This window comes from Lynx rufus, unplaced genomic scaffold (assembly GCF_022079265.1).
Source record: "Lynx rufus isolate CCGP_SWC_20201006 ecotype Redwood Valley unplaced genomic scaffold, mLynRuf1.p SCAF_26, whole genome shotgun sequence".
NCBI lineage: Eukaryota > Metazoa > Chordata > Mammalia > Carnivora > Felidae > Lynx > Lynx rufus.
This window is the reverse complement of record NW_025814841.1, coordinates 15976102-16042634: the sequence shown is the minus strand read 5'-3', so window position 1 is coordinate 16042634 and position 66533 is coordinate 15976102. Positions and strand designations below refer to the sequence as shown.

General features: G+C 39.7%; 1 protein-coding gene across 2 annotated transcripts; it reads left to right on the top strand.

The window, feature by feature from the left end:
• The first annotated feature begins 39243 nt into the window (after positions 1 to 39243).
• OSGIN2 (oxidative stress induced growth inhibitor family member 2) lies at positions 39244 to 64250 on the top strand. Of its 2 annotated transcripts, none has more exons than XM_047088927.1 (6): positions 39244 to 39420; positions 48215 to 48369; positions 53710 to 53846; positions 54640 to 54831; positions 60083 to 60174; positions 62379 to 64250. In XM_047088927.1, exons 2-6 carry the CDS (start codon positions 48303 to 48305, stop codon positions 63406 to 63408), a joined length of 1518 nt encoding a protein of 505 aa, XP_046944883.1. In that variant the 5' UTR covers positions 39244 to 39420; positions 48215 to 48302; the 3' UTR covers positions 63409 to 64250. The 2 variants fall into 2 exon arrangements, with proteins under 2 accessions (XP_046944883.1, XP_046944882.1); XM_047088926.1 differs by lacking the exon at positions 39244 to 39420 and adding an exon at positions 40191 to 40282.
• The last annotated feature ends 2283 nt before the right edge of the window (positions 64251 to 66533 follow it).

The following is a 66533-nucleotide window of genomic DNA, read 5'->3' as shown; positions in this document are numbered from 1 at the left end:
CCCCTCATACTCCTGGATTTTTTTCTCTCTCTTTTTCTCAGCTTCCTCTTTTTCCATAACTTTATCTTCTAGTTCACCTATTCTCTCCTCTGCCTCTTCCATCCGAGCCGTGGTGGTTTGCATTTTCTTTTCCATTTCCTTTAAAGCGTTTTTCAGCTCCTCGTGACTGTTCCTTAGTCCCCTGATGTCTGTAGCAAGAGATTCTCTGCTGTCCTGTATGCTGTTTTCCAGCCCAGCGATTAATTTTATGACTATTATTCTAAATTCACTTTCTGTTATATTATTTAAATCCTTTTTGATCAGCTCATTAGCTGTTGTTATTTCCTGGAGATTCTTCTGAGGGGAATTCTTCCGCTTGGTCATTTTGGATAGTCCCTGGTGTGGTGAGGGCCTGCAGGGCACTTCCCCTGTGCTGTGGTGAATAACTGGAGTTGGTGGGCGGGGCCGCAGTCCGACCTGATGTCTGCCCCCAGCCCACCGCTGGGGCCACAGTCAGACTGGTGTGTGCCTTCTCTTCCCCTCTCCTAGGGGCGGGATTCACTGTGGGGTGGCGTGGCCCGTCTGGGCTACTTGCACACTGCCAGGCTTGTGATGCTGGGGATCTGGCGTATTAGCTGGGGTGGGAAGGCAAGGTGCATGGCGGCAGGGGGGGCAGGCTTAGCTCGCTTCTCCTTAGGTGATCCACTTCAGGAGGGGCCCTGTGGCAGCCGGAGGGAGTCAGATCGCTGCCGGAGGTTTGGCTCCGCAGAAGCACAGAGTTGGGTGTTCGCGCGGAGCGAGCAATTTCCCTGGCCGGAGCCGGTTCCCTTTGGGATTTTGGCTGGGGGATGGGCGGGGGAGATGGCGCTGGCGAGCGCCTTTGTTCCCCGCCAAACTGAGCTCTGTCGTCTGGGGGCTCCGCAGCTCACTCTCCCTTTGTCCTCCAGCCTTCCCGCTTTCCGAGCAGAGCTGTTAACTTATGACCTCCCAGACGCTAAGTCGCGCTTGCTGTCGGAACACAGTCCGTCAGGCCCCTCCGCTTTTGCAAGCCGGACTCGGGGGCTCTGCTTGGCCGGCGAGCCGCCCCTCCGCCCCGGCTCCCTCCCGCCAGTCCGTGGAGCGCGCACCGCCTCGCCGCCCTTCCTACCCTCTTCCGTGGGCCTCTCGTCTGCACTTGGGTCCGGTGACTCTGTTCTGCTAATCCTCTGGCGGTTTTCTGGGTTATTTAGGCAGGTGTAGGTGGAATCTAAGTGATCAGCAGGACGTGCGGTGAGCCCAGCGTCCTCCTACGCCGCCATCTTCCCAGAATCTCTGATATATGATATCTGATATATATATAATATCAGAATCCTTTTCAAAAAATAAACACATCTCACTTTTACAGAAACAATAAAATGTTTAAAATATTAAATAAAGAGACTCTTCATTATCTGGCCTTCACTTATTCAGCTTTCTCATTTCTCTTCTCTCTTCTAGTCCTTCCCTTGGCCCCTGCTTCATACTATGTTGGTTCCTTCTGTTCACTCAGCAAACCATGGTCTTTCAAGCATTCATACATCCGGTTTCCTCTGCCCAGAAGGCACTTTCCTCCCTCTTTGCCTGTCTGATATCTACTCATTTATCAGGATCAGGTCAGATATTGACTCTTACAGGAGGCTTTTCCTAACCAATGCTTTCGCCAAGCTCCTGTGTTGACTTCTACTAACACTTACCACACTGCCTTGTATTATCTTTGGCCTCCATCTTTGTAATGAGTGAATCCAACCCCTGGTATCCACAGATCCCTTACGAGGATGACACAATGAAATTGTTCCATACAATGTTTCCCAAGGAAATCAGTGAAGCACTGTTTAGGGAGATAAGAGCTGAAGGGCGAAGGTTTTGGTATTTCACTCGCTGGGTTCAAATTTCCAGTTTTGCCATTTGCCAGCTGTGGAAGTCTAGACAAGTTACTTAACTTGTACCTTAACTGTACCTTAGTCGCCATATCTATAAAGTGAAAATAATGCTAACCACATCATTGGGTTGTGAAGATTAAGTAATGTCAAGTGTAAAAAAGTTTCACATAGGGTAAGAATTTTATTGGGGCGCCTGGGTGGCGCAGTCGGTTAAGCGTCCGACTTCAGCCAGGTCACGATCTCGCGGTCCGTGAGTTCGAGCCCCGCGTCGGGCTCTGGGCTGATGGCTCAGAGCCTGGAGCCTGTTTCCGATTCTATGTCTCCCTCTCTCTCTGCCCCTCCCCCGTTCATGCTCTGTCTCTCTCTGTCCCAAAAATAAAAATAAAAAAAAAAGAATTTTATTATTAATTATTATTAATATATTATTATTTATTTATTATAATAAAGGCTGTGTTCTTTATAATTGTATCTCCGGAATCTTGAATGTAATAGGTGTTTCATGGTTTGACAAATAGCTATATGAGCTCATATATTCTTGAATGTTCTGAGAAATATTTCCCCTTTATTTAATAATTACTTCATGACTATTTTCTCCCTGGAATCAATCCTCCCCTAAGAGCAGCATGACAGAGTCTGCAATACTGGAAAACCCTCATATCTTTCCAGAGCTTGTACGATGCCCAGATAACCACACCCGGCTTTGAGAACGGCTGATTGTGCATTTCCCTGTCTTTCCTCCAGAAGATCCTTTGCTTCCACCGTTTCTGATGTGTATTATATTTTTCTGAATTTGAACATGTCTCTCTTCCTTCCTATGTCTTTCCTCCTCTGCCCATACTCTGCATCTTTGATGAGAGATGTTGAATAATAGCAAAAAGAGTCACACAGGAAGGTGTGGAGACATCCAATCCAGCCTTGGGTTTCTGAGATAAGACCTGCCTTAGATCATTCAAAGGGAATCAGTGATTCACATAGAGTCCCAATGAAAGGATTCCATTCAGGGACCCACTGGGACCTTCAGAAGTTAAATATGCTTCTCCAGTTCTCAATCCTGGTCACTTAAAGCCCATTTGAAAAATAATTTTATTGAATTTGTAGGAAAGATGAAATGAGATGATAGATGTGGAAGCTCTTTTGAAAAGTTAAAATGCGAGACATTGGGGCAGTTAAGTGTCAGACTTTGGTTCAAGTCACAATCACGGTTTGTGAGTTTGAGCCCCACATCAGGCTCTCTGCTGTCAGCTCGAAGCCTGCTTTGGATTCTCTGTCCCACTCTCTCTCTGCCCCTCTCTTGCTCACTTAAAAAAAAAATTTAAGTTAAAATGCATAGATGATCATGTGAAATTTTGAGGATAAATTATCCTGTTTGTGTCTTCAGGTAATCAAAATTGGCGATTTTAACCAATATTAATTTGAAATGCCAAATGTTCCTAAATTAAACACAAGAAAATCTACAGATAAGTTTTTTTGTGTGTCATATTCTTAGAAGTATCAGGGCCTATTAATTTTGACAAAATCAGAAACTTGGGAAATATTTTGATGGTAACCAGGCAACCTCTGGTGAGTAGTAAGCTTGGCATCCTTTCCCACAATAGGAGTCACCATGAAAGTGAGACAGCTGGATTCTTTCTGCTTGCCACTCAGAGGCAAGTCCGTAAGTGTGGTCTTCCTGAGACACCCCAGTATCACACAAGTGCATCACAATATTTTCAAGTTGGCTGCTGAGAGATGCATATAGTGTACTTTATGCTCCAGAGTAACTTTCCTGAGCTAAATGTCTACTGAGGAAACGGTGTTTTAGCTAATCTGTAAGGATAGTGACAGAGAAGATTGAGGTACAGGCAGTCCAGAAGGAAGGAAGGAAGGAAGGAAGGAAGGAAGGAAGGAAGGAAGGAAGGAAGGAAGGAGAGAGGGAGGGAAGAAAGAAGGAAGGGTTAAAGAAGAGATAAGGGTATGTCTGAGGACAGTGAATAAACCAGTTTGGCAGCAGTAAAGAATCTGTATTCAAAATAGTGGAGTGTTCTTGGGGCTCCTGGCTGGCTCAGTCGGTTGAGGGTCAAACTTCAGCTCGGGTTGTGATCTCACAGTTCGTGGGTTCGAGCCCCACATCAGGCTCTCTGCTGTCTGTATACAGCCGGCTTTGGATCCTCTGACCCTCTCTCACTCTGCCCCTCCCCTACCTGTTCTCTCCCTCTCTCTATCTCTGTCTCAAACATAAACAAACATTAAAAAAAAGAGTGGAGTGTTTGTTTATAAAAGGGAGTCTCGGAAAGATGGTTGAGAGATTTTAGCCACGTGCAAAAGAATTTAGACTCCATGGAGTCAATAGGATCAGGTAGGAAAGAAAGTTCGGTTTTTGTCTTATTACTGAGGACACTCTCACAAACCTTTCTTGAAACAGAAAAAGTACTGTTCAGGAAAGCCTGCTGCTGAGAGACCTATGTAAAATAACCAGCTCAGGAATTGGCTTCTGCCTTCTTCTTCAGACAGCGTATCACCTCGCTGGGGTTTTGTTGCATGTGAGGGGCTTATTTAGTCTTGGGAAGTAGGTACTGTTATTATTTATCTTCATTTTTCAGACAAAGTGTACCAACTTGCCCCAGATCACCCAGCCAGCAAGGGTCACAGCCAGGACATGAACCCAGCAGTGTGACTCTGGATCCCTAGCTCCTGTCACTGCTGACTCTTCCTTCAGGCCTCGTAAGTAGGGCAAGATGGGGCTTTTCAAATGTCATTCTGGTGCTAAGATGGGGGAAGATAGGAGGGGAACAGCAAGTGTCCAATAGATGTTTCTGTTCTAGTAACTATTTTAGGTTGCAATTTTCTTATATTGAATCATGAACGCAAGATTTGAGAATAGATGATATGTAAGATGAGTGGTTTGGGTGTAGAAAATCAAAACTCACAACCAGTACCATGTTGGCCTCTTTGGACTTTTGAAAACACATTAAAAAGGGGCACCTGGGTGGCTCAGTCGGTTAAGCATTTGACTTCGGCTCGGGTCATGATCTCACAGCTGGTGGGTTTGAGCCCAGTGTAGGGCTCTGTGCTTCAGATCCTCTATCCCCCTCCCTGTCTGCCCCTGCAAGGCTTGTGCTCTTTCTCTCTCTCTCAAAAATGAAAAGGGGCGCCTGGGTGGCTCAGTTGGTTGAGTGTCCGACTTCAGCTCAGGTCATGATCTCGCAGTCTGTGAGTTCAAGTCCCGCATAGGGCCCTGTGCTGACAGCTCAGAGCCTGGAGCCTGCTTCAGATTCTGTGTCTCCCTCTCTCTCTGCCCCTCCCCCACTCATGCTCTGTCTCTCTCACTCTCAAAAAATGAATAAATGTTAAAAAAATTTTTTGAAAAAAAAAATGAATGAACATTAAAAAAAAATTTTTTTTAAACACATTCAAAAGGCATAAATAAGCAAATAGTCTCTCCTTTGCTGTCCTGCCCCTGCTCCCTTCGGTATATTCGATAAACTTTTATCTCCTTTGTTCTGCCTTGGGTGAATTCTTTCACCACCCATGCCACTGGCCTCCACCCAATCCGGTTGCCCCACATTTGGTGGCCCGTACATGGAGGCTTTGCCAGCCTGGGGCTCTTCTCAGGTTCTCTGGGATTTTCTCGGGACTTTCCCTCAGTGCACCGACTCTAGTAGTCCTTGGGGAACTGATGACCTCTAGGGGAGGTTACTCCTTGGTGAGGATCTTAAGCCCCAAAAGGAGCCAGTAGGACTCTTCTTGCCCCAAATGGTGAGGGATTTCCCCTCTTGCCCTTCAAAGGGATCCTTCTCTCCCTCTCCTTTCTCTTCTCAGCCCTTTGGTGGTTTAGCTAGTACTCCTCAGACAACTGAAGGTCTCTGGCCAGGATGACTCCTTCATGTGATCTAAAGGTCTGAAGGCCAACAGGTTGGACTGCCTGCACCTGTGAAGGGAAGGACCCCTTTTCTCTCCACTCCCACTCTGTCTATGGATCATCTGGGGCAAATCTGCACATGCCACAGGCTCACTTGGGACCCTTTCCTAATGCTAGCTGACTCTCAGCTACCTTGCTTCTTTCAGGCCCCTCCTTTTCCTTTGTTCCTGTGCATCCAGCCGCCATCTTGATCTGCAGGCAAAACATGTTCCTATGTGTCTGAGTGAATCCAACAATTCTATATCCGAATGGTGGTTCAACAAGGATCCCAGCCCATACCATCAGATGGTCCCCTCCCCCCTAAATCCCACAGACCTGGCCACCAAGGAATTTCACTCAAGATGCCTATCATCACATTAATACAATATCATGCTCTGGTCTAAAACTGCACAAACCCCCTGATGGACTGACCAGTTTAGGTAGGAACAGGGTGCCCCCTCCTTTCCAGCATGAAGCAGTTACAGAAGATGAGACCTCTGTCTAAATGCCAAAGACTTGTCATTATTGATATGTGTGTGGGGGCAGGGGGATGTAGAGACCTCTTTTAGGCAACAGGCCTGAGCAATGCAAACTCGAGTAAGGTAAAAGCACCCATAGCCACCATAGCCACCACAGCCACCACCACTGGCCTGAATGCAAACAGGCTCATTTGGCAGCCCTCCTCAAAATAACCATGGGCCCTAAATGACCAATGGGCTACTCACCACCAGGCACAGCTACCAAAAAGGGAAATTCCGTGTGTTCCCATACCTCCTCACTTCCCCCTTAACTGTAGCCCCTCGTCACCACTGCATCCGGGCAGACAGTCTCTCCTTTGCTGTCCTGCTCACTGCTCCCTTGCAGTGTTTTCAATCAATTATATATCTTTTTAAAGAAAAGGTATGAACATAGCCCTAATGGTTCATCAATAAGACATGCTTACAAGATCTCTGTTTTTCCTATAGTGGTAGCAGTTATTCCCTCCATATCCAGGGAGTAACCCACATCTTACTCTCAACATGCAAATGAAGGAGACCCCTATTTGTTGGACATCAAGGAGAGTATATTGAAATAGAACTGGTGTGTGTGTGTGTGTGTGTGTGTTGTTGGTGTGTGTGTGTGTGTGTGTGTTGTGTGTGTGTGTGTTGTGTGTGTGTGTGTTGTTGCAGGGAGAAGGGGTGTCTTATACGAACACAGTATTCTGGAATATTCTCTTATTTACCCTATGCTATAATCACACGAGACATTTTCAGTTGTAATTTCCATTTTTAGTGATGTTTTCGAATTATAGTTTATTAAATGTTTCTTCACAAAATTCTGACTCAAGAAATACGTTGTAGGGGGCACTTGGGGGGCTCAGTTGGTTAGACATCTGACTCTTGATTTCGAATCAGGTCAGGATTTCACTGTTCCTGAGATCCAGCCCCACATTAGGCTCTGTGCTGACAGTGTGGAGCCTGCTTGGGATTCTCTCTTTCGCTCCCATTCTCTCTGCCCCTCTCCTGCTCGCACACACTCTCTCTCCCTCAAAATAAATAAATAAACATTAAAAAAGGCAATATGTTGTATAAAATTAAGCGGAATGGAAAGTAACTAAATTTAATGGAATTAAAAATAATTGACTCATACTGTGAAATATGTACAATATCCAAGTTCTTAAATGCCGCTGTATCGTGACACTAGAGGGAGCTCGGCATTTAATTTGTATTCTGAGTCCAGCACCCTGGCAGTCACATCACGAGGCAGCTTGCATCCTGTTGGGCTGTGTGTAAAAGGGCTTCCAAACAAACCAATGTCATTATTTTTCCTAGTAAAGAAAAGTGATTGAAAGCGTTAGCTCTCCTGCTTTTCATGGTATTTGGAGCAAGGAGAAATGCCTGTGTCCCTGTGGCACCACTGTCAAAATAACACATACACTTCTTTGAATGCCCCCTCTGAAGTGACTCATGCTCTTTGCAACCGTCCAAAAAGGAATGGATGAGTGAAGACCGGAACACAAGGCATGAAGTGTGCTGCAGCCTACTGTCTCAGGACGAGGGTCTAGAATGGTCAGTAACAAGATGTGAGCCTCCATGAAGCTCCACCTTGAAATCCCCAGTATTATAATGTATCAACTGCTCATAAATACACCTCTTGTGATAGATGCATTTTTTAAAAAACAAGAGAGACCTCAATTTTGTCACCACTGTTCATGGCCAAAGCCACTGAACTTTGGACTCAAGCTGTTTAAAAAAAAAAAAGATTAGATGAGACTTTTAGAACACAGTAAACATTCACCAAGTCCTGCAGCTGAGGGCTTTTGAACAAAAATAAAAGATAATTCTGGGTCTCAGAGAAATAATTGGATGAGACTCGTAAAAAAGAATGAAAAGGATAAAGGGGCACCTGGGTGGCTCAGTCGGTTAAGTGTCGGACTTCGGCTCAGGTCATGATTTCACGGTGTGTGAGTTTGAATCTCACATCAGGCTCCAGACTAGTGGTATAGGGCCTGCTTTGGATTTTCTCTCTCCCCCCGCCCCTCTCTGCCCCCTCCCCACTTGCTCCCTCACTTTCTCTCTCTCTCAAAATAAATACATAAACTTAAAAAAAAAATGAAAAGTATATTAACATCACATGTCTTTTCTCACAAGCCTGATTTGTAGTGAGGAATTAAAACATAATGAAAACAAGGGTTCCAGTGTTCCTTTCTGCTTTCCAAGCGGGAGCCAGTAAATAAGAGCCTTAAGTTTCTCAGGACATGGTTATTTGCATGTCCTGGGGGAAAAGCTAAAGTTCATAAAGTCACAGACCCTTCAGTTTGGAAGGAACTCAGAAGCCATTGTCTATCTCTTACCCACACGGGAAACGTCCTGCGGCCTCTAGGCTGCGCGGTGCTCAGGTGCACGGAGGAGATTCCCACCGCCTGCTAAGGCAGCTTCGTCTATCGGATAGCTCCAATTCTGCCAAAGAATCTATCTTCAGAACTTCATCTTTCTGCTATATAACATTGTACTTTATTCTCATCCTGCCCTTTGGCTGAAAGTCAAAAGTCTTCTTTCTTGGTTCTCAGGAAAGGCATTGTGGACATTTTGTCCTTCCTCCTTTCCCAGCCCCACCCCCTCCCCCAACCAAAGCTTCTCATAGCCAGCCAAGAGAGTACCGGCTCGTTTGCAACACTTTTAATTAAAATACACTTTTCTCATTCTTCCCTTGGGATAAAACTTTGTAGAGAAATTAGAAAATTCAGACTTCCCAAACGAAGAAAAATGACATTACTGCTCATAATTTATTTTTCTATGTCATTGTATACCTCTTTGTTAAATATGTTTGCAAAAATAGAGGATCATCCGTTTTGTTAAAAAAAGTTTTGTTTTCATGTAACCAACCAATAAGTCATCTATAGCAACATTTTTAAAGTTGAATAGTACTCCACTGTGTTCTTGTAGCATATTTATTTAAATAATCCACTATTATTGGATATTGAGGCAGTCTTGCATTTTGGCTATTAGAAAACTCACTAAAAATTCTTGCAGATGCATTTGTGGCAAGACACTTGTGTTATTTTCTTATGTTTGAGTTTCTTAGTATTTTGGAAGTTAAGATCTTTTCATCTTTTTAAAAGTGACTTGTTTCAAAAGTAAAATATGTTTACCTCCTCAATAACTTCTTATGAAACATTGTCCAAGTCTATCATCACCTTTGCCAATCTTAAAATTGAGAAATTTACATTAAATTTAAATTAAAATTTTTAAAAATTGAGGAATTTATTTCTGTCTGAACACTTTTTCTGAAAAGCCGTCCCCTTCCCCCAACATCATTTTTCTAAGTTTTCTGAGCCCCCAGTCTAGGTTAGGTCTCTGTTATAATGTCTCATTGTACTTTTTACTTGTCCTTCCTAGTACTTTTCATGATTGTAATTACATGGTTCACTGTATGATGGTTTGTTTAACTCTGTTGGCCTGTGAAAAGCACAAGGACAGAAATCCAGTCTGCTATTTCCGCACAGCGTCTCCAGTGACTCACACAGTACCTAGCAAAAACAGGTCCTCGAAACCCTTCTTGAATAAATGGAGTCACAAATTTTCAGTGACTGGGTTAACAAAGTTCACCATCTCAGGTAGACAAGAAATGTGATTTAATATTCTGTCTTCTGAGTCCTTATTCTACAGGGCTGGCAGAAGACTTAACCCCGGTCATATTGACAGGTTTCTACATCTTGCCCGCCTCACACCCTACTGATCCATAGACACTGGGTCCACACAGGGCAAAGTTATTGAGAGAGGAACTGCTTGTTGGTCCACATGTTACCTGTCCACTGTTCTTTCTGCATGGCCTCACTAGGTCTAAGGCTCTTTCCAGCTTATGTGACATGTCTGGGACATGTGAACCTTCTCAGAAGGCTCCCTGCACAACGGTCTGCACCCCCAAATCAATTTCTCAAACAAAATATGTATAAGGATCACTTGAGGGCTGTTGTTAAAATGCAGGTCCCCAGGCTCCAATCCCCAAAATCCCAGCAGGTCTGGGTGGAGCATAGGAATCTGTCCTTTTTAACAAGAGCCACCCACCCAAAGTGACATATCACCTTGGTAGATCACAAGTTGAGACACATTAATAAAGGATTTTTTAAAAAATACTTGTAGATAGGGGCGCCTGGGTGGCTCAGTCGGCTAAGCGTCTGACTTCAGCTCAGGTCATGATCTCACAGTCTGTGAGTTCAAGCCCCTTTGCTGACAGCTCAGAGCCTGCAGCCTGTTTCAGATTCTGTGTCTCCCTCTGTTGGGGGTATAGCTCAGGGGTAGAGCATTTGACTGCAGATTCTGTGTCTCCCTCTCTCTCTGACCTCCCCCGTTCATGCTCTGTCTCTCTCTGTCACAAAAATAAATAAACGTTAAAAAAAATACTTGTAGATATATCATTTCATCCCCTCAGTTATATTTTAAAGTAAGGAGGACTCGTATTGTCTTCATCTTATAGATCAGGAAACTGAGTGTTTAAAACATGACAGGGGCATCCCAGATCTTTTCTACAGGCTGGCCCTTTAACTATCAGAGAGATTGAGTTTATCTTATACAGAAAACATGTAGATGTTTATGCACTAAACTGTATATACCTTGAGGACAGCAAGTCTTATCCATTTTCCTATTTCTAGTACTTAGCCAAGTACAATAAATATTTAATGAAAGAACTAATTTTTGAATATCTAATATTTCAAACAAAGCATCCTTTGAAACATTTTTAGTTTTTCTCAATCAACAAAAGTTCCAGAAAAAAAAAAACAACACAAAAACAAAAAACCCTTCAAGCTACAGTTTTCACAAAATATAAACCTTTCTTTGTTTCTTAATAGCTGAGCTAAAGGTAACTTTCTCACAGTTGGGGAAAGATCGTGAGGTCACACAATGCCACCTGGAATGGAATGGCCACTTGTTGCTTGTTCATGGAACTGATGAGGCCAACAATCCTTTGTTTCTGGTATAATCAGACTCTGAAGTTCGTCCAGGCCTCTAGGTCCAGGCTGCCCATGCTGGCTGCCTCACTTCCAGATAACCGACCTCGCTTCTGCTGACTCATAAAGACAACTCCCAGAGTCACACAGGGCCCCTATTCAGATGGAACCAGTTTCTTAACCTTTTTTTTTTTTTTTGCGTGGGAAGGGGAGACATAAAACCCTTTGAAATAAAAGGGACTCCTTTGAATCTTGCAAATAATGTCAATGGACACCTTAAACAAGATTTTTGAACCATTTTGCAAAACCAAATATTTTCTGATTACTCATAAAATATTTTCTCCTGGAAATAATTTGCGTAAGGGTATAGCTCTAAGTGGTTTATCTAGTAAACTGAGAGACAGCAAAGTGATTTTGATGCTTATTATGACCCCCAACATAGTTTATTCAGCAGCAGCTTGTTCAAGGCTATTTTTTCATTCTACAGTGGAATGTTTGGGGAAAGCTTGTATTTCCATCAAAGGTAAACACAGAAATCATATGGAAGGAAATTTGGTCTGGAAGTTTGTATAGTGACAGTACTTAATGCGAAGAAAACTGCTCAATATAATTCTGTTTTCACTGACAGCGGAGCTTGGCAATATATCACAAATTAAAACTTGAGGTGTAATGTGTAAAATGTTAATTATCAAGGGGTTACAGTCTCTTCTCACACATTTAAAGTTAACAATACATATCAAAGTATGAAATAAGAAGAGCCTCTCTCCAGCTACTCCTAGAATCAAGAAGATGCCCTGACCAGTGTTTTTGACTTTACAGTATCTGCAACTACAAATAGCATAGACTGTCCGCAAGCACTTTCTTGGCAAAACCAGTTTGGAAACTTTTATCTTACCGGTAAGACATGTTTCTCTTTTGTAATACAGCACCCTGTGATGATTCACAAGGACAGAAAGAATTGTGCCCTGTATGAAATTTCTAGGTCAGAGGTGGAATAACATAGGAATATCAACTAATGAGACTATAAAGATAAGATATTTTATCAAGCTGTTGTTGAGTCTGATTGTAGTGATCCAACAAAAGGACTGCTGTTTTCTCTGATAAATATTTTCATTTTATCCATTTTACAATCAGGGAAACCAAGTTTTGGGGAATTTAAATAACTTCTCCTAACCAGCAGTGAGAAAACAAAGTCTGCCATATGACTCCATATCCCAATACCACACTAACCCCAACACACTTTCTTTAACTGAAACGTATGTGAAAAATACTATGGTTTAGCTAATTCGGGTACTCTGGGAAGCAACATTAGTGTGAGTAATACAGAGTGAGAATAAAAGACAAATTTTCTTAAGCTTTGGAATAAGTTCCTATACCTATGTCTGGACATGGGTGTTGTTAATATTCTGAGATTTGATAAAACTGTCTTGTTCTCCAAAGCCAGGATAGATAATTTGCTATCTTGATTTTGAAACAAACATCATACCTCCTTCCCTTTCAATGACTTTTGGATTGGAATTCCAGAAAATGTAGTTACAGGGATAAAAGAACAGATTTGGAGGCACGTGAGTGGCTCAGTAGTTAAGCGTCCAACTCTTGATTTCAGCTCAGGTCATGATCTCACAGTCTTGAGATTGTGCCCCGTGTAGGGTTCTGCACTGAGTGTGGAGCCTATTTGGGATTCTCTCTCTCCCTCTCTCTTTCTCCGTCCCTTGCCTGCTACTGCTCTTTCTCTCTCTCTCAAAATAAATATATATTAAAAAAAAAAAAGATTTAAAACTAGGATTATCTGAAATACCTGGTCGCTTTTTTTGTAACATATAACTTAGGGGTATAAACAGGAAAGGTGATCATGTTAACAGGTGATCAGATTAAAACTGACTATTAAAACTGACCAGATGAAAGTATCATAGGAGAGTTAAAGGCAAGATTTATTTGGTATAAGTCTGTATTGTTCATGCATTCATGACTAGAGGACGAGGCAGGTGATATTTCAGCAACAGCATACCTTGCTATTTCAAGATCACCGAGGAGACAGAAAAATGCTTGCATCTAAAATGCAGCTGAACTAATTAATTTGCAATGGTGCTTTCACACTGAAATGTTATATTCTAAGTTTCTAAAAGAATTACTTTGTTGTCAGCTAAAGATTTTGGAAAGGAACACACATATTAAACATTCTGATAAATATTTTCCTTTACAGGGTTTTTAAATCACTAAAATGCCTGCAGCTGTGGTAACAAGGAAAGTCTAAACAGCAAGAACTGTTTTATGTAATATGGGGTTGTGATTTTCATTAAATAATAATAAAACATTAAATAATATTAAACCAACTATAAAAGTAGTGTATATTTTTGGAAAATTTAAAAAGAAATTTCAGGGGCACCTGGGTGGCTTAGTCAGCATCCAACTTCGGCTCAGGTCATAATCTCGCAGTTCGTGAGTTCAAGCTCCGTGTCAGGATCTGTGCTGACAGCTCAGAGCCTGGAGCCTGCTTCAGATTCTGTGTCTCCTTCTCTCTCTGCCCCACCCCCTACTTGTCTCTCTCTGTCCCTCAAAAATAAATAAACATTAAAAAAAATTTTTTAAAGATGTTTAAAAAAAGAAATTTTAAAAAGAAAATTTTAAAGTTCAATATACCGAAAAGTAAACAGCAAAGACAAATCTCAAACCATCTAAGAATAGAAATAATGATAATGCTTTTTAAAGTTTTTATTTGAATACTAACATTTTAATGTATTTTCTTCCTATCATTTTTCTAAACATTCTTCTAAACATTTGGGGCGTTTTAAAAACATATATAATTGAAATACACTCTGCGTGAATTTATCATATCTTATTTAACTACTACTTTGTAGTCAGAGAATATTTTAATTTTTATGATTATAAATAACATTGTTGTGAACATCATTTTTCTTTTTTTTTAAACATTTTTAACATTTATTTGTTTTTGAGAGAGAGAAAGAGAGAGTGATTGGGGGAGGAGCAGAGGGAGGGAGACAGAGAATGTGAAGTAGGCTCTGCACTCAGAGCACAGATGTGGGGCTCGAACTCACAAACCATGAGATCATGACCTGAGCTGAAATTGAGAGTTGGAGGCTTAACCAACTGAGCCACCCAGGTGCCCTGTGAACATCTTTGAATACAGACTTTTCTGCATTTATTGTTATTTATGCAAGATAGATTCCTAGCAAAAGAATTGTTGCTAGCAATTGGATCAAAAGTTAATCAAAAGTTAATTTCATTTAATATATAATCAAATATAATTCATCATTGCAAATAATATTTTATTGGCTCTATGATGCATTTTAATATCTCTGAAATCAGAAGGCAACATAAAATCCATGGTGTCAACATCATGGTTTTCCAAGCCCAGACCTGGCTGTCATTTCCTGTGTATGTGTGAATGTAGTGGTTATACCTGGTGGCGACAGCTGGAGCTCTGTGACCCTCCCCAACTCAGTCAACAAACCTGGTTGAGACCATATGAAGAAGAAATGAGCCCTGGTTATTCTCCAAACACTTTCCCTTGACACCCATTCCCAGGTGAGGAAAGCACATGTCTCAAAACTTACAAAACAGTTTTTAGCCCCTTCGAGCTCACTTTGAAGGAAGGTCATTAACATCTCACCCTTGATAGCACAGAGGACAAAATTATGCAGAAAAACATGTACACAAACAACATCAAATGCAAGAGTGACACAGAAGAGTTGAATTCCAAATTTAAAGAAGTTGGCTTATATTTTTCTTTTCTATACATGACCTACAATTATAAATAACACAATTTCGTGCCTAAAAACGTCTAAACTCGTTAAGTATAAAATCATTGTTATACATGAAAGAAATCATTGGATCTGCCGTTGTATATGGCAGGCTTTATTTCTTTCCTTGTGATAAAACAAAGTTGTATCTTAAGATACATCTTCAGGGGCGCCTGGGTGGCGCAGTCGGTTAAACGTCCGACTTCAGCCAGGTCACGATCTCGCGGTCCGTGAGTTCGAGCCCCGCGTCGGACTCTGGGCTGATGGCTCAGAGGCTGGAGCCTGTTTCCGATTCTGTGTCTCCCTCTCTCTCTGCCCCTCCCCCGTTCATGCTCTGTCTCTCTCTGTCCCAAAAATAAATAAACGTTGAAAGAAAAAAAAAAAATTAAAAAAAAAAAAAAAGATACATCTTCAATGCACCAGGACACTTGTATTGCCAAATTAGTTTTCATAGGTGTTATATCAATTTACAAGCCAGCAGTTTATTACGGTGGGAAAATAGCTTAAAAGTTTTAAGTTCTATTAAATACAGAATATGTTAGAATATAATTAGAGTAGTGCAGCATATAAAAAAATTATGAAAGGCTACTTAAAAGATAAATTTTCACACATTTTTCACCTTGTGTGAAACAATAAATAATTGGTGATGATAATGCACTTATTGCTGTAGCAGCAATTTTAAAATATAATATTATTAAGGTAATATTAAACATTAAATGTTTAAATGTGAAACTATTCTTCTTTTCAGAAAAAAAAATTAAAGGAAAACTTATAACAGATTTACCTTTAACTCCTTCACAACTAATATATGTTATTTTCCTAAAATGTGTCTCTTCATTTTATTTTTAAAAAATTTTAATGTTTATATTTGAGAGAGAGAGAGAGAGAGAGAGAGAGAGATTGCATGCCCAGGGGAGGGACAGAGAAAGACAGAGACGTAATCTGAAGCAGGCTCCAGGCTCTGAGCTGTCAGCACAGAGCCTGACACAGGACTCAAACCCACAAACCATGATTTCATGACCTGAGCTGAAGTCGGATGCTCAACCGACGGAGCCACCCAGGCGCCCCTTAAAACTGTGTATCTTTAAGTGTCAGAACAATAACAGTTGGGTTCAAATCAAGATGAAACAGTATCTGGAAGTTCAGGAGACCAAGATAATAAAAATGCACAACAAAATAATTTCTCTTATTGAGCATCTACAGAACCAGGCCAACTACATGCACCACAGCAAACAGGAATTCCATGCAGTAGGTATTATTATCCCTAGTAAACAGAGAAAGAAACTGAGCCTCAGACCAGGTGTTTAGTGTGACTGGTGGTCAGTGAGAATTATTTTGAAGCCCATGATTTATACCATTGTTTTCTCAATTTATAATAAAGTATTAAGTCTTCTCTAAAGCCAAGCAAAGTTCCAATCACTGCCTTCATAGGCTTAAGACCTAAACAAAATATTTGCAACATGCGAGACCCATGATTTATATCCTTTATAAACAAATTACTCCCATAGACAATGTAATTAAAAAAAAAAAAAAGATAGTTACAGATAGGACCAATGCAGGGCAAGAACTTTCTCCATTATCCTCTTAGCATCGCAAGCTGGGCCTAAGAATTTTATTGGTATAAGACAGATTAACAGGAGAAAAGGATACAAATTCATGTAATTTTTTTGTGTGTATATGGGAGCCTTCACAAGGGATTGAAGACCCAGAGAAATAACCAGAGAAGGGAGCTTTGATATGCCTTAGACAAAGCAACAACATACTTGTGAAGAATTGACAAGACAAAGGAATGTAGGGTAGGGATAGTAAATGGTGAGGAATTAACCAGGAAGATAAGGATTCATTTAACAAGGTTTGTTTGTACAGATTTCTTGGCTCCAGATTCCCCATCTATGATAAAAAGAATGTCTTCCTTCTTTCTGGTAAAGGGAGGGTACTTTTCACATGGGAGTTTTATCTCCTGCTTTCAGGGGGAAAAATGTGGGTCAGAGCATCCTTCTTGTACCTCCTGTTTCTAAGATGTCTTGAATTTAAAATATTCAATATGCCAAAGTGGCAAATTCTGGGGTGAGAGATTCTGTTCTCCTTTACCAGGCAAGTCTAGGAACATAAATGCAAATGGCTAATAAACATAGTTTAAAATACTTAACCTTACTAATAAATGGGGATGTGAAAATTAAGGTAAGATATCAATTTTCCTTATCAGGCAAAAATTCAAAATATCACAGTGAAGAAAAGGATACTCTCATATACTATTTTTAGGAGTGTAAAATAGTACCTATCAAAAAAAAAAGTCAAAATACACATATCTTTTGCCTCAGTAAGTGCATTTCTTATTATCCCTTAAGCAGAAACGTTCACATAAAATGGGCAAGGATATCTGTTCAAGACTATTCTTAGTAGCATTTTTGAAATTATTAAGAATTAGAATAAATTTATTATTTTTTTATTTTTTTAATGTTTATTTATTTTTGAGAGAGAGAGAGAAAGAGTGTGAGCAAGTGAGGGGCAGAGAAAGAGAGAAAGATATAGAATCTGAAGCAGGCTCCAGGCTCTGAGAGCCTGACACAGGGCTCGAACCCACGAGCTGAGAGATCATGACCTGAGCTGAAGTAGGACACTCAACTGACAGAGCCACCCAGGCGCCCCAAGAATTAGAATAAATTTAAAGTTAATCAGTGGAGGACCGGTTTAAAAAGCTGTGGTACATTCTTTCACTAGAATAAAATTTAGGCTTAAAATAATGAAGCAAGTGTATAAGCAGTTGAAAGGTACACGTGATATGTCACTGAATAAAAAAGCAAGTTTCAGAATAATATGTTAGTCATGATACAATTTGGTTAAAAATAGATATGTATATCTTCATTTGCATAAAGAAAGGTGTAATAGGATAAAAATTGAAAAAAATGGTTACTTCTAAGGAAAGAGGGCTGTAGGAAAAAGTAGATAAGGAAGAAACATTAAATTTTGTAAGATTTGATAATTTTTCATTACTTCCAACTTTTTAAATGAAAATATGTTGTAAGTCAAAAGACGGAAACATTTTAAGAAGTGAGAGCAACACATTCCTCAAGCAGTGTTGCCTGGATAGACTTGAGAAAATCTCAAAGGGAAAGTCAAAGTCAAACAGAGCTGGAAACCACTCAGTCCAATTGTTTCTCGAATTGCTTCCAACCCTAAAAACTGAAAAGTGCAACATTTTGTTTGCTTGATTTGTTTTTCATTTGAATTATTAAAGTGCAATTTACAGGGCACCTGGGTGGCTCAGTTGGTTAAGTGTCCCACTTTGGCTCAGGTCATGATCTCATGGTTCCTGAGTTCAAGCCCCGCATCGAGCTCTGTGCTGACAGTTCAGAGCCTAGAGCTTGCTTCAGACTCTCTCTCTGCCCCTCCCCTGCTCACCCTCTGTCTCTGTTTGTCTGTCTCGCTCTCTCAAAAATAAATAAAATTAAAAATATATATATATAAAAATAAGACTGCTAAAGGACAGATTGTTCATCTGTATTAAAAAAATAATAAAACAAAACAAAAAAACACTTCATTATAGAAATTTCCAAACACACCCCAAAATAAAATGATATAATGAATCCTCATTATCCAGCTTCAACAATTACTAATATTTTGCCAATTTTATTTCATTTATTCCCCCCGATTCTTTTTTTTTTTTTTTTTTTTTTTTGGCTAGCATATGATGGCAAATCTCAGACATCATATTATCTTATACTAAATCATACATATATAAAGTGGATAATGGTAGATAGTATGACAGCTCTTTTTTATTTTTTAATTTAATTTTTTAAGTAGGTTCCATACCCAGCATGGAGCCCAACATGGGGCCCAAACTCACCAACAACTCTGAGATCAAGACCTGAGCTGATATCAAGACATCGACACTTAACTGACTGACTTACCCAGGTGCCCCTGACAGCTCTATTTTTAAATGTCAATATTTACAAAATACCAGAAAGTCTTGTATTTTCTTATTCTGAGATATTTCAACATATCTGAAATTGGATAAAAAAAAATAAATTTGACATTTATTTCTTTCCCCTTTTAAATGAATTCGCTCTAAAAAAAAAACCCCAATAACTTTTTTTTTTATGTTTATTTATTTTTGAGAGAGAAGGAGAGCACAAGTGGGAGAGGGGCAAAGAGAGGGGGGACACAGGATCTGAAGCAGGTTCGGCACTGACAGTAGAGAGCCTGATGCAGGGCTCAAACTCACAAATCTCAAGATCATGACCTGAGCTGAAGTCAGATGCTTAACCAACTGAGCCACTCAGGCACCCCTAAAACCCAGTAACTTTTAAAATATGTATTTTATTTTGGACATAGCATAGATTATAGCCAGAGAAAAATATAATATTTTGCCTTATGGCATCATTATAGGTCTGTTTTCCCTTCAATTCCAACATGCAAAAATTCTGTAGCTTTTTTATAATTGTGGTGTGAACTCATTAGACAGCAAAACCTGCCTAAAAAGATGTGAGGTTATTTATAGTCCTTATTCATTTCACTTAGTGTGAATATTTATTTTGTTGTGAACATATTAATGTGTTTGATTATAGGGTGATTCCTCAGACCCTGGTAAGATTATTATGTGCATGATGAAAGGCATATGTTTAAAAAAGAGTTGAAAACACATATGAACCCAAGTGTTTCATATAAGGGATGGGTATTTTATTTTATTTAGCTGCAGAAAACTTACATTCTGTATTTTTAATCTACTTATTACATTACTGACTGCATCTCGTGGTCTCTCTGCACAACATATTCATATGGCTGAGGCCCATAGAAGCAGAGAGAACTATGTTTATAATTAAAAATACCAAGACCTTTAAATAGAACTCAGCTAACACATGACAAGTTTTTTCCTTTAGAATTAAACTTGTTTTTTTCCAGAATAGAATCAAATGCTAAAAGCTTGCATGTGTTATTAGAGCCATTTATGTTACTTCCCAAACTCACCCTGATTTCATATCATTACACTCCCCAAGGTCCACAGTCCCTGCCCCAAATAGAATAAGTGGGATGGTTATAGATAAGTAAACAATGACGTATATTTTGTCTTTTAGGAAAAAAAAAAAAAAAAAAAGACCAGTTCTACAGGAATTTTCCAAAATAGAAACAGTATGTCTTCCTCACATTTTGACTTTTGACCTTTGGAAGTGTTTTATTTTTACAATCTGAAAAAAAACCTCCATTGTCCAATGTAATCTCAGTCCACAAGAACCAACACTATAGTGAACATCAAAAATAGTCACAGCAGTGGGGCACCTGGGTGGCTCAGTTGGTTAAGCGTCGGGCTTTGGCTCAGGTCAAGATCTCACAGTACGTGAGTTTGAGTCCCGCGTCGGGCTCTGTGCTGACAGCTCAGAGCCTGGATACAGTGTAGGATTCTGTGTCTCCCTCTCCCTCTCTCTATGCCCCTCCTCCACTCACACTCCGTGTCTCTGTTTCTCTCAAAAAATAAACATTAAATTTTTAAAAAAATATATAGTCCCAGCAGTAAGCGTGTGAATCATAGAAGAATCATTTGAAATTTGTTTAAGAATTAGTATAACACTAAAAATAACAAACATTAAAGAATAATTGTTTATGCCAAAATATCGGACTTAGGCTTTTTCTTCAATGTTCAAAGATCAACTCCTTAATAAGGCCTTATTATCCAAATAATCCAAATTATCCAATAATCCAAAGATCAGGCCTTGATAAGAATTATACACATTATAGAGTTTTGTTTATGAAACTACCTAAAAAATAGATAAGCTCTTCATCAGAATGTTAATCAAAATTTTCAATTCTAAGATCAATTTAAACTATAAGTCTATAAGGTTTTATCTTTTCCTTTGGCTGGCAGGGGGTCTGGTCATTATTTATGACAATTAATTTCCTCAGAATTGTTACAATAACTGAAAAGGCGTTTGATCAGAAAGAAAGAAAGATCATCTTCCTCTCTTTTTTGTCTAGTCTAATATTCTGGTGTAAACATGTATTCTTTAATTTTTGAACAATTTTTAAGTGAGTCTTCTGTGATTCACATGCTTACTGCTGTGGTTTTGCTTTTGATTGGGTGAGTTACCCACAGTCAAGAGCAGAAGTTGTATCTATCCTGCTTCTAGTTCTCCTTCCCAGTGTACCTCCCCCCCCCCACCCCATTCCTCATCACTGAATCATCTTTCCCCATCATTGGGCTCCAACCTGTGGCACAGCAGAACATAGTAAGGGCAGGGTCCACGGCAGTCCGAGGCACCAGGACAGATGCAGTAGCAGCCAGCCACCTATTTGAAAAGAACCAGGAGATGGAGAGTACAGCATAGGGATATAGTCAATAATATTGTAATAATGCTGTACAGTGACGGGTGGTAGGGACACGTGACGTGGTGAGCGTTTTGTAACGTATATACTTGTCAAGCCATGTTGTATACCTGACACTAATATTGTATGTCAGCTATACTTCAATTAAAACAAAAATTAAAAGTAAATAAAATAAGACCAGGAAAAGAAGAACATGAACAGCACTAAGCCAACCAGCAGAAGTGTAACCACGCTCTGCGTGACTGCTGCGGCACCGCGGGTCACCTCACTTGCGGTTCACCTTCAGTAGATGAAAGCAGTAAGGGGTATCGAGCCCAGGTCCCACCTCCCCAGTGTCATCTGGAAACAGACACTCTGAGGCCGGCTGTGTGGAGTCAGCACCAGGAGTTCCATCGGGAGTAAAAGGAACTACCGATACAATGTTATCTTTAAGGGGAGATCTCACAACTGCTGGAGCTTTGTGCTTAAAACAATGAAAAACGATACCTTATAGTGTTATTTACACATTCGCATGTGCTATATCATTTTTCACTCTCAAACAACTAAGGTGGGTAAATCAAGGAAAGGAAAACAGAGAAATTGAGAAATGCAATGATGTATTCAAGCATTCACGTCCAGATGGGCATAGATCTGATATTCTCAGGGAACAGTCGTTGACGGTGTGGGTTGGAGATCCAGGCTTGGAAGGCTGGAATCCTGACTTCAACATATCTGAGCTGTGTGGTCTCGTGTAAATGATTTAACCTCCCCATGTTGTCCGCAGGGATTTTCACAGGGCTGTGTTCTGGAATAGCTGTCAGGCTCTGTAGGTGTTCACTCTTATTCACCTCCCATGTAGTAGCATTTTCTAATCTCTTGGTATGTTTTTAAGTAAAAGGAAAAGTCAACATTTTTGCTTCTGGTTGATATTGCTTATCTAAACTTTGAACCAATAGCCAGTGACATTCTAAACTAGGGGAATAACCTGGGAGAAACAGCTGTCCTAGAAAGGCGTTACATGTAGAGGGTTAAAAAGTAATGACTCACCAGTGATAACCTGTCAGAAGCCCAAACCCACCTTCTCTCAGAATGTAGATGAGCAGCCTGGTAACTTGGAGCTGTTCAGGCCTTGCTTCCCTCTAAGCAGTTATCAACCTGCCCTTCTTTAACTACCTTTTACACTCTTCCCCATTGCCTAGATGTAACTCAAGAATTAGGTCTTCCTCTGCTTCATTTATGTGTAATGACTAACAGGCAAACATTACTCGTTATAATGTAATCAGAAACAAAATATATTTTGTAGTGAAAAAATGTCCTTGGTATTTTTATGAGGTTTAAATGGATTGATATGTAAAATGTTCTTAGAAGTGCCTGACAAATACTCTGTATTAGTTATGATGTTTCCCTCTTCCTTAATTCTCACCCATTGACCCTCGGGATCATGTCAGTCACACATTCTGCATTTGCTTTCACCAAATTAACACAATATCTAAAGGGCCACAGTCCAAAGATGTGGCTCCATTGGTCTCACTTCCACATTATCCCAAGCCTCATTAAATTCATTTGAGGGGGGTGCCTGGGTGGCTCAGTCGGTTAAGTGACTGACTCCTCATTTCCACCCAGGTCACAATCTCTGAGTTCATGGGTTCGAGCCCCGCGTGCTGCGTTGGCAATGCGGAGCCTGCTTGGAATTCTCTTTCACTCCCTCTCTGTCTGCCCCTCCCCTGCTCTTTCATGCTCTCTCTCTCAATAAACAAACAAACAAACAAACGTTCTTAAAAAGTTTACCTGAGGAAGAAGTTTTGGAGAGAATCTTAGCTCTGCACTCTCTGGGCCTTGGGTGTGGGACATTTGAATTATTTGGAAGTGGCTATAGGTTCGTGGTATGAACCCAGAGTTTGTCCTAATGGTAGAGAGCTCGTCCAATTTCTGTGAGGAATGAAGGGGACAGCCGTGGGATGTGGGAACGAGGGTTGTGAGCCTCTTCCTCACCCTCAGTTCCCAGCCCACCAAGCCCTCTGCACCCCTATGACCAGCTACATCTCTAACTTTTCATTAAGATTGTAATGTTGCTGACCTAGCCTAGCTAGCCAGTAAGCTCTGTCTTATTTACATAGTTACGAGGTTGGTTTTTCCTAAAATATAAGGGACATATGATTCTTAAGTTATTTTCCTTTACAATTTTATCCAGCTGGTGTTTCTGAGTCTACATTTTCAGATCAAATTAGTTTTTCTTAAAATATCCTCTGTAGAAAGTACAACATTGCATCTTCAGCTTCTTCCATTCAAGATTGTTTGATTCCAGATAAAGACCTTGTTTTTCTGGTAAAGAATTACTTACCTTGAAAGAACTTCCCTCTTAAAGCAGTGACCAGTCTGATGCCTAATACAATCTGTGAGCATGTGGCAGCCATTGGAATACAGCATGGTTTGCTTTCCACTCTTTCTTTGGAAGAACTCCCTGTCAGCCCATGGTCATATTTGGCAAGGAGGAAGAGAACTATGATAGCTGGGGTCACAGTGACCTAGCTGTCTGCAGACAACTGGATTTGATACAAAAAGACATCAACAATCTGAGCCAACCCAAACTTACATTGCACTGGGGGATAAACACACACACGTACATACACACACAAGGGTTCAGAATGGAATTTGCCTGGTTTAGATGATTAAGTAAGTCCCATGTTTTATGCCCAAATGTTCAACAAGAGGGAATACTGTTAAATATGTTAGATATAAAATATAGGGTATACTATTAGGAAACTATTAAAATATTATTTTCAAAAACTATTTAATGAAAGCAGGATTTTAAAAGTATGTATATATATATATATATATAATGAATTTATATGAGTATATGTATGTATATTACAGAATGGAATGTGCAAATATATTAACAGTGGTTACATTTAGTGGTATGATTCTTATAATTCTCATTCTTCTCTTTGTAGAAATGTATACACTTTTCTTAACTTTATGTAATAATCAGGTATTATTTCTAAAGTAGATATTCAAATATATATTCTTAAAGGAAGGAGGTTTTTAATTTTAACATGTTTGAAAAGTATTTAGATATAAGTGCTTTTAAAGCATCCAGATATTTGATAAACCCCAAAACGCCTATTCCTAATAACATTAGTTTTTTAAAAATTACTAAATTGCATGTATCTGAAATATCCCATTTTCCCTTTAATATCTGTCCAGTCTTTGGGTATAATAAAAATTTATACTTTTATAAATTTATTCATTTTATAAATATATCATTCATTTAGCTTAAACATTTATTTGTTGCTTGATTACTGATTTACTCAGATATAGCTATCAGCCTAAGTAAGTACCTTAAGTAAAATACCAGTGACCTTGGAAATCTTCGCTCCCAAGAATCTCAAAACATGAGCTCTGTGTTTACAACTTAAATCCATGCCTTATCTTTAACAAGGATCAACTTGAGCTCAGCATTCCTAAAAGTGACTAATGTTGAATCCTACTTGCTTTTCACTAATAATGTTTTGAAGGAGGTGGTAGAAATTAAATGAACAGCTTTCACAATTAGAGTACTTAAAATATCTCACTACCTCTTATTTTATACTGTGTCCCTGCTTCCCTGGGTACTGACTGTGGCACTTTGCCAAAGGACCAGAAAAAGCATAGAGTGACAGTAACGAAGATACAGACGCTTAGAATTGGAAAGAACATTAGAGACCAGATGGTTGAAGTTCTGTCCAACGGATTCCTTTGCACAACATGCTGAAGGCTGGTTGTCCAGCCTCTACACCTCAGGAAGCAGGAGGCTTCGTTCTTCCTGAGGCAGCACATTGAATGCTGACCAGCGCTAATTTCTACACCTATGTTTATTTTTATCACTACTGCTTCTGCTACTGCTCTTGCTACTGCTAATTCTATTGCATTTGCACAGACCTTTCACATGTATTATCTCATATCACCTTTACAAAACTCCTTTGAAGTAGAGATATGAAAAATTATTATCCCCATGTTATACATTAGGAGAAAGAATTTTGAGAGTTTAGGTAACTTGTCTAGATCACATCGTTAGCAAATGCCAGCCCACAGCTGAATTAAAAACCCATCTTTTCCTTCTACATGAATCATTTTGCTCTTTGTTGGAAAGTTTTCCTGTTCTGAGCCAAAATTTTCTTCCTTGTAATTCTCCCCTACATTAATGCAAATCACCCTCCCCACCACTAAGAACTCCATTAATGTTTCAGATCCAACTCCTTCAACTTTGATATAGACTATTAGAAGGAAATTAATGAACCAAATTCCCCCAGAGGTTAAGAAGAGACAGGCAACATACTACGATGTGTCTGTTTGGATTGGTATCTAGTTCAGCTACTAGAGAGAGAAATTCAAAATAACTGGCTTAACTTCTCTTCCATGAAATGTGGAGCAAAGTCATCAAGGGTTGATAGTATGACTTCACAAACTATTGCACATCTTTATTGCCCCAAGGAAAACTAAGAGGAATGAATTGAGTAGAACCTTATATAGAGAAACTCTATATAAAGAACCTGTACTCAGAATCTAAATAAGCAGATAAAAAGATGCTCAACAGTATTAATCATTCATGAAAAGCCAATTACAACCAAAATGAGATGCTACTTTCCATACTACCAGAATATCTAAAATTAAAATGACTGACAACACCAAGTGTTGTTGAGGGTATTAAGCAACTGAAACTGTCATGCATTGCTGATGAGGTTGGAAAGTAATACAGCCGCTTTGGAAAACAGTTCTGCATTTTTTTCTAAAGGTAAGGATATGCTACCATTTGACTCAGCTATCCCACTCCTGGGTATTCCCCAGAATGAAACGAAAACACATCTACAAGGATGTTTACAGCAGTTTTATTTTTAAATTCTTGTCCATGATAACCCCAAATGGGAAATAACTCCAATATCCATCAACTGATAAATAGTTGTGTAGTTTATATAATGGAATACCATACATGGAATACCACTCAGTAATTTTTTTTTTTTGAAAAAAGGACATTCCAGGGAAAGAATAAAGCTGACACAAAGGCTCAAGACAAGAACTATCTTGGAGTATTGCCATAACTGCTAGGATTTGGATGTCACTGGAAAGTTAAGTGGAAGGGGTTAACCAGCAGTTAAAATAGACCTCACACCGTACATTCTCTGCAAAGGCTTAAGGTTGATATTTTTGGTGAAGGGATAATTTCTGCAATTTGTTTTGGTTAGGATATGGAAAACAGGCAGGTATTGAGATCAAATAAATAGAAAAGAAAATGTTTATCCAACAGAACATGAACTGACTTACTGTCAAGGAATCCTAACCTGTGTAGGTAGGCTAGGGAGTCAAAGACAGGGAAGAGAGCAGTGGCACCCAGTGGAATTTTCTGGAGTGTGTGATTTAAATATGGAGGATAGGTGAGATCCACAAGTATATTTCTATGTCATTTCTGTGTGGTTGCATTAAATGTATAGTTTCTCTTTCAATGTCCAGGTTAACATGGTTAACACATTATGAAAATCGGAGAAGTGGTAACTGTATCAACACTATCAGACATACGGTACTTTTTCAAGTAACCAGAAGTAACCAAAAGTAACTTTTTCAAGTAACCTCTATCTATAGAGGAAAAAAAGAACATAATATTTTCTTTTGTAAAGAGAGTAAATAAAGCTTTAACTCTATTTTATTTCAGGTTTTGGCTCTAAAATATACCTTTAGAAGATGAAGCCAAGAAGTGTAACACATCGGTGAATTACATAGGGTTTGGGGCATTCCTCAACATAAGAAAGTAAAAAGCTTTGTTGAACAAAACCCACCAGGATGGGTTGATGGTAGGAGAGCCCCAGATAGAAATGCAAAGCGGGAAGAAAACCTGGGTTATGGTCACTAGGGAAAAGTTGGAACTGAACTAGTGGAGGAGGTAGACAAGGCAGTTGCCAGAGTTGCAATAAAGCCAAGTTGTCGTAATGGAGGCTTGTTGCCAACTGCTTTCTTTGCACCAGGTTTCTCCTTGCCTGAGTGCTCTGCCTGGGCCTGTAAGTCTTCAGAGGGCAACCAATGGTCATGTTGGAAGGAAGGGATGGATGTCTGTTCATGTCTGAAGGCGTGAATAACAAAGAAGGGACTGAAGAAGAGTGTAATGAATCCGCTCCAGTAGCCTCTTCTCTGGGAGCTCATGGCCCACTTGGCCTCATTTGATTTGTAGCTGTACCATGAATATCGAAACTCAGTACATGCGTGGACTCTGCCTGATGGGTTCAGCTCATCTACCTTGTGACTCAGTTCTGGTAACTAGATTTTTGTTGTAGGCCAAAAACCTACTGCCCATTTTGACTTAATTCAGATTGAAAAACAGGCCTGCTTTGTTCACATGTGTCAGTGTTGTTTTCTGTTAGTTTTCTCGGTCTTCGGTCTATTCAGAACTTTCTTGGCTTTTGCTAGTCCCGCTCTCATAGAATGGTGTCCTGACTCTAAGCAATGAGCAATTAGGTGTGAATTCTACTGCCAAAGAAGTTTTTCTGGCTGTAATTACATGTCAAATAGCAATAAAGTATTATTAAGCATTGGGCACATCAGTAGTAAATTCAAGTTTAAAGTACTAGTTTGATCCTCTGAAAGAAATAAAAGAACAATTTTACGTTACCCTAGGAATGGTGAACATCCAGAAACCATATAGTACTAGACAAAATTCAGTCAACTATTTCAAGGGGAAAGTTATTTACTACCTTTGTACCTAGGATACAAGTAAATGTGAGTATAATAATAGGGAAATCGCTAATAAACTCAATTGGAACTCACAAGGAGCAGGAAGACTTGCATATATTAAAGATATTCATAAATATAGGTCAGCGGATTCAGAACGAGTTGATATTGGAAGGACCTCTTCCTCCTAACACAAACACATGGATCACCCCAAACAATGGAAATTGTATATGTACTATCAAGCTAGAAATTGACAGGAAATTCTCCAGATTGTAGAAATAAAGAAATGGAAAACATGGGGCAGTGATTAGAGAGTAGGAGCAGACGCCAAAATAGCTTACACTTTAGAGTGACAATGTACTGGTTTGATAAGGATAGGCTTGCTTTGCACCTGCTGCTTCAGAGTAGTTAGAACAATGTCCCCTTCCAATTTTCGAAGTGCCCTGATCTGGATGCTAAGTTATAAGGTCCTCCCAGCTAATGGACACGCTGAAACCAGATATGATGCTTGAGAGCAGGGTGCTGGGATTCTGAGAAACATGAATGAAGTATGTCCTAGCCAAAAGACCTACCTATAAACTTCCTGCCTATGAGCAGGAGTCATAAGGAGCTGACCTTTTCATGAAATGGAAAAACTTCAGCCACTGATCCTGCTTAGGAAATTGCAAGGAAATGGGGCGCCTGGGCAGCTTGGTCATTTAAGCGTCTGACTTCGGCTCAGGTCATGATCTCGCACTTTGTGAGTTTGAGCCCTGCATCGGCTTCTGGGCTGACACGTCAGAGCCTGGAGCCTGCTTTAGATTCTGTGTCTCCCTCTCTGCTCCTCCCCCACTCGCACTCTATCTCCCTCTCTCAAAAATAAATAAACATTAAAAACATTTTTTTAAAAAAAGAAACTGAAAGGAAGCTGGGTGGAAAAGAAGTCACCCACAGGAACCTACTATCTCAGCCTGTGGGCAGCTCGAGTCAAACTTCATTCTCTCTGCTTGGCTCAAATGATCCTCAGCTGAGATATTTTCATTAAAACTGGTCTAGATTTGGCCCAGTCTAAGCAGAAGCAAATGTGCAACTAGGCTGTGGTATCTACATCCTGAGACCCCAGCATAAGCTCCCAAGTTGGCTCCTGCTGGAGATGAATTTATAGCTGGAGATCATATTCTTCTTGAGGAAATCAATCACTGGAGAAGGTGCTAACAGACACAACAAATAGAAGAATTTGCACACCAAGGACTAGAAAAAAGGTCACAATCTAGTCTGAAAGATACTTTGACGTGTTTGTAAAGAAGGAAAGAATATAAATCACAATGAAAGAACAAGACAGTACGTTAAATAAGAGCAGACAGATTTGTAAATAAGCCAAACAGAATCTTTCTGCAAATAAAATATATATTCATAAGAAAAACAGTACTGAGTAGATAGATTTCAAATTTCTTTATTTAATTAATTTCTGTAATGCTCCGGTATCTTTTGTTAACTCTGGAGATCAAACCTTGCAAATGCAGTATTTTTAAACAGGAAAGAAAATTGATCCTCCCACCCTCCCTGGAACTGCATGTGGAAGCTAGATTTGTTTTACATGCTTCTACAGAAATTGATTCCAAATTCTGATTCTGGGCTCCGGGTGCCGCATTAAATTTCTAGCATACTTTGCTTGAGTTTTTATTGACTTCTATTATTGTTCCTAAAAATAAAGCACAAATAGGCACAGTCCTTGGCCACCTTCCAAAAGTACAACCCTATCAAACATTCTAGTTATAGAAATGGAACAGGCAATTAGACAGTCGATAAAAGATTAATTTAACTATGTTACGACTGGTACATATTCTAAAACACAACTTAAGAAATAACTATATGTTCACATTTATGGGTAAAGCGATTATTTCTGGGATTTATAATAACCTGTTTTAAGATTGAGAGCAAGGACAAATACATAGTTATTTTAGTAATGCTATCTATCTGATGATATCCCTGTTACATAAATACAGGGTATTTGTCTTATTTTAAAATAATTTTTAAATCGTAAGTGCTTTAAAATGCCAGGCTTACAATTCCTCCTCTTTTATCACTGAATCATATCAAGAAGAGATTATAGGATGTTGGCTATTCAACTTTTCTTTCCAAGTAATCTGATCTTGATGTATTTCACTTTACAGCTCCTTCTTTCAAATCGATAGGGCATAAATGCAAAATAGCGGTGGATGTTCAAAAGGAGTGAGAATCTTCAACCAAGTCACTGTTAATTGTTAAGTAACTCGAAAGAGTCTAAGATCCACACATGCAAAAGAACTGCTATATCATATAACTACACATACAAGAGTCATACATACATAAGACTCTTTTATTAACCGAGAAGGCCAAATAGTCTCAGAAAATGAGAGAATAAAGTTAGGAGCAAAATAACAAAAATCCATTTTAAAGTAAGAAAGCAATGTCAGTGCCCTTATGAAATTATCCTATTGGGGGCATAAATTGAAATGCTAAAGGCTCTGAAATGCTAAAAGCTAAGCAAGGATTAAAATAAGGACAATCCAATTCCACGGAAGATAACTGTTAACCACTCTACAGTTAATATATAAATTTTATATAAATTCATCTTGTAATATGGCAATAGGTGCATATTTTAACTGCTTTTATAAGAAAATGGAAGACAACACAAACTTTACATTGTGTTTCAGTCTCACAAGTGGTAATAAATGTCAGAAATGGGTCCCTTTCCAAAAATAACTTTGCCAAGCTCTTAGAATTTCCTCTAACTTAATGAGCAAACAATCATTGAAGAGGATGGGTAGGTAGAGAGGATATCTATAATTATATTTGTTCTAATCCTTTTTTATGGATAAAACTGATTAAGGGGAGGTAAATCTACTTTGCAAGATGTTGATTGGATAAGTTTATATCAACAAAATATCAATATTTAAATCAAGTAAATAACCGATCTATTAAAAAAACTAAAACAATCTATTTTCCTGCAGTCAATATTCTTCATAACCTTACTAATAAGTCTCAGCTACTATCGTCATCCAGATCGAATCTCCTTCTGGCACTAAAATGACTCTTAGTGGAAACAAAGTCTAAAACTACTCTATCGATGTAAATTAATGAATTGAGTTAATTAAATTGCCCAGATTTAATATTATTCTGAGATATTAAAAAGCCTCATTCAATGAAGGAAATTACGTTTTTACTGTATTCTTATAAATCTGAGAGACTGAATATGCAAACAGACGATGATCAAACCATGTATAAAAATAGAACTTTGGGGGTGCCTGGGTGGCTCAGTCAAGTAAGCTTCTGACTTCGCTCAGGTCATGATCTCACAGTTTGTGAGTTTGAGTCTGGAGCCTGCTTCAGATTCTGTGTCTCCCTCTCTCTCTGCCCCTCTCCCGCTTGTTCTCTCTCGCTCTCACTCTCTCTCTCCCTCTCCCAAAAATAAATAAACATTTCAAAAAAATAGAACTTTGACCCACAACCTGCAGCAACTTGCTCCGGGAATCCAGCCCCCTATCGATAATTAATAGCCCGGGAAGCCAGCCTGTTTTGTCATACTCACAGGGAGCTAGATTGCTATCTTTCGTGACAATCCAGGAAATTATGGACACTTACAAAATAACTTCTGTAATAATTGGCTCCAAATGTCTGGGACTTGCTAAATAACTGCGAGCTCCCCTATTTTTTGTTCCTGCCTCTGACTTAGTAGCAAGCATAGAAAGCCAAATATGTACCCCTAACCAGTCACATGGATGTCTGGCTTCTAGGTCGCCTGCCTAGAAGTTCCCCTCGCCATCAGTCTCCAACCAGAGGGGCCTACCTGAAAATTCCCCTCTTTTCCACTGAAAGCCTTCCCACTCATCTGCCTGCCTTTGAGTTTCTTCCAAAATACAAATGACGGTGGCCAACTCTGCTCTACAGAAAGCTCAGAATAAATAGCCTTCGCTTTTCTCATCTGATTAGTCTTCATTTATTTCCACAAACCCATGCAACAGAAAGTATTGCTAAGATTAATATTTCATAAAAAGTTAATAACTAACAATTATTGAGGCCTTCTCAAGAACCATGCACCATATTAAATGTTTTGCATGGGTTATCTATTTTCACAGTAAATATAATGACTTCTGAAATTGGCACCATTACTATATTCATTTTACAGAAGAAGGGACCTGAGGCTGAAAGGTGTTTAATAACTTGTTTGATACATAGCTAATGAGTAGCTAAGCAAGGATTAAAATAAGGACAATCCAATTCCACGGAAGATAACTGTTAACCACTCTACAGTTAATATATAAATTTTATATAAATTCATCTTGTAATATGGCAATAGGTGCATATTTTAACTGCTTTTATAAGAAAATGGAAGACAACACAAACTTTACATTGTGTTTCAGTCTCACAAGTGGTAATAAAATATTTTATGATGGAAGAGGAAGAAAACTTGGAATTTCATTTATACCAATCTCCTTTTATAGATTATGTAAGTGAGGCTAAGAGAGGTGAAGGTAACTTGCCCAATAGAATATACCTAGTTAACGGCCAAGACTAAAGCCCAGGTTTTCTGACTCCCAGCCCAGATATCCAGCATGCTCCACTGGGAGACAGAACATTTGTGGATAGATTTACAACTCCACAAAGAATTTATGTAACAGCGTAAGGCTAGCACGTTCCAAACACATCTTACTATAACATGGCTGAACACATATCTTTTATAGAGATAATGAGCTAAATGATATTTAAGAGCCCACTGAAGCCCAGCAAATATTTATTGAGTGCTAACTATGTGATAGGTACTATTCTAGACACTCAGGTTTCATTCGTGAAAATGGAAAAGACCCTATCTTATTGGTTCACATTTGAAGGGGAGGGAACAAACATTACACAGTCGATCCATTTAGCAGGAGTATTATATATTAGAAGGTAATAAGTGCTATGATAAAAAGAAAAGTAGAGTAAGGTGAGATTGAGAGTACCGACTTGGGACAAGGAGAGCAGGTTATAATTTTAAACCAGGTGTTCAGAGTCAGCCTTATTGAGAAGGCGATATTTGACTAGACTTCAAGGAGGTGAGGGAGTTACACGTGTGATATGGTAGGAAGAGTGTTCTAGAAAGAGGGAAGGAACAGTCCGTGCAAAATCCTAAGGAGAGATTGCTTTGGTATGTTTGGAAAGAACAGCATGGCGGGGGGTGGGGGGGTGGGGAGACACTGAGAATAAAAGGTCAGATTAGAACTGTAAGCTGCTATGTGTGTGTAGGGGGCTTTTGACCAATCAGTTAACTTTATTAATGAAATATAAGCTATTCATTTTCTATTTACACTATAACTATGTATTATGGGATCAAAGGAGTGTAGTTCTCCCTCAGACTCACTATAGTATGAATATCAGGATGAAAAGTGGTTTGAAGCTCTAATTTGTTTTGTCAGTTCGACCAGTTATGCAAACACTGTTGTGAATTGCATGTTAATGACTTGAATCAGGTGCCTGGAGTCCCTTCGCCAAGGACTTTTCATTTCATCAGTAGTACTTCATACTACCTGGGCATTGTTTTTCAAACGCTTCCAGGTGATTCTTTCTATTTTTTATTTTCCGCTTCCAGGTGATTCTAATATGCAGCCATGCTTGAGAAGTGCTACTCTGGTATATGTGAAAAAGAGAAGGCTTTTCTTACTTTTGCTCCCAGGTAGTCTGCCCAATACCTCATCATGTTTGTTCCGTGCTCATGTCAGTTTGGGACTCCAAAACCACAGATCGCCTCCACAGAAATCGTGGGACCTCCCCCAGTCCCCAAACTGGTAGAGAAAGGTAAGACAGGCTTATTTGTCCTCTGCTGTCCCATCCCCAGGTTCCCCACAGCACCAACAAATAAGACTGGATGTGGGGGTCAGATGACTGAAAAGTTTATGGTAGAACATGACAAGGTAAGAGGAAGGGTTTTAAAATTTTTTTTTTTTCTTCAACGTTTTTATTTTATTTTTGGGACAGAGAGAGACAGAGCATGAACGGGGGAGGGGCAGAGAGAGAGGGAGACACAGAATCGGAAACAGGCTCCAGGCTCCGAGCCATCAGCCCAGAGCCCGACGCGGGGCGAGATCGTGACCTGGCTGAAGTCGGACGCTTAACCGACTGCGCCACCCAGGCGCCCCATTGAGGAAGGGTTTTAAAGAGAGGGGAGGAACAACATGGTTGGAATCAATTGCCTAATAATTTTTTTAAGAACAAGGCTAAGGTTCTATTTTAAACTTTGGCATTGTTGTGATAGAAAATATACGGTGTCTCCAAATCTTCTGTTTCATTTGTGTGCCTGGCACATTTTTGGTACACAATACATATTTGTTATATGAATGAATGTGAATGGATCAGGTCAGGTGGGTTGAACACAAAGCAATGAGCCCCAAACCCATCCTTGCCCAATTCCCCCAATCTTGTTCCCCAGAGGCAATCACATTTACCTCATTGGTACCCTCTTCTCTCTAAATATTATTACCTATAATAATTATTTATTAAAATAATATTTATTAATAATATTATTATTAATTAGCAGCTTATGCTGCTCATTCTGAATTTACCAGTTTAGATCTTGCATGCTCACTTCCTGCCCAGAGAGGTAAGAATTTAGTAAATTAACCACCTCAGATTTTCCCTACCTTCAACTCCTAATGAATTATATGGCTATCATTAGCTTTCCCATTAATTACATTTATGATGTTAAATAATTATTGTATTTTATTTTCAAGTTTATTTATTTATTTTGAGACAGAAAGAGCGAGTCAGGGAGGGGGAGAGAGGGAGAGAAGAGAATCCCAGGCAGGCTCTGTGCTGTCAGCACAGAGCCCATGAACCATGGGATCATGACCTGAGTCGAAGTCTGACGCTTAACTGACTGAGCCTCCCGGGTGCCCCAATAATAATTTTAAAAAGATATTTCTTGTTTCAATTATAAGCAGTATCTCTTTACTTTGTCAAATAAGAATATTGTATTCCATACTTTTCTTTTCACCTCTCTTGGTCTCTTTACATTGTCATGATTAACATTTAAAATACATTTTGTAACCATTGTTATGAGATTCTTGCTTCATCTACAGGTGAAGTGTAAATCTGAATATCTGTAAACAATGTTTACATCTACATTAGCATTGTCCACTTATCCACTGCCCTCGTGAGTTGCATTCCATGACTAGACTGTACTTGTTTTTTGTATACTTTTGGTCATACACCCGCTTGACTTCTAATTGCCTTTTTACTTTTATCTCAAATTGTCTGCTTTCATGGCATCATTAGAACAGGTTCTCCCAACATTTCCAGGATACTGTCACATCTAAGGACTCTTTTCTTTCTGTAGGCAGTTCTCTTGCAGCCCTGAGGTCTTCCTTCAATTTGGATGGGGGGCTCTCAGGCCTGCTGCACAGTTGTCATCGTGGGACTTGCCTTCATTGCTTTTGTGAATTAGTTCTATTGTTCATACATCCAACCTGCTCCAGTTTCTTGGATAATTCCCCTGTTTTGCCAGTCCACATTCTCAAGAAGCATCCTAAAAAAAAGAGTATTTGGGAGAGAAAGCTTTCTTGGTTTATGTTTACCTTTCTTTTTCATTCTGCCCCCATATTGTATTGATAGTTTGGCTTGGTTTGGAATTCCAAGTTCAAAATCATTTTCCTATGGAACTTTCAGGCTTGTTCATCCCAACATCCAGTTCTGTTGATGGAAAGCTAGCCTATTGCTAGCCTGATTCTCATTCCTTTATGGAGGATCTGTATTTGCGCTCTGGAAGCTTTTAAGATCTTTTTATTCTTGCTATCCTTAAATTTTAAGATATGCCTCCATACAGACTTTTTCCTTTTCAGGACTTAATAGGTCTTACACATTGCAGATTCATGTCTCCCTTTTGTTCTGAACATTTTTTTCTTGTAAGTTTCATCTAACCATCCTCTCTGCTCTCACTCTCTGGATCTTCTGATGTTGAAACCTTGATTAATTCTGTATGACTTACCTTTTAGGACACGTTTTCTGTCTCTGGCTACCGCTCTCTATTCTCTACTTTTCTCCTTTTCTTTAATCTTGGAGAAATGCAAATAGAGTCTATTCAGTTGATCTTACAGGCAATGACCGACAAATGAGTTGTAACTCATGTTAACGCCTTCCATTTAAAGGCTTATCCAACATCAGCCCTGCTGGTTTACTGGATGAGTGTTACTTATGATGCTGTGTGTTTATCCCTACTACAAACCAATATCTGTCCTCAGTGCTGTGGTACATAACCGCGAACAGAAAAACTAAGTTCCTTTGTGGTAGAGGGAGACAGACAACAGGTAAAGTGTTGCAATGTCAGGTATAGTTCTGGAATCAGCAGCTGTAGGCAAAGCAGTCAATTTGGCAGACAGCATCTTGGTCACAGACAGGAGGCAGCTCCCTTGATGGCTTACCTTTCATTGTGACTTCAGGTATTTTTCTCAGAGTTGTACCTATGTTTCTTTAGTCTACTTATGATTCTGTAACATGTTAATATCCTGTAAGAAAATTTTTTTTTCCTTAGAGTGAATTCTAGGAGTTCTGTTCCCTGCAACAGAACCTGACTGCTACAATATTTACAAAAATAAATTGCATTTTTAGCAAGCAGCCTTTTTGGTATTTTTCCCTCTGTCCTAAGTTCAAACTGCAGGAACAAACTTCAACTTAAGAATCCAGCACCAGCTTCTGTCTCCAGTTTTCTGTGTAGTCAGGAAAACCCTCTTACGATTTGCCATCAAAATAGAGAAGTGAATTAATAAGAATTGCAAACTAACAGCTAAACAGAGGTGTTCACTGTACCAAAAAGTACTGAAGGCTTGAGGATAAGAAATCTGAAAAGCGTCTGAGCTTCCCAGAGCTTCAATAAAAGAAGAAGTGTTTTTTTCTAGAATGTTTTCTAAAATGCATTAAAACTGAGTATCGGGGCACCAGGCTGGCTCAGTCAGTTGAGCGGCCGATTGTGGCTCAGGTCATGATGTCACAGTCCCTGAGTTCGAGCCCCGCATCGGGCTGTTTGTCAGCATAGAGCCCACTTTGGATCCTCTGTCTCCCTCTCTCTCTGCCCCTCCTCTGCTCACGCTTTCTCTCTTAAAAATAAAAAAAACCAAACAAACCCGAGTATTACACTGCCAAACTACTGCATGAGATGGTCCATTGACAGATATACCTAATTTATGAAATGCAATGGTTTATTTTGAATAGTTTACATTAAATTTTTTTTGTTTGCTTCTAGAAAATGCAAAAGCATACTGTCTTAGTGAGCCTGGGCTGCCTTAACAAAATGCCAGAGACTGAGTGACTTAAACAACAGACATTTATTTTCTCACAGTTCTGGAAACTGGGGAGTCTGCAATCAAGGTGCCTGCCAGTGCGGTTCCTAATGAGAACTCTTCCCGGCTTACCACCCTCTGCTGTCAGAAAAAGGGAGCTCCTCTTTTTATAAGGTACCAGCCTTTCTGGATTAGAGTCCCACACTTATGACCTCATATAGCCTTAATTAACTCTTCACAGGCCCTAATATCACAAATAGTCACACTGGGGGGTTAGGGCTTCAACATATGAGTTTGGCAAGGGGCACAATTCAATCCATACTTTCTGGATTTCTGCTTTAGAGAATGTAAAAATAATTTACACTATTATTATGGGTAACAAGGAAAACTAACATTTATTCAGCGACTAACATGAGCCAGGCACTGTGGTGAGTGCTTTATAAGTATTTTCTTATTTCATCCTTATAACCAATGAAGTTAAGTTCATAACAGATTAAGAATCAAAGCCCAGAGACGCTAAGTAACTTGTCTACGATCAACAACAGAAGACTCCAACAGACAGTCCTTTTAGCCACTATTTTATAATTAAATGTATGAAATACTGGTACACTATATACCAGTTAAGAAGAGTCGCTCAGGAAGGATTCTACAACCACATAACACTAGGAACCCACTGGGTACCACGGAGTGACAAGGTTACTGGTGTGGTATGGACCCCACCCTCAACCTGCTAGTGTGGACACTGAAAGGTTGGCTGAGGTGCGGCTCTGCAGGTGAGGGAGCGTTGGATTACATACTAATTTACATTCTCCCCAGCTGTATCTGAGTCTGTTGCCCCACAACGTCACCTGCAATTTATATCTATTTTTTAATACAAAACCTGGGCTTTCCATTTAAATAAGACCTCACCTACAGTTCAGAATAAAAATACACTCTGACATGCCCCATTTCCTGTAAGAAAAATCCTCTATGTAGTCATTGTGACAGGATTTCATCACAAGCCGTTATCAAGTGTAAACCACGATAGCAAGTTCACAAGCTTTAAATACAAACCAGAGTCAGCCTAAAATCTGAGATGCCCGCTCGGCTCTTTGATCTGAAATATTACAAGAAAACTCCTAAAAACAAAGCCATAAGGGAAAAATTACGGAAAATAATTATAAACATTCTTGTAGTTTTAAATATTTCAATTCTCTGGGTTGGCATAAATTTTAGGCATCTAGGCCCTTTAAAAGGATAATGTTATGAATATTAACAGAAAAGTAACTTCATGCTTCACTCTTCGAAACATTAAAACGAACTGAACGTGTCAAATTTCCAGTAATTGAAAAAGGAAAACAAATTTTTATAGTCCTGGAGGCAGGCTGAGTCCTACAACTTTCTTTTAAGCTTCACAAAATCTAAAATACCTAAGTGTACGTTCGTTCAATGACAACATTCAGCAACACTTGTGAACTTAAAAAAAACACACACACACACAACTATTTAAAAACAGAAATGATGGGGGCGCCTGGGTGGCGCAGTCGGTTAGGCGTCCGCTTCAGCCAGGTCACGATCTCGCGGTCCGGGAGTTCGAGCCCCGCGTCGGGCTCTGGGCTGATGGCTCAGAGCCTGGAGCCTGTTCCGATTCTGTGTCTCCCTCTCTCTCTGCCCCTCCCCCGTTCATGCTCTGTCTCTCTCTGTCCCAAAAATAAATAAAAACGTTAAAAAAAAATTTTAAAAACAGAAATGATGTATCTCACATTTTAATCGCAGAAATACTTGGGCTATTTTTTTTTTAAGTAGAGATAGAGACACGTGTGTGTAACAGTACATGCAATTAACCACTTCTAGGAGTTTTTCCCGCCTAGATTTTTTGACAACAACAGGCGGTACTTTTCTAACTCTTCTTGCATCACCTTCACCTGGAGGGACTCACGATACACCTTCCTGCCATTTCCCCCTCCCGGAAACGGGCTCAGTGAGTCTTGGGCGGGGCTAAGCACTGGTATTTTTAACCAGCGATGCAGGTGATTCTCACACTCTTGCAGACGGGTGAGCCGGTCGAGGCTCTCCCGTTCCAAAAGCCAGACTTGCACAGTCAGAACAGTGGGGGTTGGAACCCGGGCACCTGTGGTTCGGGGTATTTTCAGCCCCACTCTCCACGCCTGGCGATGGTGATGGAGGAACGGGAGCCAGAAGCGCGCAGAAGCTCCCAGCCTTAGTGAGGAAAGGCGCTAAGGTGGGTGTCCTGGGTGGGAAGGTCGGCCTTTCCGGGCCTCCTGGGTGGGAGTCCCGCGCGGACCTCCTGGGGGCGAGCCCGCGTGGCTCGGGCCGCGGAAGCCGCGCTGTACGGCGGCTGTCTGTCCCCCGAGCCGTTCCGCTGCCCGGGTTAGCAGCTCTCTCGTCCCCTCACCACCACCTCCTCCCTCCCCCTCTCCCTCCCTCTCCTTCTCTCTCCCTCTCCCTCCCTCTCCTTCTCTCTCCCTCCGCCTCCCCACGCGCATCCGCCCAGCCCTGCCAATCCCTCCCGGCACGGAGGGGGCGCACGCGGAGGGCCGCGGGGCGCAGGCCGAGGCCTGGCCGCCGCCCGCCGCCGCAGCCGTCCCGCTTGGCGCGCGGCCCTCGGTCCCCGGCCCGCGCAGCCGCCGCTCGCTCAGGCCCGGCCCCTCGCCCCGGCCGCGGCTCCGCCAATCGCCGGCCTCTCCCGCCTCCGCCGCACCTGCGAGGAGGAGCCCGCGCGCCTCCGCCGCAGCCGTCGCTGCGTCCCCGCCCCGCCCCCACCGCGGCGCCCCCAGATCATCCTCCGCCGGCGTCTGGCTCCCCCGGGGCGAGGAGCGGAAGCCGCTATCCCGAGGCGGAGTTCGGGGCGCCGGAGCCCGGCCGGCTGCTCAGCCGCAGCTTCCGGGCAGCGCCGGCGACGCGCGGGGCGCTGGCGCCCCGCGGACCCCGCGACCCCGGGCGAGTGGGCGGGCGCCCCGGACGGGCAGCCCAGCCGGCGCAGGCGGCGGTGGCGGCGGCCGCGGTGGTCGCGCTCAGACGCCGCGTGCGCCGCGCTCCATGCCGGTGTGGTGCTGCCGCTGCTCCCTGGCCGGTCATTTCAGGTGACTTCTCTGCCGGGGAGGGGAGGGGACGGGAGCGGGCGGAGCGCTTCCCGGCCTGGATGCTGCGACCGAGATGGGCTGAGGCCGGGCGGGGTCGGGACGGGTCCGGGATGGGGGGCGAGCGCCTGGTCTGCAGCGGCCTCCCGCCTCGGCCGCAGCTGCCTCCTGGTTCCTGCCTGGTCGGGGTTCCCGCCTCGGCCGCCTGTGCTTGGGGGCTCCTCGCTCCGGGGGACTGCCCTCTGTTGTCCCCTTTTCCTTTCCCTGGACTGTGCCAGTCATGGGACTTCGAAACCGGCTAGGCCCGGAGTGAGTCGGTTACGGCGACCTGAGACTTCTAAGTGGTGCAAAGTTTTAGGGAAGTATTGGCGAAGCTTCCTCCCTACCCCACCTTTACTATATATGTATACGTATGTACCTATACCTACATCTATGTGTTTATTTTAAACGCGGTAAGTTACTGTGTTGAAGGGAGGTAGGGAACTCTTTTAATTGGAATGATCTAGTAGATGCTAACTTTGTTCTAAGATGTTTGTCATTGTGAGCCATATATTGTGGAAATTTGAAATAGGTGGCCATTCCAGACTCACATTATGGCAAAGTTTGTAGGGATGATCAGGTTAATGCATTTTAAAATAAAAGTGAGTATATTATGTGTTCTAGATCTAGCACACTTGGCCAATGCTTAAGTCAGTTGTGGAAAGACCAAAGACACTTGGAACTGGTTTTAACCCTGTGAAGAAATGTTAGACTTAGCAAAGAATAGTAAAGCACCTTACTTTGGCGTCTATGAATGTGCTAGGATAATGCTGTATAAATTTTTTCTAGTAAAATATGAAACTCACATCAAGGGTTTTTTTGGGGTTTTTTTACGTTTATTTTCGGGGGAGGGGGAGAACGAGCAGGGGAGGGGCAGAAAGGGAGAGGGAGACACAGAATCTGAAGCAGGCTCCTGGCTCAGCCCTGTTGGCACAGGGCCTGATGTGGGGCTGGAACTCACAAGCTGTGACATCATGACCTGAGCCGAAGTTGGACATTTGACTGAGCCACCCAGGCATCTCTCAGATCAAGAGTTCTAAAATTGGAGTTCATGGGTAGAACTCACATGGTCATGAACTTGTATGTAAAGAAAGGTACAACTGATACATTGGCTAAAAACTTCAATCAAAATTTCATGTCCTTCAACTATGAATATAAGCAACAAGCAGCATAGTATTTGTGACCTTGTCACCAATAGAATGCACATTTTCACTTCATAGTGGTAGATTTCTAGGAACACTGTATACTTCCTCAAAATTACAGTGCTTGCACATCACTAATCTTGTTTTTTAATACAATAGAGAAGTGCAAATAAATGTCACAAACTGTTTGTAACTGTATTTTAATGTAATTGGTTACCTTGTAAATTCTATGTATCTTTTATGTGTTTAATATATTATTCAAAGAAGAGGTTCAGAGGCTTCACCAAATTGCAAATGAGTGTAAGGCACAGGGAAGGTTCAGGACTCCTTTAATAGAGAGCAACAGTCCAGGCTTGCCCAGCCTCTCAGTCAATGAGTTCTGTAGGGATTTCTAAGTTCTGGCTATTTAAAAAACATTGTTTTATTTAATAAACTGCTGAATTTTGGGTTCTAGGCAAATTAGTTTGTTGACTGCTTGACAGACGTTGTTTTGAGAGCGTCAGATCCACTTTGGAGAGTTTCGAAAACCCATTCCTCTAGTGAAAACTTGTTAAACTGAAGCCCCTGAGAAATTAAACATGCCTTTCAGAAAAGTGCTGTCCAAAAGTCTTTTGACTGCTTTTGGTACAGTTGAACTCTAAAGACACAGGTTGGGATTTGTATCCATTTAACTAACCCTAGGTTGTGGATACCATATGCTTACCTCTTTGTACAGAAATTTGGAGGATTTGTCTTTCCCAAAAACAAAGTACTTGATATGTTTTGATCTTGAGGGTTAAAGGAAAGCAAGACTTGCTAGCCAAAAGGTGAAAATTATGATTAATAAATAATATACCCATTGTAAAAAAAAAAAAAACTGTATCTCATTTAAAAAAATAAAACCTCTAAGATGGCTTCTTTAGGAAGGTGTTTATAATTTACTCATGTTATTTTTTTTGAGCGATTTTATTAGGAATAATACGTTTTAAACAGGTTGTGATAACCTCTGTATTTTGGATCTTACACAATATCTGAAAGGAACAGGTATTCTGAGAACTGTCCACTGACTTCTCAACCATCTAACTGTTCCATGCTTACTATTTTGGAAGATGAACAGTGTGGTGAACATTTGTAACTTTAGAGCCTTTTTTTCCCATATAGTAGTATAAATTTGGTAACAGTTTAGGATAATGTTTCCAAAGACTGTAAAAACTCCGGTAATATTGCTAGATGTGAGAAAAGTCTTTTTGCTACCCCAATTTTATGCCTGTGCCATCCTCTTAAATTTGTTTTGAGACTGGACTATAATATTTCAAAAATAAAAGATGGAAGGTCTCCAAGATCATATTTATCAAATAGTCTTTTTTTTATTTGTATCGAGGAGTAAGAGCATGGGGGGTGGGGGACAGAGAGAAAGCAGGGGAGGGGCAGAGAGAGAAGGAAAGAGAGAATTCCAAGCAGGCTTTGTACTGCCAGCACAGAGCCAGATGCAGGGCTTGAACTTAACAATCGTGAGATCATGACCTGATTCTTAACCAACTGAACCACCCTGGGGCCCCTCAAATAATTTTTTAACTTGATACCTAATAGTAGGACAACTATTTTTGCATGTGTGTAAAATGTTTTTACACTATATTCTATATTGTAATTTTGTATTTTCTAATTTAGTGTTCCAAATGAAGGAAAAGGAGATTTTTTTTATTAGAATAAATACTTGTTTTAAATACAACATTCATCAAATTGGATATCTCAAGTAGAAACTGAAAATGTTGATAGACCTGTGATACACTATGCATATATTATAAAACTAAATTGTAGCTGAATTTTTTAGCAAGAATACTTACCAGTAGGCCTTTGTTTTATCATTGCTTTATCTAAAACCAGTGAACCATACTTTTGGTTTTTGTTTCTCTTGATTCAGTTTTTTCTCTCTGTTAATCTGTATTAATCAAATACCATGCAAGTTTATTGCAAATAGTTTATTCCAGTATTATAGATAATACACATATTACATACAGTTTATACTAATGATCAGTAGGAAATCAGAACAAATTACTTACACTGTACACAGGATTTAGATAAGCTAGAATGCTGGCTCTAGTTCATGTACTAGAGTATTGGAACAGACCAGTTAAATTGTTTGAGGTCCACACACAAAACCTATTAGACCTAATAAATGAATTAAGCAACATTGGAGAATACAAGATCAACATACAAAAATCAGTCATTTTTCTATACTCCCTAGTGATGAACAGTCTGACAATGAAATTAAGAAAAAATTCCATTTACACTAGCATCAAAAAGAATGAATAGGAATAAGTTGTAAGACTTGAATAGTGAAAACTACATAACATCATTGAGAAGAACTATAAAGGAATCCCATATTCATGGATTGAAAAGCTTAGTATTTTTAATTAAGATGGCAGTATTCCTCAAACTGGTCTATAAATTTAGTGCAACCCTATCAAAATCCTGGCTGCCTTTTTTTTTTCCAGAAAGATAAGCAGATACTAAAATTCATAGGGAATTACAAGAAACTCAGAAGAGCCAAGACAACTTGAAGAAAGTTGGAGAATTACTGCTTCGTAATTTCAGAACTTAATATAGAGAAACAGTAAGCAAGACAGTATGGTGTTTGCATAAAGATATAGATCAGTGGAATAGAATTAAGAGTTCAGAAATCCATACATTTGTGGTTGGTTGGTTTTCCATGGGATCACAAGATGAAGGGGAAATTCCAGTCTCCTCAACAGATGGTTTCAGGACAAATGGATATCCACAAGCAAAAGATGTCTTACCTGACACCTCATGTGTATAAAAATTTAATTCAGAATGGATGAAAGACCTAAACATAAGAACTAGAAATCTAAAACTTACAGAAAATGGTAGTCCGTCTTGGTGATCTTGAATTAGGCACACAGTGGTTCCTTGGACACCAAAAGCACAGCAACAAAAGAAGAAGTAAATTGGACTTGATCAGAAATTGAAACTTCTGTGATTCATAAGAAAACAAAGAAAGTGAAAGACAATCCACAGAATGGGAGAATATACTTGCAAATCATCTATTTGAAAAGAGACATGTGCTCTACACGTGTAAAGGATTTTTAAAAGTTGAACTATAGGGGTGCCTGGGTGCTCAGTCGGTTAAGCATCTGCCTTCGGCTCAGGTCTTGATCTTCTGGCCCATGAGTTCAAGCCCTGCATCGGACTCTGTGCTGACAGCGTGGAGCCTACTTGGGATTGTCTCTCTCCTTTCTCTGCCCCTACCCTGCTTGTGCTGTCTCTCAAAATAAATAAGCTTTAAAGCAATTAAAAAAAAGAAAAACCTCAATAATAAAAAGCCCAGTTTGAAAGTGGGCAAAAAATGGAAGATTTCTACAAAGAAGGTGATACAAATGGCCAATAAGTAAATTGAAAAGATGCTTAACATTATTAGTCACTAGGGAATGTGTTAGGGAAATGCAAGTCAAACTGCAACGAGATGTCTCTTCACACCAATGAGGATAGCTATAAAAAAAAAAAAAAAGTGTCGGTGAGTATGTGGAAAAGCTGGAACCCTCTTACATTGCTGGTGTGGTTGTAAAATGATACAGCCACTTTAGGAAACAGTTTGGCAGTTCCTTAAAATGTTAAACAGAGTTTATGATCTAGCCATTGCATGTACTCCTAAGAGAAATGAAAACATTTGTCCACACAAAAATTTATATGTGAATGTTCACAGCATTATTTGTATAGCCAAAAAGTGGAAACAACTCAAATGTTTATTGACTAGTGAATGGACAAAATATATTCTCTCCATACAGTGGAATGTTACTTAGATGTGAAAAGGGGTGGAGTACCAACACATCCTGCACTGTGGGTGAACCTTGAAAAGATGCTAAGTGGAAGAAGCCAGACACAAAAGGCTACATAATGTATGAGAGGTTCCATTTGTATGAAATTTCCACAATAGGCAAATCCAACAAGACAGAAAGTAGATTAATGGTTGCCAGTAGCTAGGGGGAGGGAAGAATGGGGACTGAGTTTTAATGGGTGCAGTAGTTTACTACTAACTAGTTTACTATTATTAACTTGGTTTATCACTTTTACGGTGATAAAATTCTAGAGTTAGTGGTGGTGATTGCAAAAATTTGTGATTATACTAATAACCCTGAATTGTACACTTTAAAGTTTATTTAGAGAGAGAGCAATAGAGGGGGAGAGGGAGAGAGAATTCCAAGGAGGCTCTTTGCTATCAGCACAGAGCCCAACATGGGGCTTGATCTCCTGAACTGAGAGATCATGACCTGAGCAGAAATCAAGAGTTGGACGCTGACATGACTGGGCCACCAGGCACCCTTGAATTGTACTCTTTAAAAGGAGGAAATGTTTAAGGTTTGAAGGACACCTCTCCTTAACAAAAAGAGTGATTATCATTTTTTTTTATTTCCCAGATTATATATATGGGAACAACGTTTGAGATAGGGAAATCTGGAAGAGACTGAAGGTGAGGTGTTCATCTTCAGACAAAGAATTGTGGCCTTTACAGCCTCCACAATGATATTAATCAGGCCCGGGTATCCAAAAGGACTTTGGTCAGAAGCATCCGAAGTGAGCTAGGGCACCTGCCCTTGGCATGCTTTTTGGAGAAATATCAGAAACAGGCATGAATATAATGCACTGATGTTGAGTTCTGTTAACAAGAAGTGGAAGCAGGCCAGACAGCTAGTATACCTGGATCTGATCGGAGAAGTAGTTGGAATGATCTGAAAGGGATAATTTGAGTATAAGACACTTCTTCCAGGAGCAGTCTTCACTTTGAGGAGGGGCTATCCCTAGTAACCATGTCCAGAGGGTATCTATTCTGGCCCAAAGAGCCATGTATCCTTAGGGGAGTCCAGATATTTGGGGTGGAGGTTATACCTTCAGGAAGGCTGTCGGTGTATTCTGGAGAAGCCCACTCTATCCTGGTGCAGACTGGGACCTTGGGAGGCTATAGGGAAGCAGGAATTTTGGTTTTTGCCTCATCCTCTCCATTTATCATTGTCCTCCAGGATCTGTGAGGCCTATGAAATAACTGACCCATCTCATGTTTATCATTTTGGAAATGGTAATAAGCATACTCACCCATAGTTGGTGCTCAGTTTAATATTTCCAGTTAGTGGCCTTTTACTGACTATATGAAGATGAAAAATAATTTGGGGATTCTATTCTGAAATAATCACTAGTATAATGCAAAACATTTACTGTGTTTGGAGGATATTCCATTTATTGCAAGAGTGTGTCAGAATGTTAAAATTAGTTTTGGGATGCCTGGGTGGCTCCATCAGTTGACTGTCCGACTTCAGCTCAGGTCATCATCTCATGATTCAGAAGTTCAAGCCCCACGTCGGGCTCTGTGCTGACAGCTCAGAGCCTGGAGCCTGCTTTAGGTTCTGTCTCCCTCTCTCTCTGCCCCTCCTCCCACTCATGCTCTGTCTCTCTCTCTCAAAAATAAATATTAAAAAAAATTTTTTTAAATTAGTTTCTAGGGAGGTAACTGGGGAAGAAGGTAGATTAGAAATGAGCATTAATACCTTTCCGTATTTCAGGGTGCCTGGGTGGCTCAGTTGGTTGAATGTCCAACCTTGGCTCAGGTCATGATCTCACGGTTCCATGTTAAGTTCTGACAGCTCAGAGCCAGGACCCTGCTTCAGATTGTCTCCCTCTCTCTGCCCCTCCTCTGCTTGCACACATGTTCTCTCTTTCTCTCTCTCGCTTTCTTTCTCTGTCTCTCAGAAATAAACATTAAAAAAAAAAAAAGTGAGATCTTTCTATATTTAAAAAAAAAATTTTTTTAATGTTTTATTTATTTTTGAGACAGGGAGAGACAGAGCATGAACAGGGGAGGGTCAGAGAGAGGGAGACACAGAATCCTTAACAGGCTCCAGGCTCTGAGCTGTCAGCACAGAGCCCGACACGGGGCTCGAACTCACGGACCGCGAGATCATGACCTGAGCCGAAGTCGGCCGCTTAACCGACTGAGTCACCCAGGCGCCCCTCTATATTTCAATATTTAAGAATTAATAAGATGTATAAACCTTTCTTTTACTAAAATGCATAGTTTATAATGTATAAAAACAGTAACTTTTCCTTAAAATACTTTATGTGACTTCCAAATATACCACCTCTAGTGCACTTGTCTTTTTATTAACTAGAAAAAAGTAAAAGAGAAGCTGGCCATTCCTAGGAAATGCCAGAGAATTATAAAAATCCCCAATACAGTGCTGTCTCTTCTGTCTTTGAAGATGGCGTCTTATTTAGAACTTGTCTAGGACTTGGCCTGCTGGTAACAGAGACCTTAGCGGCCATTTAAGATTTCTGACTTTAACAATGGTACAGGTTGACATGCAAGCTAATCTACTAATTTTTTTTTTAATTTTTTTTTTCAACGTTTGTTTATTTTTGGGACAGAGAGAGACAGAGCATGAACGGGGGAGGGGCAGAGAGAGAGGGAGACACAGAATCGGAAACAGGCTCCAGGCTCTGAGCCATCAGCCCAGAGCCTGACGCGGGGCTCGAACTCATGGACCACGAGATCGTGACCTGGCTGAAGTCGGACGCTTAACCAACTGCGCCACCCAGGCGCCCCCACTAATCTAATTTGAAAGCATTCCTTTCAGAAAGGACTTCCTTTTCTCCTTTTATGGGACTTGAATATTTTATGGCTAAATCTGAAGAAAGACTTTTATAAAGGCTATATTGACTATATCTCTTGTTTTGTTTTTGTTCCGTGTTTGTGTGTGTGTTTTTAAAGAAACTATAGTGACACTGAAACCGAAGGAGAGATTTTTAATTCCTTAGTGCAATATTTTGGTGATAATCTGGGGCAAAAAGTTAAAGCTATGCCATTAGTTGAAGAAACTTCTTTACTGGAAGATTCATCAGTGACTTTGCCTGTGGTAGTAATAGGTAAGTTACTAAATTTTGTCTCTTAAAATTGTGGTCCTCACTGCTACTGTCTACTCATAGTTACATGGCACAAGTTCTTTGGATTGTCCTGAAAAATACTCTTAGGTTTTTTGATATGTTTAACCAATAACCAAATCTTTGGAGAGAGTAATGGGTTTATCTGATACTAGATTCTGTGTTAGAATGTAACACTCTTTTGTTGAAAGCCTGATATTACTCTATTATGTTATACTATCAATTGAGTTAATTATGATAGTGTCATGGCAATGATGATAACCAGTATTATTAGAGCTCTATACAGAGCATTCTGTGTGCATTGTTGGATTATGCCTTACAACCTTAGAGCCCTCTTTTATAGGGTAGATACAGTCAGGGCAACTCAGAAGTTGAGTAACTTATGCAAGTAGTAACCAGTTCTCAGTAATGAACGTTACAGTATTCTGCAGTAATGTTTATAATGACCTTAACCAATAGCTAGTGTTCTATATCCTTTGTACCACCTCAACAGATAGTCCTATAAGATACTAAAAATTAAGCAATTAATAAGATCTAATTACTTCAAAACTACAGAAGTTTTTATGATAAAGTAACTGCATGTGTTTAACTACCTGTCATGTATATCTTGCATCTAATATTCAGACTTACCTGGTCAGACAGGTACTGCTGCAGGAAAGCATTATGGGGCATAATGTACCTTGATGTCCTATAGTTTCCTTAGTTTCTTTGATAGCCCCTTTCCAAAGTTAACAGGAAGGGGAGAAAAGTGCTGTCCTCTGACTGGCATATGGGGGATGCGAGGAAGGAAGGAAGGAAGGAAAGGAGGAAAGCAAGATTGTTCTATCCTAGATTTCTCTCTCGGGGAGATGGGAGAGATGACGGTACTTTAGTGGCTTGCATCCAGGGTATCTTAGAGACCATACCTCATGTTCCATTTTCTCACTTTCATCCAATCCTGAGCCCAGGATTTTCCTTCCCAAATGTATCGGCATGAGTAAAGAAACCCTATTTTTGTTTCAGCTGGGCTGTGGGAGCATCAGAAAAGGAAAAAGTACCGTGATCTGTACCTGTCCACCTCACTCCCCCCAATACCATCTACTCGTGTTTTGCTTCAGCTAGCCAATGGGTAGCTTAACCTAACACTCTAGGACTGTTCCTGCTGGCAATAGCCCTCCACCGGAGCACAGAGCAAGAGCTCGTTTCCGCTGTCAAATTCCCACAAACGCTAGTGGCTTTAAATGATGTAAATTTATTATCTTACTGTTCTGTAGGTCAGAAGTCCAACACTGGTTTCACTGGGCTAAAATCAGGATATCTGCAGAACCACATTCCTTTCTGGAGTCTCTAGGGTAGAATGTTTCCTTGCCTTTTCCAGTCTCTAGAGGTTACTCTAATTTCTTGGCTCCTGGACCTCTTCTCCATCATTTAAGCCAGCAGTGTTGGTTCTCTCTTCATCTTCCATCATCACCTTTCCCCCCCTCACCAGAGCTGGGAGAGAGTCTCTGTTTTTAAGGACCCGTATAATTAGATGGGGTCCACCTTTGTGAACCAGGATATTCTCCCCATCTCAAGCTCCTTCATTCAGTCACATCTGCAAAGTTACCTTTTGCTGTATAAGGTAACAATCTCAGGTTCTTGGGGTTAGGATGGAGACATCTTTGGGAGTGAGGAAGCATTCTACCTACATATTTATTTCTCTCTGAACTGCCTGTGTGCATTTATTGCCAATGTCTGTTGAGTGTTTTTTCTTTTTGATTTAAGGAACTTCGCTCTTTGCCTCAGATCCTAATTCCCGCTATTTTGCGTTTATTTAATATTTATTTTAATTAATAGATTTTATTTTTTAGAGCAGTTTAGGTCTACATGAAAATTGAGTACGAAGTACAGAGAGCTCTTATATATTCCCCTTCTGCTACCTCCGGTTTCTCCTATTATCAGTATCTTTTTATTGGTGTGGTGTATTTGTTATCACTGATGAAACTCTGTTTATAGGTTACTATTAACTAAAATCTGTAGTTTACATTAGGGTTCCCTCTTTATGTTGTACAGTTCTGTAGGTTTGCTGAGTGTATAATGTCATGTATCCTCATGTATCCACAGTTATAGTATCTTACAGAATAGTTTCACTGCCCTAAAAGTCTTCTGTGGTCCACCTGTTTGTCCTTTTCCTCAACCCCCGACCCCTGGCAACCACTGATCTTTTACTCTGTGTGTTGTTTTGATTTATCTAGAATATCATATCCATGGAATTACACAGTATGGAGCCTTTTCAGACTGGCATCTCTCACTTAACAGTATACATGAAAGTTTCCTCCAGGTCTTTTTTGTGGCCGGATAGCTCATTTCTTTTTTGTCACTGAATACGATTCCATCGTATGGATGCTTCAGTTTATTTATGCACTTATTGAAGGACATCTTGGTTGCTGCCGGTTTTTTACAATTATGAGTAAAGCTGCTGTAAACATGGATGTGCAGGTTTTTGCATAGCCATTAGGTTTTCAGCTCGCTTGGGTAAATACCTAAGTGCTCATTGGATCATATCATAAGACTATGTTTAGCTTTTTAAGAAACTGTCAAACTGTCTTCCCAAGTGGCTGTATCATTTTGCATTCCTAACAACTGTGAATGAGAGTTCCCATTTCTTTAAGTCCTGTCAGCATTTGGTATGGTCTATGTTTGGGATTTTAGCCATTCTGATAGGTGGGTAGTGGTACCTCATTGTTTTAATTTGCAGTGCTGTGATCATACATGATGAGTGTTTTTTCATATGCTTATTTGTCATCTGTTTATCTTTGATGTCAAAGATAATTTGTTCAGATCTTTTGTGTACTTTTTAATGGATTGGGTTATTTACTTTCTTATGGTTGAGACTCAGCAGTTCTTGGTACAAGTTAGAAACAAGTACATTATCAAACAAGTTTTGCAAATATATTCTCCCAGTCTGTGACTTATCTTTTCATTCCCTTAAGAATGTCTTTTCCAGAGTTGAAATTTTAAATTTTAATGAAGTCCTGTTTATCAGTTTTTTTCTTTCATGGATCCTGCTTTTGATGTTATATTTAAAAACTTACTACCAAACCCAGGGTCACCTAGATTTTTCCTGTTTTGTCTCCTAATTTTATGCTTTATTTATATTTAGGCCTCTGATCTATTTTGAGTTAATTTTGGTAAACGATGATATAAGGTTACTATCTAGATTCAGATTTTTGCATGTGGATGTCCAGTTGTTATGGTACCATTTGTTGAAAAGACTATCCTTTCTCCATTGGATTGCCTTTGTTCCTTTGTCAAAAATAAGTTGACTATATTTGCTAGGATCTAACTCTGCTCTGTCCTTTTCCATTGATTTGCTCCTCTTTCATAATTTCCACACTGTTTTGTTGACCATAGTTTTATGGTAAGACTTGAGTTTGGATGGTGTTGGTCTTGACTTTCTTCTTCAATATTGTGTTCGCTATTCTGGGTCTTTCACCTTTCCATTTAAACTTTAAAGTTTTTTATTATTATTGTTTAATTTTGAAAGAGACACAGAGTGCGAGCAGGGGAGGGGCAGAGAGAGGGAGACACAGAATCCAAAGGAGGCTCTAGGCTTTGAGCTGTCAGCACAGATCCTGAAGTGGGGCTTGAACTCATGAACTGTGAAATCATGAGCTGAGCCGAAGTCAGATGCTCAACCGACTGAGCCACCCAGGCACTCCTCCATGTAAACTTTAGAATTAGTTTGTCAATATTCACAAAGTAACTTTCTGGGAGTTTTATTTGGATTGCATTGAATCTGTAGATCAAGCTGAGAAGAGCTAACATCTTAACAGTATTGAATCTTCTTATTCGTGAACATCTATTTAGATCATCTTCAGGCTCTTTCATCAGAGTTTTGTGGTTTTCCTTGTACGCATCTTCTATATATATACTTACCTTAAATATATAGAGATTTATACCCAAGTATTTGTGTGTGTGCGTGCATGCACACACACGCGCACAAATTAAACGGTGTTGTGTACTTATTCTAAAATGCCACTTGTTTATTGCTGGTATATAAGAAAGAAATGACTTTTGTGTATTAACCTTGTATCTTGCAATCTCGATGTTCTAGGAGTTTTTTGGTCAGTTCTTTGGGATTTTCTACATAGATAATCAAGGCATTTGTGAACAAAGACAATTTTATATCTTTCCAGTCTGTCTTTCCTTTTCTTATTACATTAACTAAGACCTCTGTCATGGTGTGTGTTGAGTAGGAATGATGAGAAGAAATATCCTTGTCTTGTTGTTGATCTTAGAGGGAAAGCATCTAGTTTTTCACCATTGAGTATGCTGTTAGCTGTAGATTTACTGTACTCCTTATGAAGTTGGAGAAGTATCCTCCTTCTGAGTTTGCTGAGGTTTTTTTATTTTTATTATGAATAGGTGTTGGATATTATTAAATGCTTTTTCTGTATCTTTTATTTGTATTGATATTATCATATGATACTACTTCCTTAGTTTTGTCTCTTTGGTTTGATTAAAGGAAATTAACTCTGCCTCAGGTCTTAACTTCTAGTATTTCTTGTTTGATTTTCATTTTTAGAAGTCACATGGTTTCATTTCCTTTCTGTCTTTTGAGTTTTGTGTCATACTTAAAGGCTTCAGCATTATAAGTAGAAGAATTAGCCTATATTGTCTAATATTCTTATGAGTTTACTTTTCATATTTACATCTTGGAGTTTATTTTATTTGGGGCAAAACATTAGAGATGGAAGAGGATTTCCTTCCTGATAGCTGGCAGTTAGCATAGTTGGATTAAATTTTTGGTAGTTGGAGATAATAGAGAAGTGGAAACCCGGACTAAAGGAACTACAGAAATGGATGCAGTTCACCAGGGTTCAGCAAAAAATTCAGTTTAGTTTTAGTTTAAGCAAATAAAAATATAGGAAGATGGTATTAGGAGATCAGTCTGGTCTGATTGAGACCAGAATATGGTGAGCACTGGATAGCTAAAAGCAAGCAGTTAAGGCCTTCCAAATGGAGGGGGGTAGCATGATGAGGATTGTGTGTTATCAGAATTCATCTGAATGTAGAATGTGAAAGGATTTTGGAATAGAAGTGTGTTCAAGTCTCTTGAGGAGAATCAAGAGACTTTTATCTTCTGAGATCATAAGAATTGACACTAACAAAGACAGCTGAATGGATATAGTGATTAAATAGATTTAGAATCAGAACCTGATTAATTTAGGAGTTTGTTAGCACCAGACTTTGAGAGGGGTTGATATTTAAAGGAAAGGGCACCTGAATGAAGGAACTCATGAATATGCTTTTGAACACATGATGCACCTGTCTTCACCTTTTTTGTTTGTTTTTTGGTAATAGGAAATGGACCCTCAGGAATCTGCCTTTCTTACATGTTATCAGGCTACAGACCATATTTATCATCAGAAGCAATACATCCAAATGCAATCTTACATAGTAAATTAGAAGAAGGAAGACATCTTTCCATTGTTGATCAGGTATTTATTTCTTACATGTTAGTGCTTTTGCCTTTTTTTTAATACTCAAGGTTAGTTTTGTACTTTTATAAGCATTGTATTTTTTTTTTTATTAAAAAAGTTCTTTTTTAATGTTTATCTTTGAGAGAGACAGAGACAGAGTACGAGGAGGGAAGGGGCAGAGAGAGAGGGAGACATAGAATCTGAAGCAGGCTCCAGGCTCTGAGCCCGACACGGGGCTCAAACTCCCAAACTGTGAGATCATGACCTGAGCCAAAGTCAGATGCTTAGCCAACTGAGCCACCCGGGTGCCCATAAGTATTGTATTAACTTAATTGAAAATTCTTTCTTCTAGACAACATTTTCTAACATTTTTATTTTTGATTTGTAAATATAGTCTGCCAAGTTACTTCTGTTTATTTTCCTTTGATTGAAGCAGAATTTCCCAAATTATTTCCTGATGGGAGTTTTAGGAGGTGCTGTATGTTCAAATAAGTTTGGGAAGTGCTGCTTTTTGTTACTGGAATGTCATAGTAAATATTAAGGCATATTAATGTATTAAGTGGATCTTCAAGATTTGCAGTAAAAGGATCTGATTAGCTTTGTTTGAAATCCTGTCTTATATTCATTTGACCAAAGCATCTATGAAGAAGATCTCAAGGTGTGTTCTGTAGCAACACTCTCCAGGAAGTGCTGGATTTGAGTAATGGCTTTCATTCACTATTAAAATAGCTGGGGTGTTTTAGTTTTAGTTTTGTTTGTTTTTTCCTTCAAACTCTACCTGCCTTTTTTCTTTTTTAAAAAATTCATTCAGGACTTAGAATACCTGTCTGAGGGCCTTGAGGGCCGATCATCCAATCCAGTGGCAGTACTTTTTGACACACTTCTTCATCCAGATGCTGACTTTGGGTACGATTATCCATCCGTTTTGCATTGGAAATTAGAACAACATCATTACATCCCTCACCTAGTTCTCGGTAAAGGTCCACCTGGTGGAGCTTGGCATGTGAGTATATTTTTCTTAGCATTTTAGTCCATGTGAGTTATTATATGTCGTCTTGAGAAGGCTGTTTGAATTCTGAAACATTACAACATGAAGTACAGTGTTTACCACATTTGTATCTGAGAATTTTAATGCTGTTCAATACAATATGGGTTACAAGAAGGTAAGCCACATTTGATTACTGATAGTCTTAGCATAAGCTTCTCTATACTGTTTTACAAGAATTAAGTAGAAAATACTACAACAGTGGTTTGCACAGTAAAAAGTTTTAAATTCATTTTAGACTTTACAAAAATCTCACACAGCGTCTCATCCCAATGAAGTTGTATTGGGCTGCTATAATGATATAACATGGACTGAGCGGCTTAAGCAACAGATAGGGTTTTCCATTACCTCTCAAGTTTTACTGTCACCTTCAGTAACTACATATGTGACACAGAAGCAACACCTTAACCTCTTAGTCTCTTATCTCTTCATTCTCAACGATCTCTTCCATTCCTCCTTAGACACAAACTCCTGGGGTTCCACTGTAACTACTCAGTGAAAATCTAAATTCTCAAATATCTTTGTGACCACACCTCTTGATGCTTCCAGCTCCATTACCCAGTTCATACTGTACCCAGTTTTCAAACAGAGCATTTGAAACTCTGGTCTTAACCTCCTTACCTACCCCAGCTTAGGTTCTATAGTCCCTTGATTTTAGCCATTCTCCTTAATTCCCTTGCCTCATTGTCCTTCTGCTACACAGGCTTGGCAGTAAAAGCAATTCACGTAACTGTCAATTTTGTCTTTTCCTATACTTGTGCTATTAAATATTGCCAGAAAAAAAAGTTGTACAACTGTGAAAAGTATTCTCCAACCTCATTTGGGTCCTGAACACTGTTTGGTAATCCTTTGATATTTACTTATTAAATGTTCTTGTCAAACTTCTATTGCTTTTTTAACTTTCCTATTTAGAAATATTCTTAATTCCTATGTGATGGATTCTGTTTTCTAATTTTGTACTCAAACCTACAAACTTACCTCCATTCATACTGCTTCCTTGTTTCTTATCCCCTGTTAGAGTGGAAATGGTATCATTTCTATCTGAGGCTTACCTTCCGACTGTATCCTGTATCCCTGTCTTCTCCAGAGACATTGTATCTTGAGTTTCTCTGCTGGCTTCTGTTCATCAGTATATGAATATACTAAAATTATTATCCTTTATTGAAAAGTTTTTAGGGGCGCCTGAGTGGCTTAGTTAAGGATCCGACTTCAGCTCAGGTCATGATCTCACAGTTCATGAGTTCAAGTCCTGCTTTAGGCTCTGTGCTGACAGCTCAGAGCCTGGAGCCTGCTTTGGATTCTGTGTCTCCCCCTGTCTGTCTGTCTGTCTCTCTCTCTCTCTGCCCTCCCCCCACTCATGTGCTGATTCTCTCTCTCAAAAATAAACAAACATAAAAAAAAATAAAGTTTTTATGTTGGAGCGCCTGGGTGGCTCAGTTGGTTGAGTGTCTGATTCTTGATTTCTGCTCAGGTCATGATCCCAGGGTCATGGGATTGAGCCCCATGTCAGACTCTGTGCTGAGTGTGTAGCCTGCTTGAGATTCTCTCTCTGCCCCCCTCTGCCTCTCTTGACTGCTTATGGCCCCCACCTCTCTCTCTCTCTGTCTCAAAAATAATAATAACGATAATAAAGTTTTTATGTGCCAGCTTATCTGTATCCTTTGCTTTAGAGCCAACTTCTTGAAATAGTTACCTATCCTTTATTTCTCTGCCTTTGCCTCCTATTCCTTAGCTCACTTGACTGTAGCTTCTGTCACTGCCTTTTCTCCTGGAGCTTCTTTTTGAAGGTCAGTAACTTCCTTTTTGCTCAGTCTGAGTCTCAGAATGTATCCCTCCTGACCTCTGCAACATTTGGTAGTGTTGATATCCCTCTTAGATTCTCTGAACCTTTCATCTCCTCGTTTTTCTTCCTGTTTCGTCACTCTTTTTTTCAGTTACCTTATGTACTCTTCTGTAAACTCTGTCCCAGGCCAAGGTCATCTCTTTATATTCTTCATTCTCCCTGGCTTTCCTCATATAACTCCACTGTCTTGCACTGAGTGATTCCTGAATCAAGAACCATAGCCCAGATTGTTTTCTTTTGTATATTCACCTCATTACCTTCCCCTGATTATTCCTTGGTGTTCTCAAACTCAACATGCCTAAATAGTCATTTTTATTATCAGATTTCTTTTTTTTTTTTTTTTAATTTTTTTTCCAACGTTTATTTATTTTTGGGACAGAGAGAGACAGAGCATGAACAGGGGAGGGGCAGAGAGAGAGGGAGACACAGAATCGGAAACAGGCTCCAGGCTCTGAGCCATCAACCCAGAGCCCGACGCGGGGCTCGAACTCACGGACCGCGAGATCGTGACCTGGCTGAAGTCGGACGCTTAACCGACTGCGCCACCCAGGCACCCCTATTATCAGATTTCTTAAATTCCTTATGGAATAGCACTGTAATGTAGTTACTCAAGCAAGAAACCTTTCTTGATTATTCTTTCCTCAACTCCCACTCCAAACCAATTATCCTATCTTTTCCATATTTTTCATAAACATATGGTAAGTCCGTCTACCCTACTTTTCCCCATTGTAATTATAATTTTGCTATATTGGCCATCGTCATCCTTGACCCATATTATTGGAAAGGCTTCCTACTTTTGCTGGGGGGTCCAGGTTCACCATCAGACTCTAGATTCACTAGGATTGACAGGATTCCTTAAAGGTCTTGTGCTCATGGTTATAGTTTATTATAGTGAAAGGATACAGATTAGAATCCTTAAAGGGGAAAAGTTCATAGGATGAAGTCCAGGAGAAAACAAGCTCCAGTTTCTAAATGTTCATTTTTACTGGAGTTTTACTGGGGATGCACTTAATTCTCCCAACAATGATGTGTGACAAGGTGTGCAAAGAGTTGCCAATCAGGGATGCAGGGATGTTCACCCACACCTTGGTGTCCACGATTTTCTGGGAGCCAGTCATGTAGAACAGCAGTGGCCACATGACTGATCTCAGTAACTGATTGCCTTGCCTCTCAGAGCAAACATTGGTGTTTACCATAAATCTTGTTGTTAGGATAAACTACAGTTACACTGGTACAGCATGGCCCAAGGCCTCTGGCCTACAAAAAAAAATCACTCATTACGTAGAATATTCAAAGCACTCAGTGTTGCTCTCATAGGAGGCAGCCAAAAGCCAGTCCTTAAAGACAGACCTTTCTGAGTAACGTGTACAGTTCAAGCAGCCCAAACCTGTTAATACTTTCCTGCATAAGGCTGACCCTCTTTTAATTCCTTGAAGGCACTCCTGTTCTTTCTCTTTATAAACTGTCACATGATGTCTTTATCCAATCTAGAATATTCTCCCTTCCTTTTTAAAAGATATTCTTTTAATTTTTTTTTTTTAATGTTTATTATTTGAGAAAGAGACCGAGTGTGAGCAGGGGAGGGGCAGAGAGAGACACAGAACCTGAAGCAGGCTCCAGGCTCTGAGCTGCCAGCACAGAGCCTGATCCGGGGCTCAAACCCACAGACCGCAAGATCATGACTTGAGCTGAAGTTGGCTGCCTAACTGACTGAGCCACCCAGGCGCGCCCCTAAAAGATATTTATTTTTGAGAGAGTGAGAGTGGGCAAGAGTGGGGGAGGGGCAGAGAGAGAGGGACAGGAAGAATTCCAAGCAGGCTCCGTGTACTCTCAGTGTAGAGCCTAATGTGGGGCTCAGTCCAGGAACTGTGAGATCATGACTGAGCCGAAATCAAATGGGATGCTCAGCGGACTGAGCCACCCAGGAACATCCTCCTCCCTTTTTAATATTACACTCCTTACAGCCCATTTGTGTCCTTTAAGAAACATGCTTCTGTTTCTTCTCTTTCTATATGCTCCTGTCAGGTTTGCATCTCTTAATATACCAAGTGTCCCTGACAGCAGGCATTCGTGGCATTTAGATCACATAAGGGAAAACAAGGCAGATAATGAGAAAAGAGATCAGGGACTAGGGCTCTCAACTAACCGGAAGAACTGGTGCAGGGGGAATAAAGTTGAGATTATTGACAGGAAGTGGACTCTTAGTGCCCTAAGGGTTTTGAGTTCCAGATAAGACAATTATGGCTCCAGATAATTTCTGTATACAATAAATTCTTAAGTTTCCCTTCTGATGTTTTCCATCTTCTTGGTTGTGATCATAGTATCAGGCCCAGCCTGCCTCAGAGCAGTGACCGCTTGCTGCCTTCTCTCCCGGTGGTGACCTACACACTGTCATAGATAATGGGCTTCACATGGCCCAGCATATAGTAAGTGCCTGGAAATGTTAGTAATAATAAGTACCATTCCCAGTACCGGATCGTTCAGAAAACAGGACAAGAAAAGTTAAGAAAAAGCCATAGCCTAAAAGAAATGGTTGAGAGAGATCATTGGGGTCATTGGGACAGGTGCTGTTGGCCCTTGGGCTTGTTGCTTTGAAGTGAGCAAAGCAGAAGTAAGTGGGACAAGGGAGCTTGAAGGGCTCACTTCCTTAAAGGCAGCATTAGCCTCAGCTGTGAGTCTGTTCTTAATCAGGTAACCACTGCTTATTTCCTTAGTTTTAGAGATGCTGCTGTATCCAAGCCAGCTTGGACTTCACAATTATAATTGATGGAGGGGGAAAGGCTGTTTCTCTGCCCAGTTTTTAGAAATCTGTTAGGGGTGCCTGGGTGCTACGTCAGTTAGGCATCTGACTCTTGGTTTTGGCTGAGGTCATAATCTCGTGGTTTGTGGGTTTGAGCTCCACATCGGGCTTTGTGCTGACAGGATGCAGCCTGCTTGGGATTCTGCCTCTCTTCCACTCGTTCTCTGCCTGTCTCTCAATACATAAATAATTAAATAAATAAAATGAAGAAAAATCTGTTAAAATGGGTAGACATCTAAAGTGTTAGAAATTAACTTTTTTCCTCTTGTTTAAAAAGTGAAATTACAGATTTCCTATAACATATTCTGTATCTGAATTACTTTATAGGCCGAAGCTATCAACATTGTATAGGCATCTGGCAATATGATAAACTTGTTTTATAAATGTATACTTTATGAAAGGAATATAAATGCTACAGAATGATAAAAGTATTTTTAATTTACACAACTACTTCTTTCAGATCTCCTTATCCACATTCTTAATGATAGTGAATGAAGATGGGTTTGGTTTTTTTTACAAATCCATGTTACTGCTTAAATGTGTTTGTGCAATTTTTATTCAAATAGAATATGGAAGGTTCCATGTTGACAATCAGCTTTGGAAATTGGATGGAGCTACCTGGACTTAAATTTAAAGACTGGGTATCCAGCAAACGAAGGTAAATACCGAACTGTTAGAATCCTTTGATGTACAGTGGGAAAGTCCATTGGCAGTTTCCAAAATATTTGTGATCCTGTCTTGGAATAGTATAAATTCATGTGTCTTTCAAATAAAACCTCTTCATAGCCAGTCATCATGAGCTAGTTTCCATTTAGAGACTAAGCACACACAGGTAAAGGTTTGTCTACAGATTGGGTTTCTTTGACTTTTGTTAGTTATGGATTTATCCCACTCTCCTGTTAAACCACTGTTTAGTTTCTCATCCACCCACAAATCCTTTCTACGCTTATTGTTATCAGTGGATATACACGTTTGTGTATGGATATCTCACGTATACGTACTTACAGTGTTTGGCTTTCAGAGTAGATGAGTGTATGTGCTTAATAATTTAGAATGATGGAATAAGCCAGAATCTGTGATGTGATTGGCTACACTGTTGGCTACTATAGAGGTAAATATTTAATAAGAAATACGAAAATAGAAGGAACTGAGAAGAAATCTCTCCTTGGAATAATATAATTTTATTTGGGAGGAAAAAACCCAAAATTTAAGAAGAGAAATAATATGAAAAACCTTATATTCAAGGATAGTAGTATTAAATTAGATAATATAGAGAAACCTAATTTGCTCACAGAAACAAAGTAAAGCAGGAAGTTACTTAACCTTTGCAGGGTTGTAAACATTGAGTGCTTGACTTTCTGCTAGATAGAAACCATATTAATCCATGGAAATTATCCTTGAGAAGATTTTAGGAGAACAAATTCAGACCAGCATGGGCCATAGAGATTAAACCTTTCAAATATTCCTGTTGGGATTTTTTTTAAGTTTTATTTGTTTAATCTCAGCATTCAACATGGGGCTTAAACTCACGACCCCAAGATCGAGAGTCACACGTTCTGACTGAACCAGCCCTGCTTTTGGGTTTTTTTTTTTTTTTTAAAGGAGTTTTATATTGGTTTGAAACGAAAAGTAGCAAAATCAAGCAAGTTGTACAATTTGATTTTCATAAGCAAGCAAGTGAAATTGCTCAACATTCTTCCTTTTGTGATAGGGGTAAAAAAGGGAAGCCTTGGGGCACCTGGGTGACTCAGTTAAGCGTCCAACTTCTGCTCAGGTCAAGATCTCAAGGTTTGTGAGTTTGTCCGCCGTCAGCGCAGAGCCTGCTTTGGATGCTCTGCCTCCCTCTCTCTGCCCCTCCCCCACTTGCACACACTTTCTCTCTTCATCTCTCAGAAATAAATAAAAACATTAAAAAACCGGGGGGGGGGAAGCTTTATGATTATGTGCCAAAAGTATTCATTCTTTTACATTGGGCACATTGTATATCGAAGCAATATGTGAAGAATCTTGTAATTAAATACTGGCTTTGAGTCTGCTGTCCCGCACCTTTTCCTGCCCCTCCCCCACGCGCGTGCCTGCACACCCACTTACATGTGCTAGCTCTCAAAAAAAAAAAAAAAAAACTTTTATGAACTTCTAGTTACAATTTGTAATGAATTATGTGAAATGATTTGGTATGTTTTTACTGCTACTTATTCTCTAACTAGGGCCCAGTGAGGGTTACTAATGCCTATTGCTTTAAAGTTCAAGTGGAAAATGAATATGCTGTTTTTGAATAAAAGTACATAAGTGTATTTATAGACCTCTGTTAATAGGAAAACACAGAATTGTTTTATCTACTTAGATATAAGATGATTTTATTCAGAAGACCGATATGAATTATTTTCAGTCATTAGAAAATAGCAACTTAGAAAAAATCATGTTAGAATCCTATTATCTTTAAGAATCATGTATTGTAGTTAGACGTGCAGTGTAATATCAATGTTATAATCTGTCATTCTATTATAGTGTGTAGACTGAATAGTATATAGACTGGATTATAGTTGTGAGACTGTAGTCTGAATTTCCACATTTTAATTCATTTAAAAAATTCATTGGTAAAGGTAGCTCATCTGAACAGATTCTATGCAAAGCCCTGGGGAAACAGATGTATTAAAATACAGTCTCTACCCTCGGGGGACTGATAAAACTAATTCTTAAAAATGTTGAACTTTGTTAAAGAAGGCTTTCTCTGTTAAAGGATAATTTATAGTTAAGACAGGTGAAATTAAAAAGATCTATATCATAGCTTACTTGATGGAAAAGGAATAATCATGGAAACTATCAAAGTACTATCTTCATAGCATATTTTTCCTTTTTTAGGAACCTAAAAGGGGATCGTGTTATGCCAGAGGAAATAGCTCGTTACTATAAACATTATGTAAAAGTCATGGGTCTGCAGAAGAATTTCAGAGAGAATACTTATATCACCTCTGTATCAAGACTCTACAGAGATCAAGGTGATGGTGATGGACAAGACAGAAATATTTCAACGCAGCATTTACAGATAGAGAAGTCAAAACTTATCAAGAGAAATTGGGAGATCAGAGGTTATCAGCGAGTAGCAGATGGTTCCCACGTTCCCTTCTGTCTCTTTGCTGAGAACGTAGCTCTGGCAACTGGAACGCTGGATTCTCCTGCCCATCTGGAAATTGAAGGGGAAGATCTTCCTTTTGTGTTCCATTCAATGCCTGAATTTGGAGCTGCTATAGGCAAAGGAAAGTTGCGTGGCAAAGCGGACCCAGTGTTAATTGTGGGTTCCGGGCTTACTGCAGCTGACGCAGTACTGTGTGCGTACAACAATAATATTCCTGTGATTCATGTATTTCGCAGACGAGTAACTGATCCAAGCTTAATTTTCAAACAGCTTCCCAAAAAGCTTTATCCAGAATACCATAAAGTCTATCATATGATGTGTACTCAGTCATATTCTGTAGACTCCACTCTTCTTTCTGATTATACCAGTTTTCCTGAGCACCATGTGCTTTCCTTTAAGTCGGACATGAAATGCATTCTTCAAAGCATCTCTGGATTGAAGAAAATATTTAAGCTCTCTGCAGCAGTAGTGCTGATAGGTTCTCATCCCAATCTGTCTTTTCTGAAGGAGCGAGGGTGTTACCTGGGCCACAACTCAAGCCAGCCCATCACATGTAAGACTAATCCTGTGGAAATAGATGCATATACTTACGAATGTGTTAAAGAAGCCAACCTTTTTGCATTGGGTCCTTTGGTTGGAGACAATTTTGTTCGATTTTTAAAGGGAGGGGCATTGGGTGTTACACGCTGTTTAGCTACGAGGCAGAAGAAAAAACATTTATTTGTGGAAAGAGGAGGAGGAGACGGGATAGCTTAAAGTGAGTTTACAAGTAATTTATATGGACAGTTTACCATTAAAGGTTTTTTAATAGTGGTTTTGCAGTGTACTGGCTTGAAGTTTCTGGACTTGAATGAACTGAAGAGAGCCTGAAGCTATCTATAGTAACTATTGTTTACAGTTACAAGAACTTGGCATCCTGATCTATATAGTATCAAAGGTATCACTGTCAGACCAATAGAAACACTGCCAATTTGGTATACTTTAAGCGCTTAACAAAAATGTTTTCTTCCAAGACTTATTTTTGGTGATCGTTTGTGGTTATGTTTGATTCCAAAATCTGACAGCCTTGAATAATGGATGAAACCATACAGTCCCATTAAACCAGAAATTGTCTTCACTGTATATTCGAGCAGCAAGGTGACCTAAGGGTGGTCTAAAGACCAACATTAGCTTCATTTGTAGCTTGGTAGAAGTGTGGACTTTCAGGCCCCACAACAGATTACTGAAATCAGAAACTGCATCTAATGAGATCCTCAAGGAATCTGTATGCTCATTTAAGTTTGAGGCATACTGGTGTAAAAGAACTATAACTTAGGTATGCTGGGGGTGGGCAGAGTAGGAAGCATTTATAACTCAGGTTTAATTTATTTTGAATGATCAATTCTATAAATCTAATTTATTACCAAATATGGTATTTTAAAAAATATTTTTATTGTAAACTTGGTAAGTACTTCATATTCTTAGCTTCTAATAATTTAAAGAGTCCAATAATGTTGGCATACACTTAAACATTCAGAAACCTGCCAAAATATTTTTGGAGATTTATTCTCTCTTTAACATAACAATCTAACTTGCAATTCAATAAATTGTGAAAACTATTCCTGTGTCAATTTTGAGTTACTTTGTCATTAAAACTAACATATTTGGGCAAAAATACTTATAATATTGTAATATTATTTGGGTATTCCTAGAATTATTTAAGGTTAAAACCTTTCTTTTCCATTCTCATGATTACTTTGAAATCTGTTGGACATGACCTAGCAGCTTATCCTATGGCTGTTTTTGAATTATATACCCTATCTTGATTTACATTTATTTAGATGTGCTTAATGTCTGTATTTTCACACAAGTCCCCAGAATTTGTGTTAGGCATAAAAAGTCTGTCTTCTGAATTTCTTAACCTTTTTGTAATGGGTTTATTGAATACCTATTCCTTTTTCCTTAGTATAAAAAAGGACTAAAATGTCCGTATTTTTCTGTTCAGTTGCAATGTTATGTGCTTACAGGATAATTCACCTTAAAATATAATTCAAAATCTACTTCTCCAAGGAGCTGTTTCAGATGAATTCTTACACTCTTATACGTCCCATAATTCTAAATCTTTTCCTTATCACTGTCAACCAGCTATTTGGGATAGAGGAAAACACTCAATTTTAATTGATAGTTATAATGATGTCTTCTTCACCCCTTAAAAGTCTAGCTCTGGAAAGAATGTTTAAAAAGCAGAATCACTTGGGCACCTGGGTGGCTTGGTTAAGTGTCTGACTTCAGCTCAAGTCACAATCTCATGGTTTGTGAGTTTGAGCCCGTGTTGGGCTCTGTGTTGACGGCTCAGAGCCTGCTTTGGATTCTGTGTTATCCTTTCTGCCCCTCCCCTGCTTGTGTGCTCTCTCAAAAACATTAAAAGAAAAAAAATCACTTCGGGGTTTGAAAACAAGATTTAGGCATGGCTCTTAGTGGTTTTAGGCAGTCTTGAGTATGTGAACTTAGTTCAGAACCTTTTAATTTTGAAAATCCAAGTATTTAAAAACAAGTGGTCAACAGAAGTAGTTAAAAACTCTTCCAAATTAAACCTATTAAATGAGAGCAAGTCCCAGCCTGACAATCACTGAGGCACCCGGAATGAAAATTAGACTGAAAGGTCATTTAAAAATTTAACTTGGTTACAAGCTTTATTGCATAAAGCCATTTTGATCAGATCATACAGACTTTTAAACTACATTGTATACATTCCTGGGAGAAAAAAGGGGCCGTGATCCCTAAGCCTAACCTGAAAAGAGTACATGGAATAAGGACTGACCAGACATTCTGTTGCTTGTGAATGTCCCTGCCTTCACCCCAGGGTACTCAAGAAAAATGGTGTATGTGGGTAAGTAGCAGGGCGAATTAAAAATAGCCATCAAATTTAAATTTAAAAATAAAAGGACAGCTTCCCGTTTCAACAATGATGGAGTAATGGAGTATGGAGGAATGATTACCCTTCACTGTAATCAAGGATTACACCAAAAACACAAACTGATGTTTTCACACAATGGACAACAGCCCAGGACTGATTTTTAGGAGAACAGAAGAGGTGAGTTATACAATTACCCAGACTGCCCGAGGGCATTTTCCAAATGGACGCTGGAAGTGGTGTCTCTAGATGGAAGAAAACATCACAGTTTAGGGTTCCTTGCTGCAATCTGATGAGGTTACTGGAGAGGAGGGAGGTACACTGAGAAGCAACTCCAGAAATCGGATTATTCTCTTAAATGTGTCTCAATGATAAACAGTACAAGGTGATGGCCCAAAAGGCCTGGCAGAGAAGAGCAACATCAGCTGAAACTGAAAAGACCTTCTGGATGCATGCAGTTCTGTGAGACACTGGAGTTCTGTACAGAGTAACAAGACCTTGCTGATCACCCAGGCATTCAACAGAGGCCTCAAAAAAAGGCCAGGCTTTGGGAATAATTACTCAAGTCCAAGTTAGCCTAAAACTAAAGACAACAGGATCAACTCGACCTGCCAATAAGTTAACTGCCTGCCAGCACAAAACTGACACTCTTTAAAGGAAGACAACAAAATGCAGATTCTCAGCAACATCAAACACACAACAAAAAAATATTGGGTATGAGGACAAACAAGAAAATGTGACTAAGGAGAAAAATATAAAAACACCGAGACTTGATACTGATGTTAGAAATAGCAGACAAGCACTTTGATTTACTATATGATTATATTCAGAATTGTAAAGGAAAAGGTTAACAATGAACAGGCAGTGAATCTCAGAAAAAAAAAAATGAACACTGTACAGCTGAAAGATACATTCTGAAATGAAAAACTGATTAGATGACCATAAAAATATACAAGAAGAAAAGATGAACTTGAGGGCAGATCAGAAA

What these genes read in the sequence shown, in the direction of transcription:
- OSGIN2 (XM_047088926.1), top strand. Translation starts at nt 40,239, where the DNA reads ATGCCGGTGTGGTGCTGCCGCTGCTCCCTGGCCGGTCATTTCAG. An exon ending in ATCTTTCCATTGTTGATCAG is followed by an intron (nt 53,847 to 54,639) that starts GTATTTATTTCT and finishes AAATTCATTCAG; the next exon opens with GACTTAGAATACCTGTCTGA. An exon ending in TGGGTATCCAGCAAACGAAG is followed by an intron (nt 60,175 to 62,378) that starts GTAAATACCGAA and finishes TTCCTTTTTTAG; the next exon opens with GAACCTAAAAGGGGATCGTG.